The 70,890-nt window shown below is 41.6% G+C and overlaps 5 protein-coding genes across 5 annotated transcripts; 1 reads left to right on the plus strand and 4 right to left on the minus strand.

Moving 5' to 3' along the window:
- Positions 1-2,085: 2,085 nt before the first annotated feature.
- tbc1d12a (TBC1 domain family, member 12a) lies at positions 2,086-22,324 on the minus strand. The gene is made up of 13 exons (XM_070841560.1): positions 20,806-22,324; positions 12,966-13,101; positions 9,036-9,160; positions 7,814-7,896; positions 7,413-7,530; positions 7,204-7,310; positions 6,478-6,561; positions 6,178-6,272; positions 5,097-5,168; positions 4,395-4,523; positions 4,083-4,192; positions 3,095-3,353; positions 2,086-3,011 (listed from the first exon to the last, which is right to left on the minus strand). The coding sequence occupies exons 1-13, from the start codon at positions 22,254-22,256 to the stop codon at positions 2,940-2,942; spliced, it is 2,841 nt and encodes a 946-aa protein (XP_070697661.1). The 5' UTR covers positions 22,257-22,324; the 3' UTR covers positions 2,086-2,939.
- Positions 22,325-26,239: 3,915 nt separating this feature from the next.
- On the minus strand, positions 26,240-37,133 carry slc22a15 (solute carrier family 22 member 15). Its single transcript, XM_070841563.1, has 13 exons — positions 37,032-37,133; positions 35,636-35,785; positions 35,398-35,530; positions 34,301-34,465; positions 33,687-33,816; positions 32,433-32,493; positions 31,982-32,148; positions 31,194-31,334; positions 30,938-31,023; positions 29,901-30,009; positions 29,667-29,739; positions 27,532-27,690; positions 26,240-27,437 (listed from the first exon to the last, which is right to left on the minus strand). Exons 1-13 carry the CDS (start codon positions 37,113-37,115, stop codon positions 27,393-27,395), a joined length of 1,503 nt encoding a protein of 500 aa, XP_070697664.1. The 5' UTR covers positions 37,116-37,133; the 3' UTR covers positions 26,240-27,392.
- Positions 37,134-37,268: 135 nt separating this feature from the next.
- Positions 37,269-39,236, minus strand: LOC139210903 (lymphocyte function-associated antigen 3-like). Its single transcript, XM_070841102.1, has one exon. It carries the CDS (start codon positions 39,136-39,138, stop codon positions 38,215-38,217), a length of 924 nt encoding a protein of 307 aa, XP_070697203.1. The 5' UTR covers positions 39,139-39,236; the 3' UTR covers positions 37,269-38,214.
- Positions 39,237-41,146: 1,910 nt separating this feature from the next.
- Positions 41,147-56,074, minus strand: kif11 (kinesin family member 11). Its single transcript, XM_070841413.1, has 27 exons — positions 55,936-56,074; positions 55,608-55,703; positions 54,847-54,976; positions 53,834-53,931; positions 53,662-53,740; positions 53,325-53,510; positions 52,054-52,178; positions 51,838-51,928; positions 51,380-51,525; positions 50,112-50,208; positions 49,894-49,989; positions 49,214-49,302; positions 48,428-48,515; positions 47,277-47,350; positions 46,865-46,979; positions 46,429-46,500; positions 45,586-45,721; positions 44,786-44,958; positions 44,561-44,686; positions 44,310-44,465; positions 43,984-44,123; positions 43,659-43,819; positions 43,437-43,555; positions 42,656-42,878; positions 42,386-42,564; positions 41,985-42,095; positions 41,147-41,385 (listed from the first exon to the last, which is right to left on the minus strand). The coding sequence occupies exons 2-27, from the start codon at positions 55,679-55,681 to the stop codon at positions 41,272-41,274; spliced, it is 3,198 nt and encodes a 1,065-aa protein (XP_070697514.1). The 5' UTR covers positions 55,682-55,703; positions 55,936-56,074; the 3' UTR covers positions 41,147-41,271.
- A 13,064-nt stretch (positions 56,075-69,138) lies between these two features.
- On the plus strand, positions 69,139-70,567 carry LOC139211176 (early growth response protein 2b-like). Its single transcript, XM_070841452.1, has 2 exons — positions 69,139-69,310; positions 69,483-70,567. Exons 1-2 carry the CDS (start codon positions 69,139-69,141, stop codon positions 70,565-70,567), a joined length of 1,257 nt encoding a protein of 418 aa, XP_070697553.1.
- The last annotated feature ends 323 nt before the right edge of the window (positions 70,568-70,890 follow it).

Raw genomic sequence — 70,890 nt, forward strand, 5'->3', positions numbered from 1 at the left:
GTCTTAATACTTAATAACAATAACTATTTAACTAAAAAAAGGGGGTAGAACTTAAAACAAAATTGATAATGATATCAAATCCTCTTGTGTGTCCTCTGTCTCCACCACCTCCTCTTCCTCCAGGGTTGCTCAACGTCTCCGGTGAGTTTTCTGCTTTAACAATCAAAAGCGAGCTGCAGCCGTCGCAGAAGCGGCTGCTTGGTCCACATTTTGAGGCCTGCTCATTTGCTGGTGGGCGAGAGGAAAGAATTCATCAGAAGTAGTGTGTGAGTGTGGATGGTTATTGGGGGGTAGGGATGAAATGGAGGGGAAGGTTACATTTATAGTGGAGTGTTAAACACAAAGTAATGGAGGTGATGCAAAGCATTTCAACATTTCACAGATTAAGGAAATTCATACTGGAGTCACTCAGGGCTTCTGGCACAGGGAGACAACTTGATCTCCGTTTCTGTTAATGACTACATTGTGTGCACATGATGGCTACCCAAAGCGTATCATTTGATCTTAGACGTTAAACATTAACCTGCTGATTGTTTTCTCAATAAATGGACTTATTTTGTTGTTATCTGACTCATTGTAAGAACTATGCTGACAATCACTTTATCGTTTTTGAGCAAAATTGTCAAGAAGCTTCTTGGTTGCAACCTCTCAAATGTGAGCATTTGCTGTTTAGACTTTTATGATAGTAAACTGAATATTGCTGGGTTTTACAATGTTGGTCAAATTAAACAAAGACGTGTGAAGACATCACTTGGTGCTCTTGGAAATTGCTGTGGACATACTTCACTATTTTCAAAAATAATCAGCGAATTAATCAATAATGACATTTTTTGACTAGTTTTAATATAAGTATAAGACTAGTTTTAATATAAAATGTCTGAGAAGACAGTATTTAAAAATGTCTTCCAATCACCCGGAGACTAGGGTGATGTCTGGTTTTGCCCAACTAACAGTGCAAAATTTATTTCAAAATAACAAAACATAAAAATGGCACATTTAAGAGGCTGTTTTCAGAGAATGTTTGAGTCATGATTAGTCAATTTTCAAAATGGTTACCAATAAATTTTCTGTTGATTAACTGACTAAAAGTTTCAGATTGAGTTATAATATATAATAGGATGTGAAGTAAGGTCAGCAGCAGACAGTGAACAAAACATAAGGACAGTGGAGGAAAAGTGTGGAGGAGTTATGTTTGGGTGAAACGAGCTCCCGAGGCAATCCGGTAAAATACGAACATTTTCATCGAGAAACTAAAAAGAATAAAAAGCCGCATTCTCAAGTCAAAACTATTGAAAGCTAAAAGCCAAACCTGTATTGTTGCTGCAGCATTTGCATGTTTTTCCTACATCTAATCTGCTTTAACTGGCATCTTGGTCATCTAGTTTAATTCTCTCTAACCACTGAGAGAGGAAACAATGAGTCACTTAATGCCCCGTTTGTTTACACTGAACTCGCTCTGTGTAGTTGTATGAGAGTATTTTGCACCTCTAAACGCCAGTGTTCATGGTGTGTAGCTTCAGTGCTGCATTTATAAAGTGCTCTGAGGGTAGATGTGGATCCTTGAGACACTGATGGAAAACTGCAATGGCCCCAAGCTCCTGCATTTACACCTCACTGTTTACTGTTGGCTCACTGTAGCTCCAAGTGGATCCTCCATTTTGACCCCAACAACATTATTATCAAAAGCTGACACTTCTGTCATTTTTAGCTCCTTTAGATATGAACCCACATTTCATGAATTCCTGCTGATGGATTACCAGCAGAGCTGACTGACAAACTGTTTGCTCAGTTTGAAATATTAAAAAATCTGTCCAGTTTAACAACAGTGACTGTAAATCTAATTAACTAATCTAACTAATTTTCTGCACTTATACCCACCAAACTGATGATTTTTATATTCTGGATAGCATTTTTAAGTACTTAAAGGTGGAAAAGGCTTCTTGAGCCCGCTGGAATAATTAACTTCACGCAAACTATTGACTCATAATCTGCTTGTACTTTGTTAGGATCACTGATGAGATCTGTAACATTTGATTCCCAAAGTGTTTTCATTCTGTTTTGTTTCCAAACTTCCCACGTTTTTTTGCATACAGATAAAAATATGAAAAAGCTAGGAGGTTAAAGTGGAGGGCTAATTTATCAGCTATATGTTAGCATCAGCCATGCTGCTGCAGGTTTCCATCATTTGTTGATCCAGAAGCCAAGCAAATGAATAATAGTGTGAAATCAAAACCACATAGACCTACATTAATGATTAAACCACAGAGGCCATTTTTGAAGCCTTTAGAAAATCATTAGCACCGAAAAGTAGAATTTGAGTCTTTGAGAATTCACACACAACGTTCTGTGTTAGTGGTGTTTGTGTCCCAACATGGAGGCAGAATTCCCACAAGCCGTTTAGTGAGTTTGAGGTCCCAGCAGTCCTGGAACGAACACAGAATATTATCCAATAGTCCGTTTTAATTTTCCAGCTTTAGTAGGCTGGTAAAATAGTGACACTGCTGCTGACAAGCAGTCGCTCCTCTAAAGTGAAATCCGTCTGGTGAAATACTGACAATGGCTACTGAAGTTCAGAATTAACCAACTATTCTGGATTCCCACTCTGGTTCCAAAACAGATTTCGGGAAACGCTGGAGCTGCTTCTCCCTCCACCTGACTGGTTCCACAGGTTAACTGCTTGCGTCGTTTGAGCCTCATCCAGCCTCTGATGGTCGCAGCTGACTCGTGTTCACTTCAAGCTCCGTAGCTAAGCCTCTGGAGTGAGAGTCTTCCTCCTGGCTACGTAGCTTCAAGCTCCACGGCTAGCTGTTAACCTCAGCGCTGGCATGATGAGCTGTGTTTACCACTGAAGTTCATGGCTGACAAGCATGAGCTTCAACCTTGACAGCCAGCAGTAGACGTTAGTTTGAAGACAGATGGCAGGTCAAGGTTAGCTAGTGTTAGCTTCTCAAGGCCGGGCTGGTGTTTTTGTCCATCTCTTTGTTTCCATCCTTCATTAGTGCAGAAAACACCTGAGGGAGAGAAAACAGAGAAGATTAAAGGTATTTATACATCTAAAACACATTCACTGACTATGAATGACTGTGATACTGACCTGAGCCCAGCGGCGGTTTCTGCTGATCATGTGTGTGTTTGCCATGGCGGCAAACAGCGTATGCGACTGCAGGTCCTCTGGCAGACGGGTTAGGAACTGGGCAATGTGTATGAAGTCCATCTGGAGCAGGACTTCCTCAAACAGACGCAGGATGCCCAGCCCCGTCCGAAACAAACTCTCCTCACCGTCCCGACAGAAGACATCCCACACCCGGCACGCCACGTCCAGAGGGAGGGACTTACTGTACAGAGTGAAGATCCTGGACGGACACAGACAAGTTGACAAGATGAAAAAAAAAAAACTTTGTGGTCAAGAAACCACGTGGCTTCACTTGGATGCGAGGTTAAACCAACCTCATCACACCAAAGGTGCCGCCGCTCACCATATTATTATGGGTGCAGTGGACCACCTCATCAAAATATACTTTGCAACTGAATTTAGCAATAAAGAAATACTCCCAGAAACGCTACATTCCCGAGTTTAAATTTGTAGAGAATATTTGAGTTTTATCTTGGTATGCATGCATGCCACATTTCAGCCCACTAGGGCTGCAACTAATGATTATTTTCAATATCAATTGATCAGTCAATCATTTTTTTGATTGATAGATACACTGTTTGGTCTATGAAATATCAGAAAAATGAGAATTTTTTCTTAAAAAACTCAAAATGATTAGTTGATTCCTCTTCCATTTATTTTATATTGTGAGGTTTTGACAAGTGATGTGCTTCTGACAGCTGGTCGCTACAAGTTTTAATAAACTGAATTATTCTTTAAATGACCCTTTAACGCTGCCAGAGTTCAGTGCTTCTGAGCCAGGAATAGATTCCAAAAGATCAAAACACATTCTGTTTCATGTACTATGTACAACAAGGTCTGGTGATTGTAGTTTACCAACAATCTTTTAATGCTAACTGGAGGGGTGTTGATTTCTCGTCTACACATCAACAGTGTTGATGGAAAGACGGTGGAGGCTTTGGTATCTCACCAGTCGATCAGGTAGAGGTCAGGGGTCAGGCTGTTGGTTTGGAAGTGGCTGAAGAGACGAGGCAGATTCTCCTCAAAGAAAACCTCAAAAGCTGCAAAATACTTCAACATCTGACAAAGACACAGAGAGGAAAGAGGCGATGACGGATGGTTGAGGGGACTGTTTTGTAGAAAGTTATTGTGTCTGTGTGTGAGTGCTGTTAAAAGGTTAAGACTTGGTTTTAAGGTGAAGGGCTAGGGAATGCATTACATCAAGGAGTGTAATCACTACTATAGAAAGACTGCTATAAAAAGAGTGTGTGTTTGTGTGTACCAGATCGTGGTCCACTCTGAAGAAGGCCATCTGACAGGGCTTATTGAGCAGGTTGGCGAAGGTGATAAAGGCTTCTGCCTCCTCCAGGTTGAGGATGAGCACAGCAGCGATGAATGACATGCCCTGGACCTGAAATGCCACAAACAGACAACAGATCAGTGTGAGCCCTTTTAAAGCACTGCATGGCTCAGCCACTAACAGAATTGTTGAATTGCTGCTCCCTTATCAGCCTGAGCCTAAAGCAGACCAGTCGGTCTGGTCAGATTCATGATCTTGTTTACTTATTGTTTGATGAAGGTCTGCTGATAATTTTGATGATTTGAGAGTATTTTTCTTCTTCAGTTTAAGAATATTTTACATTTACTTTTGTTAAATAAAAAATCTACTCTGAATACTTTTTGTTTCTGTGATTTTAACACTATTAAGGCTCTAAACTGGTGTATGTTTCATTACGACGCTTTAGCTATGTTGATAGTTTCAGGTCTCTCCAAGTTGATTTTAATAGTCTGGTAAAATTAACTGAAACCTTGTTATTACTGAAACGTTATCCAGCCTTAAATATTGGGCACAATGTGAAGAGACAACAGGGAAGAAAACATTTCAAACCCTGCAGGGGAAAATCTAACACAAGTCAAATTCTGTCTGTGAACAACTAAATATCAGCTATGATCGTTTTTAGGCTGGAAGGACAAGCAAACTCACGTAGCCAATGTCGGGTCTGTAGCAGGTGTAAGCCCCCAGGACACTGTGGAGGAGGTCATGATAGGGCCCCCCCTGAGAGAGGAGAGAGAGAGAGAGAGAGAGCTGTAAGATTATACAGAACATACAAATGAAGGGAGGAGGAGGACCAGGATAAATAGAGGGTAGATTCATACAAAGTAAGAAAAAGAGATCGAGGGAACATGGAGGTAGATGAAGATGAGACATAAACATCGAAGGAGAATAATAAGATCGGGAAAGATTACTGACGATGCTGTGCTGCTACAGAGTTGTACTTATTATTCCCTAACCATCATAACATTTTGTCCTAAACCAGTTTTTAAAGCAATGTTTAAGCCCAATAACTACTATCTGATTACACCTTCTGTTTGTGTCATTTCCTTCAAAGAAAAATCAGTTTTCGCAATATTTTGGTGAATTGTTTAAATTTTCAAAATGAATTTTTCAGGTGTTGTTCCTACATTTAACTTCAGTAAAAAACCTGGACGTGTTTTTTACATTTATATCCCATGGTAATTATGATTTTGCTCATACACCATTTTTTGTGGTTAGCCTAATATCCATTGGGGATTTATACTGAACTTTCTGATGTTCTGATTGGACAGACTCTGCTCGCTGAAGCGTGTCACATTTCAAACCAAGACATTGTAGCTGGGGGCCATGAGCGACTTTGTCAACTGCAACAATATCGACATAGATCAATAAGGCAATGCTGTGTTGCACTGAATGAAACTGCAGCAACTGCAACTTCAGCAATGTAGTTTTAACACTATTAAAAATGTAAACTTTAGTATACAGTATAATGCATTAACTATGTTGAAGAAGTCTCTGTGAATGGATTTTGATAGCGCACTAAAATGAACTAAAAACAAAGGGATGTAGAAAGGTAGGAAAAACCCATTTCAAAAAACTACTGCACCATTTCCATGGATTGGGAAATGTCAGTGGGGACATTAATATTAGTTGTCAGCACAAAGAATTTAATGGGCTAATTTTGCCAAACCACCGCAAATGATTTTTCTAGCAGACAGCTGAAACACGTTGCTGGTTACAGATAAAATACCTTCTGGAAGATGAAGAGGGAGGGGAAGGTTCTGGAAATGTCCAGTTTGATGAGGTCCAGACTGGACTCCCTGTCAGCCAGAGAAGCCCCTCCGTCTGACGGAAAAACACACAAGAGAGAAGTTTTAACATGCTGTTTCAGTTTAGATGCTTATTAATGCTTTTATTTAAGGGTATATTTTCAGTTCATTGTTTGACAGTAGAGGGTTATATCAGAGATGAGTATTCATGTCTACAACAGTACAGTATGTAACTTTGACTTGTTTGGCTTGCTTGAGTTCAGACTGGTGCAGTGTCATACCACTCTCACTGTCGTTCACTGAGCTGGTTTCACTGTAACTCCTCCACTTCTCTTTGGCTCTGGACAGGAAGATCTCATAAAGCTCTGCACAAGGACACATGAAGATTGTGAAGAGTGACGTGAAAAGGGTTTAGCTTTGGCATGTGAACACGGGGAATGTAACAAAATGTAATTGTGAGTACTAGTCTGACTGTCATACAGCTCTGATACTGACACATACATCAGACATTACAAAGACACTGTTCAGGGGATGCGCTTAAACAGAGGGACTTACAGTACGGGCAAAACAATATAAAAAAAAACATATGATTTTATTCATCTGCTACATCTCCTGTAAACTGCACATCATCTCCATTAATTCCCACTGATGTATCCTTCTGTTGCGTGCTTTCCCTCTCCACCAAAGTGATAGATGGCCGGACCCATCACAGCCAAAGATTTACCAGAAGGTGGTGGGTGCTTCTCACATACCCTGTGAGTATTAGGGGCAACAAGACAGTGTATGTGACCCTGAGTCAAAATAAAAAGCAATGTGTGTGTTCTTGGTGATGAAGGAGCATGTCACCCTGTGCACCAGCGAGGCTCACTGATGTGTTTTTAATAGAAGTTTTCGAATAACAATAGAGCTGTATGACACAGGGGGAGAAGATTATCTAGTTTTTCGGACGCTAAGACAAATACACAACCACCACAAACAAATGGTAAAATGTATGAATCAATGTGTACCTGGTGTGATGTTGAGCTCGTTGCCGATGGCGAGGCTCCACACTCTTCCTCTGACGCTAGGTGGGAGTCCCTGCCACCAGAGCTCCCTGACCCGCCTTGTTCCCTTCCTACACACACACACACACACACACACACACACACAATGAGCTAAAGCAAACATAATCCACACACAAACTGTATACAACATGCCCAGAGCTGCAGAGACGTACATGGTGTCCCAGTGTGGCAGGATCTCTGTGTTCCAGATGACCATGGCGTTGGAGATGCTGTCCTCCTGTCGATGTCTCTCCTTCATCTGACGCTTCTTCCTCTGGGCTTCCTTCAGCTCTGAGAAAGACACACAGAGATTCAGAGAGGTGGTACCATGGTCTGCTTGCATTTACTATTTGGTCTTCTTGTTGACTAAATTCTTTTCTTCCTGCTCACCATTGTGTATCTGTCTGAGCCAGTCAAAATCAAAGCAGAACAATGGCCCTAACAATGCATCTAATTAAGTTTCTGCCAGTTAAAATTGTTTTTGCTGCTTTTGGCAAGTGAGGTTAAGAGCTAATTCTAGATGCTCGTTACCATTAGCTCTTCAGATTTGCTGTGTGTGTGTGTGTGTGTGTACCTCTCCTCTTCGCTCCTGCCACCATCTCCTCGTACTCTATTTTGTGCCTCTGAGTTTCCTCCAGAGATTTGGCGGGTAGGTTCCTAAAGGACAGAGAATCGGACAGACAGTTTACACAGGCGATCAGTTAAACACTTTTCTTCCTGTCAGGTGTTCAGCTACACAGTGACTTACTGTGTAAAACAGAAATTTCTCTTCATCCGGCGACTCTCACCAGATGCTCACTGTTGCTAAGCAACAACGAGGAACGTGTTTTGTAGACCACAACTCTTTAAAGAATACGGCCCCAATCAGACAGAGCACTTTTTACAGGTTGTGAGGCGCACCACACTGCCTTTTTTATTGATGCCTACAAAAAAGGGGGCAGCCAGCAGGATTTCTTTAAAAATGCAAAATGAAAAACACAAATGACTTTTGAGGCACTTTGACTTACAACTTACAGCTTAAGCTTTTTCAATTTGAGCAATTCAAGGCGCTCATGCAAAAACACATGATGCATAGAGTAGAAAAACACAAGGCACACAGCAGTGCAGAAGCAGTGAGCAAAGAAAGTTCCACTCTCTTTGAAAACAATTATAAAAAGGCGCCACAGGCTGCTAAAAACTGCTCTGTCTGGTCTGTGTCTCAGCCCCTAGAAAATCTTAGCTGTGGCTTCTGACCACACCCAATCACACCTGCCAGTGATGATGGCTGTGGTCAGATGTAAAAACAGGCTTACAACCAGCAAGGGCAGCAATGCTTTTCAACCTGGTGTTAAGTTACTCTTCAACTAAAATCTCAAATATTCTAAATTTGTCTTCAAATATCAACTTAAATGTCAACTTTGTGTTAACTTCAAAATGCTGACCAGCACTCCCAAACCCAAATATGTTGAGTTTTCTTTCACACAAGACAAAGACAAGCAGGATATTGTCACGACTGAGAAGCTAAAAATAGAAAAAGGTCAGCCTTTCTGCTTTTTACATTTAACTGATTATTATTTTAGCAGAGCGGTATGGCTTCATATGAGCTGATTGTGTCCATAAACTTGTTTTCAGAATGTAAAAGTATATGAAACATCCAATTGACCATCATGGGACTCTGCAGTAAAACCCAGCATAATAACTATAATTAATAATAATCCTAATAATAATAATAATAATAGTCATATATATATTTCTTTATATTTGCATTACAATACGTATTAATAAAATTTAAAATGTGTGTGTGTGTATGTACTCACGCTGGCCGGTCCTCCAGGATGAGAGCTGTGGTTGAAAGAGGCTCGAACTCCAGGTTCTTCCTCCTCCCTGCAGCCGGGGGGGGCTGAGAACACGAGGACACCTCTGAGTCCGTCCCCTGTTCCTCCTGTGGACACGAATCAAAGACAGAGGCCGTTACAGAGAGATGAAATCCTGCCCCTCTCTCAGACTAGATTCTGTTCTGCTCAACATTTTTTTTTTTTTTTTAAATTACACAAGGTTTACAAAGTCAAATATTAACTTTTTAGCTTTTAACTCTTTAAGCCAACATGGACTGTTCAAGCTCTTTAAGGTGCTCAAAAAAATACATTTTAAATATCTAGAAGGCCATGATAACTGGGCAAACTCCATCTGTTGAGGATATTGATAAAATGTTGTCCAGTGCTGTGTAAAGGTCAAGAAGGAATTTTAAAGTAATCTAAATTTATTTATAATTTAAATACTTGGTTATACTGCATTTACTGTTACTGCTATCTAGTCTTACTGTAACATGAGTTTTCACATTTTTGATCACAAAGTGTTGTACAAAGCTACGATGACATACTAACAAAAGAGGTGTTATTCCAAACCACAATCTGAGAGCAGCTATACAACAGGCCTACACACACACACACACACACACACACACACACACACACACACACACACACACACACACACACACACACACACACACACACACACACAAAGAGTGCTATTGTCCGTTGGCCTCGCCTGTTGGTGGAGAGATTCTGCAGAAAGAATCACCGAGTCTGATTAAATCTCCATCTGTGGATGACTCCATGTGTATGTGCGCTCACACTTGCATCACCAAAGCTGTGAACTTTGTTTCCAAGCACATGTATGCAAGTTCACGTGGCCTATCTGGGCTGCTTGATAAATGCCACTGTTTATGTCCCTGTGTCAGTGTTTACTCGTATATTTGAGGTCTAACGGTCGAAGTGTGTGTGAGTGTAGAACCTGCACAATAAACAGTTCATTCGCAGGAGCAGCACAGCTGTAGGTCAACAAGACAACAAGCCTTTTGTAAACCGATTTCTGAGCAACACCAGCAGAGGGAGACAGAGTTCCTTTCCCAACTGTGAGGCTGGAGAATTCAACTGGTGCTGCTCTGTCATCAGTTTCACTATGAAGTGAAAGTCATATGTATAAAATCATGTGACTGATCCCTTCATTGCCACATAAACTGCACCATGAAAGCTGCTGTGTGTCATTTACAAGGAATCAGTAAGGCAACTGTAAACTTAAACTGGATCACTTGTAATATTCCTGAGTTTTTCCAGTTAAATCTACAACATTTAAACTACTCACATGACGGTGAAAAGTATACAGACACATGAAGATCAAAGTTATATCTGAACATCTCATTCTAACACTGTTGGCATGAATGTAGTGCTATAAATAATGTTTTGGGTCCAAACTAATCCTTTAAAACACCAAAGTCCCACAAATAATACAAGCAGACAAACTGAAAGAGGCAGCAGTAGACCAACAACTGTGCACTGTGATGTAAAATTACAGTTTTTGTCAGTGGAGTCTGGTGTTTCTGAATGGAGTGATATAATGGTTGTTTGTGGTTAAACAAAAAAGATCTTACAGGTCAATGTCTGTAGGGATCCTTAACAAAATGTTGTCAGACACTTTGAATAACAATCTGAGCCTGTCAGTGGAGATTGGATGCACTTATCCCAAAGCACTACGTTACAGCCCGTTTGGAAGATCCTACCCCATACCAAAAGTAGGGCAGGGTCTGCAGTAGATGTTAGCAGAGGAGTAACATCAAGACAAAACATGTGCAACCTGCAGAAATGACACTCCATGCACAGGATTATTGTTTTGGCAGTAATCCCTAGTTGTCCCTCTGAGTCTCTGAGCTAACTTCTGCATTGCTGCACAAACTGAATTCAAATAAAACAGTTTGAGTGAAGTCAGTCCTCCTCCTCCTCCTCCTCCTCTTTTCTTCCACCTCCTCCTCCACAGTTTTTTGTCCGACGTGTCAACCAGCTGAAGCCAAACCACATCTGGCCGGCTCCCTTCCTGATGAATCATCTGCCTGCTGTCATGTGAGCAAAGTGGGTGCAAAGGCAGACGGTTGTCAGATGGTTTGCTGTTAGCAGTGTAAGCTCTGTCTGCTCTGCCTTCACACTACTCAGTAAGGTGAGAGGTCCACCCTGGAGCTAGAGTAAAGTCCAGGGTACTACAGCGAGATGGCATTGTGCCAAGGCCTCCTGGTGAAGCACGACCAGACTGAATATTGCTCAGCATGTGAGATAGCTGCTCCTGACAGCTTTCAATGTTTGTCTGATATGAAGATCAAACCTCATCTAATTAAATTCAGCCAGAGAAAAGGAAGCTGCTGCTGCTACTGTTCGATGCATTAGTGTGTATGTGCGTGTCCAGGATACCACCGGCTCTAGATGACAGCAGAGGAGCAGCTGTGTGTGTTTAAGTGTGTCATTGCTGGCAGGGCCTTATACAACGCAGGAAGTGGGAAATAGAAAAGCTGAATGGTGTGTGTGTGGGTGTGTGTGTAGGGGTAGGATGGGGGAGTGAGGGGGTAATAATCTGCATCTTCAGCTGCAGGCTGTGTGTGGAAGTTGCCTAGTAACCACATACACTTTCATACACACCCAGTAAATCAATTTTACAGTCTCATTCCAGCCACCATGTTGTATGTACACAGACACGGGCTAACAGCATTAGCCTTTAGAGCCTCTGGAGCATTGGACTAGCAAACGCACATCTTCAGGCCAACCAATCAAACATCTTACATGGTTGATACACTGCACCTTGTGTGTTTCTAGGTTGTGACTTCTTTGGTCTGCTAAGCAGCGAGGAGTTCACAAAGATATACAAGGCAACATCTGGGCTTCATGTTCAACTGTGTATTTTTACCTTAATCAAACATAAATGGCATGCATACTCAATACGTTCTGTAACATGATTTAGTCCAGGGCTGCAACAAATGATCATTATAGAAAATCGTAAAGACTTTCCAAAAGCCGAAACAGACGTCTTCAGTTGCCCTGTTTTTTCTGACCAACAGTCCAACACACAATGTTATTCAGCCAGAATGTTTGACATTTTTGCTTGATGTCTTAAATGATTAATTGTTCATCAAATTTGTTTGATTCAAGACTTACTTCCTCACAATGTTTACATGTACCTAATAGTGGTGCCTCAGCCACCACTGCTAAGGAGAAGAGGCCAATCAGAGCTGTGGATCAGAGCTGTAGCAAATCATTGAAGCTGGAGTCAAAAACTATGGTTAAATCGTTAAATGATGTTTCTTGCTGAAATGCACCATAGAAGTAGTCTCCTCTATCCACAGTTTTATACAACGATTAGGTTTTTTTAGGGCTGTATTTGCAATTTTGTTTTGCTAAATTAACGGTCTGCCTCCCTGACAATTCAACTTGGTTAATAATTACCCTGTAAAGCCTGTTTTAGATTTCTGTCAGTACTATACATTTGCAAAGACGACTAACTGCCTCATTTAGATCCTTCGGCTTGCCAGTTGTGTCTGGTCCATGATTCCATTCGCTGAAATATGGGATTGAGGACACCACCGCCCCTGCCTGCAACGAGCACACACCTGCATGGATATACCTGTGATCCATTTTTTGGGCTGCCAGTTGGAAGATTTTAACCTATTGCCCAACCTGGTATCTTTGAGTTATTATCCAAGAACCAGATATTCTCTAACTTGTGCTGATTTTTACACCATCCATCACGTCTATCTACGAATTGAACAGCTCCAACTGTTAAGCACCGGATGTACAGAAAAGGAACCAGGAAGAACTCCTCCAACTTCACTACTTCACTCAGACTTTGAACAACTGTAACCAACGCCCTGAGTGTTTGCGGGATGATGCTGATAATGTCATTGTGTGTGCGTTTAACGAGCCAACCTGCGGTGTGGACAACGTGGAGACGGCGCCTTTTGTTGGATCGCCCTCTTTGGCTGCTGTCTTGCCAAACAGTCGCCACCCTGTTGCATTATGGGACAGCGCCTTGGGCTCTTTGGATTTCCTAGAAAACAGGCTCCTGGAAGAGAGACAGAGAGAATGGGTTTTATCATTACTACTTCTTCAGCTTTAACAACACCAAATTCTTAGATCCAGAGACAAATGGAAGCAAAGAGGTACATACATAACATATAAAGTATTTCAGCTCATCCTGACTCATAACTATAACACATCTTTTCTGGAACTTGTGTAGAAAAATACACATTTTTTCATATTTCCTTTGAAGCTTCACTGGACCAAATGTTCATGGAAACTCTGACGGCCTTAAATGACACAGCAGGTGTGCAGCAGGGTCCCTGTTCAGTTTTAATTCTGGTGTGGACGATGACATGATCACTGCAGGAAACCATCTCCACATAAGAAGCCACAAACATAAAAGCACAAATCTAAATGCGTCTTTGTGACAGCGACAAGCAGAGGACTTTTATCCAGAAAACGTTCTACCACGCTGCAGACGGAACTGAGGCTCAAACCCAGCGTCTGTCCAGGATCACCTGACTGCACTTTCCCACCATTTAGAGACTGACTTTATTATGTTATTTAATGTGTAGCATTATCTGTTTTCCTATACTGAAGTGAAATCCCTAATTTCAAGTTGTTAGAACATAACTTATACATTGAACATTAGAGAAGATATTAACATTCACCTGTGTCTTTATGTTTTTTTTTGTAAATCAAATGAACCCTTGTGCCTTGCTTTAAAAAAAAAGTTCCTCTGGTTTAGTTCGAGCACAAAAATGTTCCTAATGAGGCATACGGTTTAAAAAAATGTCATTCTCTGAACATTTCATTATTATTCCACTGGCTGCTTAAATGGAAAGTTGTTCATTTGGATTCACAAACTGCAGAAAAAACATTTCATTTCCTCATAACAAATGAAGGAAGACTTGCAGTTATAAATAGTGAACATGTAATGTGGCAAATTTATCTCAATCATCATTCTGACCACAGTCGTGCAGCTGCAGCAGTTTTTGACGTGATGCTGGAGAAAAAAGCTGCCAAATCAACAGTTTTACATTTGTTTCAGTGGAAGAGTTGGCTGGTCAGCTGGTGGGAAGAGAAAGAGGGAAGGAGGGAGAGGAACTGGAGGAATTATGAAAAGGAAGTGGTGCTGTGAAGGAGAAAAGAGCAAACACACACACACACACACACTGTGGTCCAAGTAGACAGCCAAGCAAATATTATTCCTCTCCTCTCTGCAGGCTCAAGTTTCTTCACTCTGAAGTGTGTGTGAGAGAGAGAGAGAGAGAGAGAGAGAGAGAGAGAGAGAGAGAGAGAGAGAGAGAGAGAGAGAGAGAGAGAGAGAGAGAGAGAGAGAGAGAGAGAATCCAGGAAAGTGTCAGAAACAAGTGCTTCCTTTAAAGACCAACAGTTGGATGTCCTGATATCAAAATAGGTGTTTAGGAAAGCCTTTTCATTTGTATATGAGTGTGCAACAACGTGTTATTTAAAGGAAAACTGTAGTATTTTTTACACCTGAGACCTATTTTTACACATTTTAGATTCCAAATGACCGTTAGATACAAAAAGTGTTGGCACTGGTCTAGTAGATCGCCTCAGCCGGCTGCAATGAAAAGGCTGCATTTTCTGCAACTTAATCCTTTCGGGCAAATGCATCTGATCAAAATGCATCCACTGAAGGTGTTTGATTTTGCCACTGACAGGCTCAGATTGTTATTCTAAGTGCCCGACAGCATGATGGAAAGGTGATTTTACTTGCCAAAATACAGTAGTTGCTGCTGTCTTAATCAGTTAGTTTGTTTGTGTTAGTGTGACTTTGTGAAACATGCAATAACACAAACACCGGTAGACCAACAACTCCTGTGTTCTGCAAGGTCAAAAATACTGATGATTAATTGCTTATCAAAATGATTTGACTCCATCTGAAGCTCTGGATAAGGTGAGTAAGGGGACCTTGAGTTTTGGTTTTTAGACTATAAAATTTCATGATGTCACCTTATTTGAGTTTGAAGGAAATTGTGATGGTATTTTTTACTATCTTCTTACATTTTATAGACCAAAAGATGAATTGACTCATTGAGAAAATAATCTGCAGGTGACTCAACAATAAAAATAGTAATTGCGCCCCTCCTGTGGACAAAATTACCCTGGTACATGTCTATGCGTGTTGTTCGACACAGGTGATACCACCCAGACAGATTATACGCTTCTTTAAGTAATAATCTAATAATATAACAAAAAAGTGACATAATGAGAGATATTATACTGGTTTGAATTATAAAACTAGACACAGATTTAAAAGTGACCACAGCAGGTCTACCTTTTTTCTCTCTTGTTATTGTAAAGCATAAAGTGAAATGCCCACTTGGTTTGGTTTTACCAGCTGGAGGGAGCAACCCTACGCTACATTGGACTTGGACTACAGTATCAGCAGTATCAAACTCCTGATGGCTCCACACAAATGGGGGTCAGCTGAAATCCTCAAATGAGTAAAACGCTGTGGCTGCCTTTTGGAGAGAAAAAAGCCATGTTGCTAGTTCAGATACAACAGGTTAGCTTGTCACTATTCATACTTCAGCATGAGAAAAACAAAAGCACAAGGTTCCCCTTTGTGCTGGTTACATCAAGCTGTTTTTCGGATCAGACGCAGCCTTGTTCTCCTCGTTCTCCCAGACACCTGAACAGCACACCTGTAGCTGCGCAGATAAAAGACAGCAAGCCTCTTGTTTTGTTTAGCTGAGCAAGAAAGGAGTCGTTAACGCAGTGCAACAGATGTAGTATGAGTGAATGTACGTGGGTGGGTTTGGGGTATGTGTGATAGGATCTAACCTGATTCACAAAGTGGACTGGACAGGATGTGTATGTGTGCGTAAATAATTACACCATGGAGACGATCCGAGCAAAATTAATTAAGTGTGTGTTTGTTGATGGAAACGAACAAAAGGAATTAGAAGAAACAAAGCAGAACAGAGTACTTTCAACCCTCCCCCCCTCCAGATAAGACATGATATCAGTAAGCATATGAAACAATAATTATACAGCTGGGGATCAATAAAGTATTTGAGATTCTGAAAGATTCTCAGTATAGGTTCAGCTAAAACTGTTGAGGTTTTTGGAAATCCTTAGGGTAATTAAGAGTTCCTTAAACACAAGACCATTTCAGTTGATAATTCAACTGTGGCTGATTAGAAATAGGATGGGATTTGGTTGACTAGGATGGAGAGCTGTAATTTTCATTATTTAAACCTTGACATATAAAATCTTGGGGAAAAAAGTCAGAAAAAGTTAATAACACAAAGTAGTAGATGTTTTGTTTTACAAAACTTCTTTTGTTAAGAGTGGATGTGTTCTCCTTGGCTGCTGACCCTCCCTGACCTGCCCTCAGCACTAAGAACCAAACAGCCAGCGTGGACGTTTTCCACATTTGCCATTTCTCTCCATCTGTCTGGGTTTCCTCTGAGACACCATGACATTCAAACCAGCTGCTGAGGCCCTCGCCCAAAACCAAAACCAGGCCTGACACAGATGGAGATTTAACAAACACAAGTTTTCCAACACCTGCCAGTCATACAGGATCTTCATGCTTCAGTGATCAAATCAAGAAGAATAGCCATATGGCTCTGAACTGAGCTGGTGTCTCTTGAAATTCTTCAACACTGTCAGGACAAACAGTCCTCAACTCCTACTTAGCCTCTTTCACTTCCTCATATCTCTTTCACAGGAATGTAGTCAGTGTGCAGTCCCACTCACTTTAATATGTACTACTTGTAATGTTAGTGATTGAACATTTACATGGTTTCCCAACATCTGACATTAGTCAGTCAAAGTCACAGTGGAAGAAGACATCATAAAAAGCATTCAGTTATCAGTGAGAAACTGGACAGTCTTGCAGAACTGAAACCTCCTCTTGTATGCAATACACAACCTAATGATGAGACAAGATATATGAATAACCACTAAAAGATCATTCTGACTACAATTTCTTTCCCTCAGCTGTCAAACATGCAGTATTTACAATGGTCTTCTATTCTAATGCAGGCCTAATTTAAGCCTATCTATAGGATAGGGACTAGAATTTAAAAATTTGGCTGAGATGAGCAGAGTTTTAACAAACATGAACAGTCGATAAGACAGTTGGTATTAAAACAACTCTGTAAGCATCAAGTCATTTCAGATTTTATAATGGCGGTGTTCCACCCAATAAAATGAGTTATTGTCTGCAGCTGTGTAATTAATTTAATTGTTTTCTCATTTGTGTCAGTATAATAGGCGTTTTTCACAGCAGACATTTTGACTTGTCCTAGTAGAAAAAGCACAGGTGTTGCTAATGACATTAACAATGGCTCTGTCCCAGTAGGCTGTGACAGTGAGCCAGCGTGCACAACGCCAGCGACCTGAAACTAAAGCAGCAAAGTGGAATTCAGCCGTCATTCACTTGATTATCTACTCCTGTGTTTTTCCTACTGTGACAAAGCAAAATGTCTTTTGTGAAAAAGGCCCGTCCTCTGCGTTGTAAAATGCTGCATTGTGAGTGACACAAAGAGGACTACTTTAGAGATCAAACTTTTTTCCAGTTGTAATCATAATAATTTTGTCCAACCACCTGCGAGTGTAGCTGTTCAAAATCGATGTGAAAAATATCATGTGATTGTGACATGTCTGAAAATAATGACTTTTCAGGAACTGTGAAAATGTTATCTTTTTCATGCCTGACAGGCAGACCGCCACAACATCTCTTGATGGCAGCGGTGCGGAGGTTAAATGGTGTGAGGAATCGCTCTGTTGGTTGAATCAGCTTCAGAAATAGAAAGCAGAAGAGCAGAGGGAGCAGTGAATGTGGGCTAAGCCCTGAGGAAAGAGGCTGCTCTGAGTCAATGCTCACTGAGCTCTGCTGTATCACTTACTGCACATATACGTAACTGGGGCATGATTAACATTCAGGCTATTACACAGCTATAGGCCGCAGACTGCATGTCTGAGATTCTATAAAAAGACACAGATATATGTCAAGTGGTCACTTATCGTCCTTGTTAATCCCTCTGTAGACTTTTGTGGGACAAACAAGATTTATTCCATATTATATAGTTACATTTAAAAGGGTTAAAATTTGAAAATAATCTTTTTTGAGGAACCATTCTAAAAGATGGTAATATGCAATATGCACAATTGGAAGTGTCCCTGCTTGCAAAAAGCTAAAATATTTAATTAAGCTTCTGATGAGCACAAACCAACAAATCTGAAAAGATAAAGGAAAAGAAGTAAGTAGTGGTAATGTTAACATGCAGATAGAACCTAAATGTTCAGGAAGTTTTATGTGCATGAAGTGTGTTTTTCCAATAATTGGAAGGAGCATCCAACTTTTTTATTTGTGCCTTTTGTTTCTGTTTAAGTCTCTTTCCCTGCTGAATTTGGTGTGTTATTAATGTCACATCTAAATGTTGGAACACAGTATTTTTTCTTACTGGCAATAATCAAAAGAAAAGTGGTCAGTAATATTGTGATTTATATATACATTAGGAAATGTAATAACTAAAAATAACAAAATATATGTAAACTGGTGTTTAAGCTCAGAGGTTCTCAGTCGGTGGGTCAAAACCTCCAAAAGGGGTAATGAGATGAATAAAAGCGGTGGAAATAAGACGATCAATATTCTGCTGTAAAAAATTACGTCTATTTTTCTTTGCTTCTTTTAAAGGGTACAGCTGTGTTTTTAACTGGAACAGGAAATTACCTGAGCCTGTTACCACCTTTCTCCCCCTTCGTCAGTATCTGCCAAAACCACACTCTCACTCCATTAAGTGTCATAAAAAGACGAGTAAAGCAGGTCTGTACTACAGCCAAAGAGACCCCATTAACCAGGTCACAGGTTCAAATTGCACTAGTGCTGAAATAATTCGTCCATTAATCGATTATGCGACAGAGAAGAAAATCAACAGCAATTTTGAGAACGGATGCATCGTTTCCAATGGTTCACAACTGACCTATGACCTCTGACCCCTCTCTCTCATTGAACAGTCGTCAACACCCTGACCGAACAAGGAACTCATCCCCAAGCAAAGGGTTAAATGACAAATATCTCCAAATAACTCAACTTGTCATGTTCACAAATGCTATCCAATTGCTCAGCTAATACCACATCCTCATTACAACTTTGGTTTTGCTCATTTAATGACAGCCGGAGCAGATGGAGGAGGTTACGCACTGAGGTGGGCAGACACATGGTGGGAGCTGGAAGTAAATCCATCAATCCCTCAACACTGTTGACAAGCTGAGCCAAGAATAAAATCGCACACAAACTTCGACCAGTTTGAGTTCAGTGTTTTATGCAAACATTTGCTCCATCGCTCACTCACTTCCACTGAAGCCCATAGAGAGCCAAAGTGAAACAGGAATACATTTCTTAAAAAACTCATTCAAAATCTCACAGACATTTGTAACTAAACCAATAACTAAACATTCAGACTCGGAACAGAGCCTTTGTCAAATGTATGTCGTGTGGCTTGCTTAGTAGAAATTAGTTTTTGTTCAATACTGTTATTTATTCCATCTAATCAATTAGCCAGGAAAGTCACTTAAGCGCATTAGCCCTGAAAACAAGTTGTGTAATCAATATTTTAGTGGTTTTAGACTGGGGCGAAACCACTTTGTAACGTAAAGCGTCAAACTGATTCAGCAAACTTCCTTTGCTCTTCGTTGTCACGCAAATCCAGGAAAAAGCTTTCAAAGTGTTGTTTCAATGCTCTGAGCAATAACATACAACACATCCTCTTTGTAGTGTCCATGTTGTTTCCACATTAAGACTTAAACGCTCATGTAGACACCTTGAGATATTGAGACGCTCGTGTCCTGTTTAGAGAAGGAGGGACTAACCTGACCTTCAGAAAGAGTCGATCTGTGTGCATGTTGAAATAATACAAGCAGCAGAGCCTAGGGAACGATGCATGGTAGCAGTGAGTGCAAGGACAGGGAGTCCCAACAGCACAATATTTGATAAAAAAGATGTATAGAGTGCTGCTGTTAGCCTGCTAGCCACGTTAGCTTCAGAAGCTTAGGCCTGCAGCGTCATTCATGTTATTTCCACTCCTGTCTGCTTCTTGTCACAGCATCCGAGTGCATTTCTCCATTGGCCCTGGTCTGACCACAGCTTTCAACGGGCCGGCCTACACACACTGCAACGACTCAAACCAAACACAGCTCTTCATTTCAATTGCAAACAACTTTACCTGCCAAAAAACAAATCAAAATCCATTATGGCTGCAGTGCACTGCCAGCGTGCATTGTATCCCTGTATTTGAAGCTTTTTTTGTTTTTCTCTCATTCAATAATCAGTGTACTTGTGGCTGCTGGTCAGACAGTTTTGTCTGTTATTTGGGATCTTAATAAATGAGATGAAAGCCACAGTGCTATTTGAGCACACTGCTCTGGGATTTGATTTTTAATGCTTAAATGATGATGAAAATAAATGGGACTTGTAGCTCTAGTTTGTGATGTGCAGGTGTGATATGTTTTCAGACAGTTAAAGGGGATGAATGCACGAAGGGGAGAAAGTTATTGATTCCACACAGAAATGTTGCAAGATGCATGAGCACTGTGTCCTGGTAGGGTAAACAGGAGTGTGAGCTGGTGGTTCTTTGGTTTTCTAGCAGTCATATCTTTGGGGCATTTTATACATTAACCACATTAGTGGACTGTGCATTGACATTCACCACGTGTGTGATTATGCCTTTGTGTGTGTGAGAGAATCAGAGAGTGTTTAACTTACCTGGTGAAGAAATCAGCGATGCCGAATCTCTTTGGCATCAGCTTGGCGTCTGAGCTGTGTGCCTGATCAGTCAGGTCTGGCAGGTTGTCCGGGGCGCTCTGCCTGCGCCCCGCTTCCAAAACGTTCCTCAAGTCCTCCTCATACCCCTCATATCCAAAATAAAAGCACCCATCCTCGTCAGGGGACAACGGGGTGGCATCACAGCTGAGGGACACCGCAAGGTTGAGGTTAGTCCTCAAACTCTGCGGCCTGACGGGTAAACTAAGGTCACTGAAATCCTCCTCATCCTCCCTGATGTTGGGTTCAGAGAGGGGGCTGTCACCGTTCATGTTGGAAGGGGTTGACGGGCAGGGTGAGGACGTTTTGGCACTTGATCCCAGGATGGGGGAGGCCTGGGACGGGGCCTGGGACGAGGGGTCCAGGAAGTGAGGGAGCTCTGCCGCAGCTGGCGCATCCTCCCCCGAGCACTGAGAAACTATTGCACCGCTGCAGTCGCTTTGGCTCCTCAGACAAAATCCCGAGCCGGCCCGATTTTCCTGCCTTGCCCCCAGGTCGGCATGAATCTCGGGGGAATAGTCCGAGTCAGGCCAGTCACATGTTGCTGTAGTGGTGTTCACGATGTGTAAACCACCGTTGGCTACTTTCACTACCTCACAGTCCACGTCGCATAAACCGAGTTGCTGGTCCAGCAGCGGGCTGGAAAACCCCCCAGTCTGTTTACAGTAAGCGACATCCGCTTCGGGACCACCGTACCCAGGACTGTCAACATCCCCGTTGGGCATGTTTACATCTGGACACGGGATGGCCGTCGCGCTGCAAGCGCAGTTCCGCTGGGGCTTCCCCGTGCATGGCAGCAGATCACCGGGGAGAGACGCTGAGATACAGCCGGTGACTGCGCCGCCGTCAGTCGCCTCTTCTCCCGGGGCAACGTCGTCAGGATCCGGGGTTCCCCCTTCGCTCTCCCCCGCAGGGTGCTGTCGCATCTCCGCCGAAATCTGACCACCGAGCACAGCTGGGCAGGAAGCGGTTGTGGTCCCCTCGAGGCCGAGCCCTCCTCCTTCCAGCTCCTCCTGACCGAATGACTCAGTAAATCCGTTCAGGCCGCCGTGGTCGCCGCAAACACCCGAAATCACACAGCTGTCATCTAACCGGCCGGGAAGGTATTTCTCAGCCACTAAATCCAACATTATCTCCCTCTTGTGTGTGGGCGGCGGTGCTGAGGCGTCTCTGTTTACATTCCTCCCGTTACCGGTCACATAAATATGACCCTTCCCAGCTTCCTGACCCCCGCTGACACCGGCTAACACCGCTGCGCTGTGGTCTTTGAGTGCGATGTAAGATTTGTGACCCGCTGTCCTTCCTCCTCCTCCTCCTCCTCCTCTTCCTCCCTCTTCTTCGTTCTCATTCAAGTCGACAGTAAACGACCCTCCGTTCTCCTCCGTCGTTTCCATAACCACTCAGTCCGCCAAGCGAGCCTCTGCCCCGGGAGAATCCTGCAGCGAGTCCTCCTGCCCGGTCGGCCGAGCTCCGCAGCAGCAGCAGCAGCAGCAGCAGCAGCAGGTTTTGTTGTTCTTGGAGGAAGGGGCTACCATTTTTAGCCACGGATACTTCAACGTTACCTGACACTCACCGGATGTAACATGCTCATTTCCGGCGTCTGAAAACAACTATAATTTCTCCGTCTTGCGAAGTTAACGTCGCCACCGAGGCAGAAGATTATTTAAATCCCTTAACTGTTAGCTGGCTTCACCAGCGGCGGTATTCCGGCCACAGTCCGGCGCCATCTTGAAAATACCCCAACAATGACGTCATGCCCACCCCCAACTCGCTCGCCGCGTTTTGATTCGCTGAAGCGGCTCACAGTGACGCCCACTGGTCAGTCTGTGGAACTGCAGCAGGGGTCCCTGAACCCGCTGACCCCGCAGATAAACATAATAAAAGAAGTACACAGTTTTCTTTACTGTGGTAAAAGTTGCACAGCTACGATGTAAAAACACTCCATTACAAATCCATTAACATTTTTACCTCAGTAAAAGCACAAAAGTATTATGAGTGCTACAAAAGTCTACATTAGTGTACATGGTTGGTTAGCAATCACCCCAACGATCAAACTTTATTTGTGTAGCACCTTTCATACAGGTTAGTGCAGTTTAAAGTCCTTCACCCATGACTGACATGCTGGTGATGAGCCAGTGCAAGTGTTAACTTTGATCTGTAACAATTACTCATATTTTGGGAGCTCAGTGTATATATGCTTTCAATGTAAAGTAGCTTGTAACATAAATTGTCAGTGTACAACAATGTAGTATGAAAATTAGATATAAATATCATATAAAGTAGCATTAAAAATACTCTTTTCTCTTTAGTGCATTTATCTCAAGATAACAAATGATCTTGTTATCTCTTGGTAATGAGATAAATCCACCTGTTATCATGAGAAAACAAAAGGTTGTGTCCTTTTTATTACTTATGTTTATCAGAGATCAGCAGCGCCATGCCAGCGTGATGTTGCAGATCCTGGAAGGCAGGACAAGCAGCCAGATAATTCAGTTCAATCAAACTGGCTTTATCGACAAAACAAATGTATATATTTATAGGCCATTTTCTCAAAAGGAGTTTTTTTTCTCATTCTGAGGCAGAAATGTCCACTTCAGCAGCATCTACAGACACCAAACCTTGTTTTATTTCCTTTTATATATTCTGAAAGTTTTTACACAGGGGTTTGGTCATATATCATTCTAAGCCTGATTTATAGAACACTTTATTCCTCAGAACATGGTAAGAATTGTGTCTTTATTGCTGTTGACAGTATTTTTCATTTATGGAGTGACAAAAAAAATTCCCTTGGTAAAAACCTTTGGCTCAAATATGTCAATGAAATGAAAAAAGTATTTTGAACCTGCTTTTAGATTTCAATTCTGGAACTGTATACAAATTAGCCCATATCAATTAGATAGTAATTAATAAGAGTGTTCAATTACATCAGCTAAATTCTATATCAAACTATTTTGTCAGAAAAATGTCTACAAACTGTATGAACTCTCTGTTAAACAAGTAATTTAGGTGCAAAGAGGTTTTGTTTAAAAGCATAAAGAAAAATTGGGCTATTTCTATTGGCTGATCTGAGGTTGAAGTATGGCAGGATGAACAAAAATCACACATAGAAATTAAATATTAGGGTACTCAAAGTTAAATTGTACTTAAAGACAACAGTATGTTCTTTGTCCACCTGAGTGTCATCATGGGGAATAAAATGAGACCCCTAATAAATGGATTTATAGTTTCAAGTTTACTGTCTTTGACATTTTAAAGGACCCACAGATGTCACTGTACATACATTATATCTACATTATACACAACGTAGTAGTATAACTGTTTACAAAATACAAAATAACTCCATAGAAAACATCTCAGGCAACATTTGCTTTCTAATTTTTTTATATCTTAAATTACAACTTGATAAACAATGTTTTTTTTCCAACTCTTAATTCTGAAGTTAAGATTCCAGAAATGAAAGGCACAGGAGGCAGAGTGCTAGTCGCATGTTTTCATGTTTCCATCCGTTGTTGGAAAAACTTTACGTAACCTGACCTAACTTTACATTAGATCGTTTTGGGGTGGCCGATGTTACAGCTTTTATAGTTCAAACCCTGTCGCACAAAAAGGTACTAATGGTTTGATACAGTGTGTTGATGCAGTGTCAGTCTTTGTATTGATCGGAGAGTTGTTTTTTGTTCTTTTTAATGATGGAGAAAATTAATAAACATAAATCATTTGGGGCTGAAATGCCAGAATTGCATTGGTCCCACCGTCTCCCAGAAACTACAGTCGTATGAAAAAGTTTAGGCACCCCTCTGAGGCTGCATAATAATTTACTCTGTCTGTCTGTAATAAAAGCTAAGTAATGGGGTATTTTTCAGACAAAGATTTTTAGTGTAGCAATATTAAGTTGTATGAAATTGTATCAGATGTGAAAAATAGGCTGTGCAAAAATTTGGGCACCCTTGTCATTTTGCTGATTTGAATACCTGTAACTACTTAGCACTGATAAATTGGAACACAAAATTGGTTTGGTGAGCTCATTAAGCCTTGAACTTCATGGACAAGTGCATCCAATTATGAGAAAAAGGTATTTAAGGTGGCCAATTGCAAGTTGTTCTTCTCTTTGAATCTCCTCTGAAGAGTGGCAACATGGGGGCCTCAAAACAACTCTCAAATGACCTGAAAACAAAGATTGTTCAATGTTACGGTTTAGGGGAAGGCTACAAAAAGCTATCTCAGAGATTTCAGCTGTCAGTTTCCACTGTGAGGAAATGGAAGACCACAGGCACAGTTGTTGTTAAGGCCAGAAGTGGCAGGCCAAGAAAAATATCAGAGAGGCAAAGGCGAAGGATGGTGAGAATGGTCAAAGACAACCCACAGACCACCTCCAAAGACCTACAACGTCATCTTGCTGCAGATGGTGTCACTGTACATCGTTCAACAATTCAGCGCACTTTGCACAAGGAGAAGCTGTGTGGGAGAGTGATGCGGAAGAAGCCTTTTCTGCACACACGCCACAAACAGTCGCTTGAGGTATGCAAAAGCACATTTGGACAAGCCAGCTTCATTTTGGAATAAGGTGCTGTGGACTGATGAAACAAAGATTGAGTTATTTGGTCATAACAAGGGGCGTTATGCATGGCGGCAAAAGAAGACAGCATTCTAAGAAAAACACTTGCTACCCACAGTAAAATTTGGTGGAGGTTCCATCATGCTGTGGGGTTGTGTGGCCAGTGCTGGTACTGGGAATCTTGTTAAAGTTGAGGGTCGCATGGATTCCACTCAATATCAGCAGATTCTTAAGAATAATGTTCAAGAATCAGTCACAAAGTTGAAGTTACACCGGGGCTGGATATTTCAACAAGACAACGACCCAAAACACTGCTCAAAATCTACTCAGGAATTCATGCAGAGGAACAAGTACAATGTTCTGGAACGGCCATCCCAGTCCCCAGACCTGAATATTATTGAAAATCTGTGGGATGATTTGAAGCGGGCTGTCCACGCTCGGCAACCATCAAACCGAACTGAACTGGAGATGTTTTGTAAGGACGAATGGTCGAAAATACCTTCATCCAGAATCCAGACACTGATTAGGAGCTATAGGAACCGTCTAGAGGCTGTTATTTTGGCAAAAGGAGACTCTACCAAATATTGATGTGATTTTTCTGTTGGGGTGCCTAAATTTATGCACCTGTCTAATTTTGTTTTGATGCATATTGCACATTTTCTGTTAATCCAATAAAACTCATTTCACTACTGAAATATTACTGTGTCCATCAGTTATTTGATAAATCAAAATGAAATTGCTGATCCAAACACCTCATGATTTAGAAATGAAAATAATGGAAATAGTCAGGGGTGTCCAAACTTTTTCATACGACTGTATTTCCACCTGTACCGCCTGTCACAGGTGATAAAGGTTCTTGAATGATGCTCAGGATTTGACTTTGTTATTGTTACATATTCATTTATTTCATGACAGTAACTTAACAGTAATTCTTATTTTACGGAAAGTTTGTTGTACCGTAGATTTTACTAGAATGGTACAGTTTTGCCAATTTAACCCTAAACTGAGGCTTGTCAGAATTTAACCTCCATTAGCGCTTTAAATGAAAGGCAGCGCATTAGGTTGAGCGAGCATCCACCCGTCATACGAGTTTCCCCTGACACCCCATTGGTTTACACATATCGCCTCAACAGTTTTCCTGCAGTCTACATTTGGCACTGAAATCTACATCCTGCATCATGTAATCCTAATGGATTAGCCAGTTAAGGGTGCATGGCATCTACTTTCAGCACCACAGGTTTGCAACACCTTTTATGGTGTCAAAACGAGCTAGAAGGTTGTAAGTAAGGTTGCTGACCTCAATGTGTTTGTCTCTGGACACTTACAGCTCTGTATGCACTTTAGCATATGTACAGGATGGAGCTATCGAGTACATTTCCTCCTGAAAATCACTGTGGATTTTGGGGAATATTAGTCTGTGTAAATGAAGACCGTGTGGTGTGAATCCTTCTGCATTGTCATGTCATATAACTCCATTTAGGGAAACTCTTCTCACCATCCTTTTATTTACGACTGGGAAAGCATTGCATTGCATAGCTTTTGCTAGCTGCAAGTTTGATTTTCAAACTTTCCCAGCAGCTCTGGAATGTAACGGAAGTCGCGTGTCCGTCCTGTCATATTTCTGCCGTGTCTCTCGGCTGTGTACCGCCAAATAGGGCACAAACACCATGATGGTATTCAGGAAATTAAAGAAAAGGCAGGGGGTCGACTGTCTGGCTTTTCGGCACAATCAGACGCAGGAGGAACCTTCGAACCTGCCGATAAAGCCCTCGTCCTGGAGGCAGAGCGCCTCTGCTCCTTTTGAAATGTCATAGTTCACGGACATGAAAGTGCACGTGGTGATCAGTCCTTCAAGTTAATTAAAAAAGGGGCAGTTCACTGTTTTGAGGCAGCAGCTCCATAAGGAATGAGGAGTGGACAATCTGTCTTGTTGCGCCGAGGTGCTGAAGCGGTGATGAAGACGAGGCCGCTGGCTTCATTTGTGGTTCGATTTCCAATTGTCATCTTCATACAGAAGAGCCTGGGAACAAAAGGGACAGTAAGACAGCGTGAGTCTAAGAAAAGATTGTTGTGTTACAGATGTGTGCGTCTGTACCAGCACGGTGTTCAGTCACCTTGCTCTCCATCACTCGGCTGCGGGTCGGGCTGCTCAGCTCCTCCAGAGTTTCTGCTGCGGGTTCGTTGAGGGTCTCAGGCAGCAGGAGGCCCAGACAGCCTGCAGAGAGGCCGCTCAGACAGAACACAGTGAAGGGCATGGAGGAGTGGAGAGCCCGCTGCAACACACACACACACACACACACACACAAGACACAACAATAGCATCAGATAACAAGGAAAGACAGGAAAAGAGTAAACACAAATGTTCTGTACACAATGAAGTATTTCTGAATAACCCATATTATAGGATTTTTTAAGTGAATCCACTGAAATATCATTTAAAATTCATAGAAAGTAAAAGTAACCAAAAATTTTGTTCGTGTGTTTGTCAGTTTTAGGGAAATAATTAGGGCTGTAGTCATCCAAAGAAAGTCTTATTTCAATGAGGAGACAGGACTGATATTGAATGTCCTCGTGTCTCTGTTTGGAATTCCTTTGACATTATCAACTAGATTAGCTGATTAGTTTCAATATATGTTCAATTTCTGTTGTATGGAACAAGTCACAAATCTGTTTGCTGTATCATCAGACGCCATGGTTCAAACTGTGCCTGTGATCGACTGTGTCTTCACCTAAACTACCACTAGGTGTTGCTATAACTTAAGGTTCAAGCTACTGCTCTCATGGGTTAACTGAGGTCACACTCAAGGGGAGATTTGCACTGGCATGGCCTTAATGTCTCTCACCACTTGTGCTACAACAAAGTAAAAGTGAAACATTATAATCTTCATTTAAAAAGTCCCATATGTCAAAGGTTACTGATCAATTCGGAGTAATCATGTGTCAACTAATTACACTTTTAGGTTAATAAGACAGTAACACGGGCAGGTCCATGATTAATGTGACTTCAACAATAAAACACAATGTATAAGTGTATTTAAGACCACATTTCTTCTTAGTTTTACACAAGATAATAAAACGTATTGACTATTGGAACAGGAGCCAGACTAATCACTTAACCGGAAAGAGGGAATAGAGTAACATGTTTAATATCTAAATGTAACAACCCACCTCTGAGCCTGGTTCTGTTCAAGGTTAAAGGAAAGTCTTTTTTGTTACCTAATATAATATCTGATGCTGCTCATGTGGGGATTCTTGAATCCTTAATTTTGAATTCCTGAATCGTTGGGTCTCTCTCTTAATTAAAGAGTTTGGTCTAGACCTGCTCTTTATGGAAGGCTTATTGAGATAAGACGAGTGTTTCCCCTATCATTATGCTAGGGGGCGCCCCGCCCCCCCTTGAAGGTCAAGTTCATTTTATTTTCTATACAGCGCCAGATCACAACAGAAGTCATTTAAGGTTACCTTTCCTATATAACAGGTCTTTACCTTGTTCTTTTATTAAACAAACTAAATAGCCTTATGTTATTTATCTTATTTACACGACAGCATGTCATCTGCTGCCTCTGCTCTCTGCACACACACATACACACAGGCACGTGCGCGCACACACAGATGAGCACACCCCCACCAGCGGACAGAGAGCGCGTCAGACCACGAGGTGTGGCTGAAAGCACCTGAATCACCAAGTAAGTGAAACTTGTCTTGAGAATTGTGAGCAGTCTTCTCTAAAAGTACTTCCTCTTTCTTATTAACTCAATTGCGTCTTTTACAACTGACATCATTCATGTATTCATGATTTTTGTTTGCAGGTTAAGCTGTTCTATGTTTCAATTATCCTAAAATACAACAATCCAGTGTGTTACAGTCCTATTTTGTACTTTTGAATTGTGGTTGTTTTTTTTGAATATGCCTCTTTATTGGTTCTTAGAACATCTTGCCACAGTGACTGCAGTTGAAAATTCGACTGTTCGACAGCACTGGGACATTTACAGAAGAGTTGATTAATGTGCGTCCTTGATTAAATTAAAAGCAGCCCAAATCATTCTGTTCTGTTTGTATACCCTTAGCTATAAGAAATGGCATTTAAAGCTAACATTCCATCTTTTCACTTTGTTGGAATGAAAAAAACAGTCACCACCTATTCCTTCTGGTTCCTAATAAAGTACAGGGACAGTCAGAGATTACAGAATGGCCCTTTAAAGTCACTTCTACTTGGCCTGCCCACACCCTTACAAACCCACACCCTTACCATGGAAGGAACAAATGGTGCAAGGATTCCTCCGACTCTGCACGACATGGAACAAACACCCAAACCAGCGTTCCTGAAACATTCAAAAGAAAATTAAGTAAAAATCCAAACAGACTGCTTTGGTAATTGATCATTAAAAATCGTATGAAAATCCCCCCATTAAACACTTAAGGGAACACTTCAGGGAGCGTGACGTGTGTGAATAATTCAGCATGCAGACTGTGGTTAGTTCACCTGATGACTGTTGGGTAGAGTTCAGAGGTGTAGACGTAGGCGATGTTGAACGCTGCACTGACCATCAGTTTTCCCAGAAGCGCCAACGACGTTACGCTCAGAAAGGTCCCTGCAACCACAAATAAAACAAATCATTTCTATTTCTTGTGGAAATTCCTGTCCCAATAATGTGACCAATTGGAAAGCAAACCCAATATAATCATTCCCAGGGGTCAGAGCAACATTTGCAAATTACAGCTCCAAACTCCTGGACAGTTGTTTGGTTAAGACAATGTCTTGCTGATAATGCAGGAATATAACCCAATCTCAAAATCTAATGTTGAATTCATTTCAGGTCATTTAAAGGGATATTTTGAGGTACTTATCTATAGTCAGTGTATTACTATTATTATTAGTGTGGACGGAGCAGCAGAAAAACATTTTAGTTGAAATCCAAATTAACAGTTTGTTGAGGGAGAGGTAGCCCGGCAATTTCCATGTTCTGTGGGGTAAAATGACCCTTTTTGTCAATGGAGTCTCGTGGTTTTGAAGAGAGCATAGATCAGGGGTGTCAAAGTCAATCAAAGAAGGGGCCAAAATTTAAAACATGGTCTAAGTTGCGGGCCAAACGGGCTCAGCATTTATTGAAAAGTGTAAAAGTGACTATTTTATTATAGTATATAATATAATATAATAATATATACTTTATTCAGAAATATGAATTTAAACAGCCAAACTTCAACAACTTTTCCTCAATAAAATTATTTTTTTTCTTTTTTGTACGTGTCCTGATGTTTTGTCTCATAACGCCGTCTTATATTTATATTCTTTAATCAGGGCTACATTAGCTCCACAAACAAGACAGATAAGATTACAGGTATGAAGACAGCTCGCTGACACCATGGTTATGCAATGTGGTGACTTCACCTCAGGGAACAGCTGACCTCATACTTCCCTCCTTTACATACTTTCTGTTTTGAATCTCTGTCTCCACCCAAACATACAGTGTATAATCCTTTGTATATTATACTCTGTATAAGTGAGCGTCAGTGTCTCACCTGTGTTTTCGGGGATGAACATGGTGCAAAGGCAGGCAGAACCAGCCAAACACAGGAAACTGGCCATGCTTTTCCTCCTCCCAGCCCTGCACGACAACACACACACACACACACAATGGCCCATGGTGCAAGCTTTAAAAAGAATAACTCACACTCACTTTATTCTGATCATGCATCAACAAATTCTCCAGACAGGAAGAATAAACACTAAGGTGTGAGCGGGCAGGCACAATGTGTTTTATTGTGTGTGTCTCACCAGTGTTTGTTGATGAAATATATGCAGAGTGGATAGGCGGGCAGCTCCACCAGGCCGTACATGGCTACGTTAACATAGCGGCTCCCGGATGTCTGACTGGCCCCCAGAGTCAGGCCGTAGTACACCAGACTGCACGCATACCTACAATACACACACACAGCAGGGTAAGCGGCTACGATAATGTACACCGATCAATTTGGATTTGGGTTTGAAAATTGATTAAAAATACATCTGCAGAGTTTGTGCTTCTGTGTTTTTGATTTCTTGTTTGTTTCTGGTAACAACTTAGATCTGCAGCTCTTTGATTTTTCTCTGCATTTCCCGTTTCCAGAAGCACATCCTTTTCCTGTGGGGGTGGGGGTGGGGGTGTTTACTGCCTCCAAGCATGAAACATTACAACTCTTTGAAGCCTGTGAATATCTAGAACCAACAGAAAACTAAGAGAGAGTGGCAGAAACTGAGGTCCTAAGTCTGTTCAGTGATAAGATGTAAAAAACGAGCCAAAGGGCGGTGTCAGAGAAAATGTGACAGCATTACATCATCACTTTTGTGCAAGGGTGGAGCAAGTACAGAAAAAATGAGAAAAAAAAGCATAGTTCTTCTTTCTCACAATCTGAGTTCACTGACAATGATCATTATGATATCCGGTCACTGCAGCGTGGTGCTGACCACAAACCGCATAACGTAGTTCTAAACATGTTCAACTCTGAACTGCAGCAGGGTTTCTTTTCTTTCATTCTGATAAAGTAAAATTATCTGTAGATACATCATTACTTCCTTGCACTCACCAGACATACATGAGCACCATGGTCCTTAGACGGAGGACTGGATGGATCACCAGCTGCAGGACACCCATGCCCCTGTTATCACGGTAACCTGCCTTAGCAGCAGAGACACGGCGCAGAGTCAGGTTTTTGGCAGCGTTGCCATTCCTCAGCGCCATGTAGCGCAGGACCTGTGAAGATGGGACAGTTGACTCACTGTTGACCATTGATAATCATGATACAGGCTGGTTAAACTGAACTCTGTCAATGAAAAGGATTGGTGTTGAGGTGCTTAATTTCTTACCTGATCTTTTAGCGTTTTAGGATTCACAGTAAAATACCACAGCAAGGACCAGCTAAATATGCTGATTTCTTTAATTTCATTTTTTGCATTTAATTCACGACAAACCTCAACCCCCTTTGCAGCAATTCTGTAGACACTAAACCTAAACAGCATTTGTATTCATATATTTACCTCTTCTGCTCGCTCAGTCTGGCCCTGAGAATACAGCCAGCGAGGGGACTCTGGGAGAGTGCTGGAGGAGAGGAGACCAGAGGAAAGATTCCCATATTGACCCAAATTTGTTTGAAAAGGTGGGAGTTGTATTATATTTGATGAATAGACATTTGGAAATCCACAACGGCAGATGCTGTCTTTGAACAGAGTGTTACAGAGTGAGCTTGTCACATTAAAGACATGGTTCAGATTTTTACATGACTGTCAGACAGCCCTTTCAACAGGGAACTGATGCCGTTCTCTCTTTCTCTTCAGTTGCTTCAAAAGGTACCAGACTCCACTGACAAAAACAGTCATTTTATATCTGACAGAAAACGGGAGTTGCTGTTCTATCGCTGCCTAAATCAGTTAATTTGCTGGCGTTACAGTGCAACTTTGCTAGTTTTCCTCTGCCTCTATCAATAAACTAACCCTTCAAAACACCAAATACCCGTGTTATGCAGTAAAATTACTACAGTAATATTACTGTAAAATTAGTAAAATTACTATTTTTGTAAAATTACTATTTTTGTAAAATTACTATTTTTAGTAAAATGAGAGAGAGAGAGAGAGAGAGAGAGAGAGAGAGAGAGAGAGAGAGAGACGACTTCAGTTCCCTAACAGAAGAGCTGTGTAAAGTGGCGAAAACAATTTAAATTTAGCACACACTTAAAATGTTGATTTTTTTTATGAGGGCCTTTTTGGGTGGCTAAAATATGTTTGTACAGCAGTATATTGCTTTGCGTCTGTGTCGACTGCCAACAACTGAAGGTAATACACCAACTATAGATAAGTAACTCATACAATCACATTTCAAGTTTGTAGAAATATGGTCTTCTTATATTTGGCCCATACTAACAGTTTAATATATTTTCAAATGTATTTTTCCTTCATTTCCAGGTAACTTTTGGTTTCCAGTCATTTTGATTTTTAATTAATCAGCAGACTTCAGTTGTGCATTACAGTAAACATTGTTAACAGTGTTCATCATCATCAATTTTATTAAAGCAGTCTAATTTGAATCCTAATTTGCATCCACATTTGAGTGGCTTGTGAAATGGTAATTTGGAAAAAGTATTATTAGAATCATTATAAAGCAGTGTGATTTGTAGAAAATAGGCTACAATATGTAAAAACCCTGGCGTGGCTTCCAAAAACCACCAATATATTTTATTTGTTTTAGTTTGATCCGGATGCAGGCAGCGATGTGATCTCTCCGCGGTTTGTACTCACACAGACAGCAGGAAGAACAGGACGCCGGACGAGTTTGCCGCCGTTGCCAGGTTCCTCCACGGCTGGATAAAGTAGCCCAGAGCCCCAAACAGGGCGATGCCGACCGCAAAAGACATACTCGTCAACGTCCCTGCACAGACGAAAGGAAACTCATTCCAGCAATGACATAACCGCAGTGGTTTGAGTGACCACTCCGTAATGGCAAAATCACTACTATGTTTTATGAAACCACTCAGCCATAATATGGTATATCTGATATTAAATCACTACGCTCTCCAATCAATTATTATTATTTGATATTTATATCAAAGACAAAAGGCAGCAAATCCTCCCAGTTCAGAGGCTATATCCAGAAAACATTCAGGGTTTTACCTGATAAATGTCAAAAACAATTGATCAAGTCTTAGTTTCAGCAGTTAAAGTATAACCCTGGGATTTGAAACTCTTTGTCTCTCCTCAAAGGCAGACTCCACAGTAATTTTACTTGCAAACCTTGTTGTACCGGTCATTTAGACACCAAAATGTGTAAAAAAAAAAAATGGCCAAGACTTAAAAATACCAGAGTTATCCTTTAAAAACCATGGCATTATATAGATTGATGTACGATTAGATACCGGTCATGGCCCAGTAGGACTTGCCCACGTACTCCTGAGTGAGAACGAAACAGACGAGGCCGATGCCGCCGTTCATCAGCCCCACCAGGAGACGAGACACGGCAAAGACCTCATAGCTGGGTGCGAAGGCGGTCACATAACCAAAGACCACCTCAAAAAACAGACCTAGAAGACAGAGACACAGGGAGAAACAGATGAGGGGAATGACGAAAAGCTTGCAGAGAGTTTGAGAGAGCATTTTTCATGTCTCTGCATGCAGCCTGAAGCCATAGGCAGCTTCACTTTCAAAAACATCGAAAGGGAATGAAAGGCAGAGAAGCATAAAAATGGCTATATAGGCTATAGATGAATTAAAACAAAACATAAATATATGCAGCCATAAGACAAAAAATGGTTTGACGTCGCAACAACTTTGGACAAAATGTAATTTCTCTGACAAATGCTGACTTTAGAAGCTATGCTTGCTTCCTTGCTTTCTTTTATATTAGCAAAGGCTCTACTTTGTGCAATGTAATGGTCACGCTGTTGGACATATGGGTTGACAGCATATTTAATGCAGGAGGGAGCGGTTTGCAGCCAACAAGTTCTGATGAAGCCACAGTGCAGAACCTGCCCAACAGACAACATTAGCAACCAACTGGTGAAGAAAAAAACTGTTTGCTAACAAGTTCTCGACAGTAATTTTACACAAATAATAATTAGGGATGCACCAGGGTGTCTGCAGAGTACTAATCCAAAACTAGCACTCCTTTTTCCCCCTCATATATACACTTTACTAGAACAGAACCAATAGGAGTCATTTTCTGAGGGATTTATGGGATCGTTATGGCAGTAAAAACGGAGTCTGCTCCTCACTTCGGCTGAATGAATAAAAGAGATGATGAATTGTTATAATGCCACTGGACTGTACTCGTGTGTACAGTCCAGTACAGACGTGTACTCGCAATGAATTGGTGGTTTGTTGTGTAAAACTCTTCCTCTTAAATTACTTTTTTGAAATGCTCTAACTCTCTAAATCAACTAGACACTAAACAGCCCTGGGACAATTTCACAGACACAAATCTGTCTAATCAATCAGAGTCTATGGTCTTCCTCACCTGTCAAGTAGACAGGTCTCCTGCCAATCTTGTCAGACAGCGGCCCAAAGACGATGTTCCCAACCAGAAGCCCGGCGAAGAACAGTGATCCAGCTAGACTGACCTTATAGGCCTGCTGCTTGATGAGAAACCACTGGGGAACACAGAGACGGGAGGAAAGCACTTACAGTCTCGCTAAGTTAACACAAACATGCACGAGTGGTGAATCAGAGGCCTGTGACGGGCAGGAGTCCCTCACCTCCGTTACTATGGAGTCAATGTCCTCTGTGAAGGTGACGCGCTGGAGGAGGTCCTGCTGGCTGGACAGGACGCCGTCCTGCTGCTCAATGCGGTACTCTGGCGTAGATCCAACCAGAACAATCAGCATGGACTGACAGGCCATGTACACCTGAAACACACAGATCAGTACAGTAACAACCTGCTAAGACACAGTTCTGCTACAAGTAACAATAATGACATTACCATCACCACCACTGCAACTAATCTGCACACAAGCTTCACAAGATTCAACCATATGCAGTTTCTCAAACCTGGCAACAATACATGTCATTTGAAAACCTTGGGTAGGCGCCCTGTATCTTCATGTTTTATTATTACTCGAAATTAAAGTTAAAGATAATAAATCCTGTGATTTCTTTACACAGTGAAAAAGCCTGTAGGACACGTATCCAGTCATGACACAGGACTCCAGGGTGTAATCATTTAACACGGGAGCCGGTTTACCATGTTTGAGACATTCCGTGATTTCATGTGTAACTCTATGAAACTAAACAAATATGGAGGGCGCATAGTATGAAATGACGTGTTGCAACATTAAACACCGAACCAGTGCAAATCATTAACAGCAGTGGTGAACAAGAAAGATGGCAAACAACTTCTCAAAATATCAAAATCTCATCATGAAAGTAGTAGCACCAAGTCAACTTTGGCTAGGTGACGTCTAGCGACTATTAGCTAGCTAGTTGGGGGGCTAGCTTTTAAAGATGCGGACGTTTGTGGTTTAATTTGATATTGGTGACAATAGAGCCCAAACAGGAGGTTGCTTCATATAAGTTATATATACGTGGACTATTGTGATAAATTCGGCATACTTTTTGACGGACATTTTCTTTCAGTAAATGTAAGGATTTGTGCGTAACAGTGAAGGTATCCGACTCGGGGGCTATTTCAACCGATAAGCGATACGGAAAAAAGAGGTTCGATGCGCTTGATTTATGTTTAAATTAGCTTTTTGTGTTCTGCCGAATTAAAGAGTAGATCGTGCAGATATGTTAAATGTCTTCATGTGCTGCTTGATTAGTAAGCCTGCCGTTTAACAAAGAAAACGCTATTCACTTCGGCTCTTTTTGAAGGAAGTCTGGTGTATAGTTCCGGATCCCGAAAACGTGCACTTGGTCTACTCGCACCTGGCTAGAGTGTAAGCAAGTAGTGACAGCTAAAACGTTAAAATCTTTTGACGTTAATCATCATCATCTTGTGGGTGCACAGTCAATTGCATTAAGAGCCCTCCGGCAAAGCCTGAGAGCCACGTAACGTTTCCGCTGTCTCTGATCCGATAGCTGCAGCAGGGACGCCTCTAGCTTCTCAAGTTTAAAAAAAACAACAACAAAAAACACGTTTTCAAACAGACAAACCTGAGTGAGGACAAGTACAGCCACCGCCCGCTTCTGGTAGGGTCCAAACTCGCCTACAACTTGAAAAGCTTCCTCTACATCCATCCCAGGTGGGGCGGCCAGACAGCTCTCTGCTCCTGTCTCACCACCAGAGAGGAAAGACACGTGAGAGGGCAATCCGCACTCACTTCCGGCTTCGTTTCACTCCTGCGTCCATTTTCTTATACATGGGAAATAAAAACGAGTCTACAGTCTGTGTAGCAAAGTGAAACACGGATTTATTGAGGCACTTATAACAGACCACAAGTCAATCGAATCATTAAAATCTTAACTAAAATAAATTAAGAATAGCGGCAGAAGGAAAGTTTTTTTTTTTTTTAAATCTTATCCAAGTCCAAAGAAGAAGGCTGCTGAGATAATGACAGGCCAGAAATGACAAAGGGTAGTGCATGACATTTAGCAGATTGACATTTTTTTTTTCCTATCACATGCATCTATACACACCGATCATCTGCAGATGCAAAGTCATCAGTAAAAAAATGTCAAAACGTGTGACGTGCTGCTTACACAATATTAATTCCATTAATGTGCTTCGTCTGTAACTATTAAATGAGAAAAAAATTGAACATTGACGGTAAAAGATACAATGTTTTACTTTACAAAGAGGCGAGCCTCTTTTTTTTTTTTTATTAGAAAAAAGTCTGCTTCATACACTTCCTCTTTTAAACATATAAGGATTATACACATTCCGGCAGTAAAAGCAGAGCTACAGCGATTATACAGTGTCATTAGAGGTTATATGATATTTCACACTCGGATCACATGCGATTGTCCTGACACGACCCTGGATCGGACTGCTGAAATGTAGCCAAACTAACATTCAAAGGGCACTTCTTTTGCTAGGCCACACAATAAACAAATGTCTCTCCGTCTCTCCATCCATCCATCCATCCATCATCCTCCTCCTCCTTATTCATTACATGTTTATTATCATTTTGTTGTATAGCCGGGCCCCACTGGCAACCACGTGTGAACAGCACAGGCGGCTGCTTTATAGCAATGATGCTTTCTTGCTTTCTCTCCAAACAACTCTCTTGCTACAGACGACGACGAGTTCGTTGAATATTTAAAAAAACAAAAAAAACATAAAAAAAGCAGTGTGAGCGCAATGGCACCAGGGTGCAGATCTGAGAGGTCCGGGTCCTCATACTGAATCCGTCTTAAGATCTGCACTCGGGTTTGTCTTAAGATCTGCACTCGGGTTTGTCTTAAGATCTGTACTCGGGTTTGTCTTAAGATCTGCACTCGGATCGGACTCATGATCTAGATTGAGTGCACTAGTCTCGGAGGCTGGCTGTCCATTTCCAGCCCCGGATCCAGGGGCATTGTCGCTCTGAACATTAAAGACCCGGTTCTTGATTTTGTCCCTGAAGAAGACAGCTAACCCCAGAATAAGGACGAGGGGCACACCCACACCGAGCCCGACTGCAATGCCTGTATAATCCGCCTTGTAGAACGGATTATCTGTAGGAGCACTTTCTTTCCTACTGACTGGGTTCTCCATCTGGCAGGTGAAGGTTTCAACCCCTCTAGTCTCATCCTTGAGGAAGACGAACTCCCTCGTCGACACTTTCCACTCTTCCTTTCCCATCCTCCAGCTGAAGGTGGCAGGCTCAGCCCTCGCCGTGTTTCCATCACAGACCGCCGTACAGCTGTCCAAACCACTGTTGCACGTCAACGGTTGTATCCAGACGACAGGTTTGGGCACCTCTTCGATGGCTTTGGCATCATAGAGGGGACTCTGGGGCTTGTTGTTGATCTCCACTGTATACTCCCCAGTGTCAGCCTCACTCATGTCTCCGATGTCCAGACGTCCAGATGTCACGTCCAGGGTGGTGCGGCCTTTAAACGTGCCGAAGTAAGTCAAATCTCCACCCTGCGTCCACAAGGCCACCAGGTTGGTTTTGTGTTTCCACAGGATGTCGGTGATAGGTGTATCACCCGGAGAAGGCCTCAACTCCAGTTTACCGCCAACCACGAAGTACGATATTTTATTTTCGGCTACAGCGACGTTCAGCGCCGCCAACAGCAGCACCGACAGGAGCCGGACCCCTGCCCCTCTCTCCATGTCCACAGATCAGCGTAGGACCGACTGAACGTCCACCTTCATACCAGCCAGCGACACAATGACTTTCAGCTCGATACCGAGATGCCAACACCCTGCTTCCGCTGTCTTCGTTGAAGCAACTACCAGAATGTGTACCGTCACAGACCAGCATCGGGAAGACGTTTTAGGTGCCCTTAAGTGTGCCCGATTCAAATTCAACTCATTTCAATCTACGACTTATTCCACATGCAAGACTCTCACACTAACACAACATACCATGGCATAGATAGTAGCTAAAGTTTGTTTAGGATGCGTGTTATAGCCACTACATCGGTTATTTACTCGTTTCATGGGAGGCGTAAAGGCGTTAAGTTAGCCAGCTACGTCAACGTAAAAGTCCGGAATAACTGTTTTCAGGAAATCACTCGACTTTTTTACACTTGGGAGCGAAAAATGGAATGGAAAAATGGAAACTACAAGTAAAGAAAACACGAAGACCAATAAGCATTTTAATACTGATTTGGTGTTAATTTAGATATGTACGCTGTGGCTTTTTGACAGGAAACTTCCAGTAAGGGCGGGTCACCAGAACATATTTGATTGGGGAGACATTACTAATCGTTACACCAGGCGAAACCGAAAGTATGAAGATCTGAACACTTTCCCCTCCATGTTGTGCAGTAGGCACACTTAGGTATATTTAATTTGAACTAGACAATGAAACAAACAGTTAGATGCTTGAGAGTTTGAAATAATACAACACTGCATGGATAAACCCAGAGGCGGTGTGAGAGTGTCACACAAGGCATGAGTGATAAAAGACAGACTTTGGTAGATATTTGTCCTCAGTTCCAGCTAAAGGTGCATTTCTGAAATTCTTCTATTAAAATTTAAAGGAAAGTTTAAACTCACTGGAAAATATTACGTAGGAATCCAGCAGTTGATCTGCGAAAATCAAATCTTTTGCTCATATAGCCCTAAAGTCTGTCAAATATACACTTTTTTTTTTTTAATTGACATTTTCCACCACACCTGCCTCAGTTTCAAGGATTTTTTTTTTTTTTAAAGGATCCCCAACTGTCTTCCACGGTTGTGTTGTCACTGACCATAATTTAACACCTTTCGGTAGGTGCATTGTGTGTAAAAATAAAAAGCACTTTGAAATGCCCCCTCGAATAAACATTCCTGAAATAACTTTTGGAAAAGAGAAGCAATGGTTGCGAAACTATGCCAAGCATTGTCCTCAGACAAGCACTTAACATAGGACTAAGAGAGTTTTCACACTGGCACCCTCCAAGGGTTAGCTGGCCCTGCCACAGGGCAGGTTAGCCCAGAGTTTTCAGGGTTATCTCCTGAAAATCAGCTCAACATGTGGCTAAAGTAACCAATGGATTTCTCTCTCGATGTTAAAGAGTAGTTCTACAACACAAACATCACAGCGGTGTGTTACGAACAGGGCCAGCAGAAGTGAATCATACAGCTCTGGACTTTGGCTTAACAATGAGTGTTTGAAAAGGGGCTCAGTTGGCCCATAGCTAAATATATGCAGTGTTACAAGCCCTACAGATTCAGGAAGTGATTTGTGCCAAAAGCTGAGCTTCTAAGTTTATAAATGTGACGGGTGCGGAACTGCTGTAGCTGTTTGCCCTCCCCTGAACACCCAAGTTAAATCAATTACCTGCCCAATGTTTTGCACAGAAATCATTACAGGAGACGAATCTCCGTCTTGTCCTTTTTAAAAGGATTAACAGTCTGAGGATAACAGAAAACTCCTGTTGTGTAACATCTTTGACGCAGTTTGTAAAGTGCCCCATTAACTTTAGCAGTAAGAAATGATTTGTGAATATCACAAGTGGGTATTTAGACATATCCTGTTACTTCCCTTCAAAGGTTTCACCAGATCACTTATTCCCCATTCTGGATGATAAATAAATGACGAGCATATCAGTGCTCTACTTTGTTACCTACTGCAATGAATTGAGAGTATAACAAGTATAAAATCTCTTTAATTTTACAAGCAACTTGAAAATGTAGAGACAATTATGCTACTAAAACAAGTGACAGTTCATGGGACAACATTTAGTAAACAAAATGATTTAGCGTGTAAGAAAGAGCTGAACAGTAATAATAGTTTAAAAGAATATATTAAAAGTTTTAATTTTGACAGCGCAGTGGCAGTCTGGATTTCTGAGGCGTTGATGTAGCTTCGTTTTCTGATGCTTTCGGCCTGCTGGGGATCTTTGACTCCTTCTTACCACCTTTCTTTTGCTGAAAAAAAAAAAAAAAAAAAAAAAAAGTAATATTAAGAGAATATTGAATCATTATGAATACTCAGTAAAACTTGACAAAAGTGGGCAAAAACCCTTCAACCTGTTTGAAAGGATAACTCTTGTATATTTGTTTAACCACAAACAGCTATTTATCAGGTTAAAGTCACTAGACTCCTTTGCCAAAAACTGTAACCAGTGGAGGCAGCGGTAGACCAGCAACTCCTATGTTCTGTAAGGTAAAATTAATTAGTTTCTGACTGTGTGACTTTGATATTTTCAAAAGTTTGTTCGGACCCAAACTAATATGTTAAAATACTTAAGACCAACAACTACACCAGCAACCCCAGTGTTGTGAGAGGTAAAAATCCTGTTTGTCAATGGAGTCTGGAGCGATATAACGGCTGTTTGTGGTTAAACCAAAAGTATCGTACAGGTCTGTCTCTGTAGGGATCCTTTCCATAATGATGTCAGACACTTAGAAAAATAAAAGAAAGAAGAAAATCCTCAGCAAGAGTGTAAATCCTCCACCCATATGTAAAACCCACACAGTTCCAACCTTTAGTAAGTTATACATATACACACACACACACAGCTCACCTTGAAGAAAGGAACGCGTTTGGACTCGTTGAAGACGAGGTTCTCATCAATAAAGGACGGCTCTGTGGCCAAGCTTTCATTACAAGTACTCAGCTCCTCCTCCAGGGAGTCCTGAACACAAGAGAGAGGGAAAAGATGCAAACATTTAAAAATAAAATGGCTTCTTTGGAAAAAAAAAAAAAAAAAAAAAAAGAAAAGAAAATGCTGCCAGTATTCTAGTCAGCATTTTTAAGTTCAGTGTAAATTTACTGAATGAAGGTAAACTGGTTTCAACAAAAACAATATCAGCCTATTAAATATAAACCACCGTAAATATAAACCATCGTATCACACAAGTAACTGACCAATTCAGAGTACGTGTCTGTCGCTGCTTCCAGTGGAGGAAAATAAATAACACGTACGTGATCAGCCTGGCTGTGTTGGTCCTCCTCTTCATCGTTCTCGTCCTCATCCTCCTCCTCCTCCATGGCGGCCTGAAGCTTCTCTTGCTGCTTCCTCAGGCTCTCCAACAGCTCTCCTCGGCTCCGCGACTTCACCAGCTGCCTGGGATACACAAACTCCTTACGCTGAGGGGTTGCACCTGAAGGCAACAGAGGAACCGGTTTGTGACCTCACCACTTAATAAGGAGTTTGAAAACAGAAGAAAAAGGCACCCTGGTTATATCATTTACCAGTGGGGACATCTTGCTGCAGCTCTTCCTGCAGGAAGCAGTGGACCAGCTGTTGGCTCGTCTCCACGTGGCCCCGGAGCTCAGCCTGCTGTTGGTCCACGACAGTCTGGTCCAGGGAGGTCTGGCTCTGCACAGCCATCAGAGCCCGCTTCACCTCCTCCTGCCGACTGGAGAGCTCCTCCTCGGCTGTCTGGAGACGTTCAGTGCAGCACATCTCGACACTCTGTGAAAAGATAAAAGATGAAGGATTAGAGAACGGGCAAGTTATGAGGTCTTGAAGTTATGAAGTTTCATCTCTAGCTCATCTCCGAGGTGAAGCGTTTGTCATGACACAGTGAAACCACAAACTTCAGTATAATGAAGCCTGAAGACCCACAGGCACAGTTTCACTAAAGGAAATTAAATGATAAATCAGAGCCTTATTCTTACATATTTTGGGTTCAAAACAATTTAGAATTGTTCCAGTAGATCACCTCAGCCAGCAGCCACCAGACGGGCTGCAACATGACCTGATCAAAGTAGGTCCACTAAAAGTGTTTGTTTTTCCACTTACAACATTATGTAAAGGATCCCTACAGAGACAGACCTGTAAGATCCTTTCTGCATTTTTACCTTCCAGAACAGAATTTGTGTGCCTTGGTGTGTTGACTTAGTTATTTTGTGTGTGTTATTGTGTGACTTTGGATCTGAACAAGTCCCCTAAAAATGCCTGAGGCAGCAATGGACCAGCTAAAAAAAACCCAAAAAAACAAACAAAAAAAAAAAAAAAAGACATTTTTACCTGGTGGAGGGCCTGAGCTTCAGTTGAAATTCTCCCCATCAGGGAAATGTGTTCCTGGGCTTGAGTCTCTGCATGCTCCCCAGCTCTGGAGCTCCACTGAAGGTCACGTTCGACCAGACCTGCAGTCACAAATCAACAGCATCAGCAATAATGTAAAATCAATGTTCTGTAGATGTACATCTGATGTTTAAACGATGACTGAAGAAAAGATGAGTTCGGTACCCGACACAGAGCTGTGGAGGTGGGAGCAGCAGCCGGTCAGCTCCTCCAGCGCCTGGCGGCTCTCGTCGGCGTTCAGACGCAGAGAGGAGGCCAGAGAGCAGGAGGTGGAGGAGAGGAGGTCCGCCTGGGCCGAAGCCTGACGCTCTACTGTACTGCAGCCGCTGTACTCAAGGAGACCCAGGATGGTGACAATGTGGAAGAAATGGATAAGAGTTTTATTGAAAGATTTTGTTTTATGTGATGATTTGAAATTCCTTTTCTAGGCTTTTCAGAGACGCTTGACTGTAACTCCAAGTATAAGGGAAAGCCTTTGTCTGTGTCTCACCTGTTGATGTACTTCTGTAGGGTCTGTACAGGTTTCTGCAGAGCTCTTGAGGTAGCACGTAGATCAGTGTAGTCCTTCTGGGCCTCCATGGACAGCAGGTTGAGCTGGTCCTGCAGGCACTGGATGGTCTGCTTCATACTCTGACAGAAAGGGGAAGCACAATAATGATGTTAGTTTCACTCAGCTGAAAATGCATTCTGATAAAGTCGGACCAGTTATGACTCCTAAATGTGGATGCTGTCAAACTTTCTCTGTACATTGAGACACGCAGGGCCGAAGCTGCTGAAAGGCCAAATCTGCATCGTGCCCCGCAGATCAGCCCTTACCGTCTGGTGTTTCTCCTGCGCTTGTCTGATCTCGTCCTCCAGCTTATCCTGTTCAGTCTGCAGCGCACTCAGGTCCTGCATGGCGGCCTCCCGCAGCGCTGCCAGCTCCTGGACCAAGCTGTTGAAGCACACACCGACCTCCTTCATCCCCTCCACCTGTGGGAGGGAGACGATACGAGAATGAGAAGGATGAGAAGGTGGTTTAAGCACAGGGACACATGCAAGAAGACAGAACACAGGTAGGGTCCGACCTGGTCAGCCAGCGCTCGCTGCGTCTCCACTGTGGCTCTCAGGCTGTTGTTGATCTCCTTGACGGCCGAAAGACCCATCAGAGTCCGACCCACCAAGACCTCCTCCATGTCCTGTCGATGTTCATCCTGCACACATAGACAGGTTACAATACTCCACGTCAGACCGAATACAGCCTCCAAACTCCCCCCGTTATGTGTCAGTTGTTGAGGTTGTCCCGTCCTCACCAGCAGCTGCAGCAGGCTCTCCTTGTCCCGCAGACACAGTGCCTCCTGCTGCCGCACTCTATCCTGACAGCGAGCCACGCCTTCGGCCACCAGCTGCCCGACACCACCCACGAAGGACTCCATGGTGGTCAGAGCTCCTTTAAGAGCCGCCTCATTCGTCACAAGCAAACCATCTGTTCAGGAAAACGGACACAGGGAGACATAAATACAATTTAAAAGAGGTTTTAAATAACTTTAAGATTAGCTACTTCTCAAAGGCCCGACAGCCACCACCAAGCTGTCCTGTGTATTTTTGATTTTGTGACAATAATGGAAATAACTGACGGCGGTCTGGCCCAGAAAGAAGGAGACGATAGTGGCCAAAGTCTCCGTCGATGTTCATAGCTCAAGGCATTGAATCCAAGTGATTTTGGTGACCACGACAACATCAGTCATCAATTTGCACACGTTTGTAGGATCTATCTAAATATAACAGACAGATTTCCATTTTTTACTTTTCTTTATCCTGCTATTTTTCATTACAACTAAACTACATATCACTAAATCTTGTTGAGAAATGATTTTTCTTTCTAGTAAGTAAATTCCCTGCATAGAAATCACATTATTTTTGGCCTGTTTAAGGACAGTAATATATCAGGCTGTCAACTCAACACCTAATAACTTCCTCCTGACATGTTGAAAACACTAAGTGCTTAGCTTTAAATATTAATATACATTTTTGTGTATGAAATTCAAATTAGACCTACACCTTCAAGAAAAATAACACGTTAAGCTCCACTCCAGCGGCTCTCTGGTCTTACCGATGGCCCGTGAGTAGCTGCTCAGCATGTTGTGGTGTTTGGTTCCTTGTTGCTGAATGCTGCGCTGCATGTTGCTCAACGCTCCGTCCATCCGCTGAGCAAAGCTCTGTTGGATCTGACTGTTATGCTGCTCCACCTGCAATGTCAACCAAGCGCGAGTTTGTGAGTCCTAATTCATCTACTGCAAAGAAGATGCACAGATGATGTTGCTGATCTGTCCAGACACATGATTTCTAGCCATTTATGAATTTAATCATACTTTCTCCTACAAACTACATTAAAAGTTTCTGCAATGCAAAAAAGTAATTTTACATGGGAGTTGCTGCTCTACCACTGTATTGCTTGGTTTGTTTGTTTCATTGTGTGACTTTGGTGTTTTAAGGGGTCATTTTGGACACAAACCAAATATTTGAGTAACACATAACACAAAGAAACTAATTAATTAAACAGTAGACTAGATCAGAAACAGTGTTCTGTGATGTATTTGTCAGTGGAGTCTGGTGGGTTTCAGTAGCAATGGCTGTTTCTGGTTAAACAAAAAGGATCTTACAGGTCTGTCCCTGTAGGGATCCTTTCCATAATGTTGTTAGACAGTCCATTACAATTGACTACCACCTCAAGTGGTAGCTTAGTACTACTGCCTAATGGAAAACCCTGCAGACATTAGCTAAAAAAAGAGCTGCTCAGATAATGCAGTGAACTTTTAAATAGTTTCAACTTTCTCAGAAAAGGAAGCATGAGAATCTTCTCAGTTCATCCAAAAAAATAAATACAAAAATCATTGCATTCAGAAACAGCATGGTTTTCACTTGACAGTGACTGTGAACTTGATCAGTATGTGACCTTTTTCTTCCTGTCCAGCTTGTCATGCAGACCCGACACGTCGCTGGTGCTGGCGTCCGCTGTGCTGAGCAGCTGAAGGAGGAAACACAAAACACCAGGACTGATCACACTGACTTGTAAATGTTTCTTAATAAAACAGCTGTGCAAGCAGAAGAGAAAAAATAAAACCTTGCCGAGAAAGGAAGCTTGGTCACAAAAAAAGTAAAAAAGGGCAAAACAGGAAGTTACAAATGCAATGGAGCATTACAAAATGAAGGGGTATTATTAACAGTATGAAAATAAGGAGAATAAGAGGAACAAATTGCTGAAAAAAGGAAATGGCAGAAGGGGAGGAAAAAGGAAAACCCAACTAGCCAACATCTGAATATAGTTAATAAAACTGTCAGTCATGTACACAAAAGCGTCATGAGTCAGCAACAGTAAAGCTCATCTGTACCTGCCCCGCTGTGTCGTACAGCGTTTCCTGGACTGAGGAGAGCGCAGAGCAGATAAACTCCTCCTGACTCAGCTTCTCTTTGGTCTGATGCAAGTCTTGGCTCGTCTCCTCCAGCCTGAAATCAGCAGCGGAGGAATGGAAACCAAGCACATTTACTCAAGTACTGTATTTAAGTACACAGTCCAGGTAATTGTACTGTACGTGAATCTTTTCTTTTTATACTTCTATTCCACTATGTCGTTTAAGTTTACAGAATTCCTTTATACCCACATCAAGCACACTCTAAACCTTGATAACCATGTAAGGACCAAAAAATTAAGAATTTTCCAAACGTTCATGACTTTGTACAAACCCTGTAAATAAACCGTTACAAACGGAGGATGTGTTTACGTGTTGCGTAATAATCACTGACCTCTGTTGCTTCTCATCCAGGTCTACAGCACACTGCTCCAGTCTACTTTTACTGTCCACAAACAGCTCAGTCACCTGCAGACAGGAACAAGGTGTGAAGAGGTAGAAACGAGCATAAATATGGTACATGATGCAAGACAGACAAGTTAAAATGTCACACAAGAGTGCAGTGATGAGCTGCTGAGTTCATTAAATTTAATGGGACATTGACTCATTCCTTTCTTGTCCAGGTAGGAAGGGACGCCAACCTCAGTTAAATTAAACTCAGATCGGCAAGCTAAAGGAGAAGATGCGAAGATGTTCCCACGGAAAGGGAAAAAAAGCTGCATAAAAATATGGGTGCATCAATCTCATAGAAAGCGCTGGCTAACAACCCTCCACCTAACAAACTCCAGTTCAACTATAGTTGCATTGCAATAAACTTTGATGAGTGCAAAGGAAAAAAAAGGAGTGAGATGTCCAGTGTGTCCTCTGTGGTATTCAGAGCCATTTTGGAGTTTAGACTGATTAGTTAAGGACAATGATGCTGTGTGATATCGTAAAACAGTGAGCGTGTCACTTGCAATTCTGAAATTGTGTGAATTTATGCTGCAGTTACTCCAAAGAGTAACATGAGGTGAATATTTGCTTCATGTTTGGTGGAAGCAGCTTTTGAGCCCAGCACCTGTGAAACTCCTTTTTAAAATCCTCAATACCTACTTTTACCTGAAGGCCTTTTTTTTTTTTAGCAGTGAATATGTCTTGTTTTAATAAAATGTTTTTTGTTTTTTTTTTAACAATACACGCTTTATCACTAAAAGCACTATAAAAAAAACCTCATTATTTCTAGGTCAGTCAGTCAGATTATGACATTTTTTCCAGTGTAAAGACTGCATTCATATTTTTCAGAGGCAACAGTGATTTTCTCAGTATTCTTGTTTTGTCAGATTTGGCAAATTTTTTAAAAAGGCCAACTTCTGATTCCAGCTTCTCAAAACACTGATCAACAATTTTCACCATTTTATGGCATTTTGAAAACCAAACAACTAATCGATTAATCGAGACAATGATAGACAGATCAATCAATAAAGACAATAATCGTTAGTTGCAGCCATTGATTAAGCTACACTCCATCTTAATAAGGCTCTGAGTGCGACAGTCGGACTCTCGTACCTTCTTGAGCTCCTCCTCCATGGCAGCGATCCTGTCAGTGTACTCTGCTGAGTGCTCTTCTTGAGAGGTGATCTGACCCATCATACTCCTGAAAAAAAAAAAACACACACACACACACACACACCTGTCAGGACACAAACATACAGCAAGCTGCATCCAGCATCTCTAATGGTGAATAGACATCTCATTAAAAAATGCTGCTGCTCTGAATTCAATTCAATTAAATTCTGAGTTTGGCTTTTGCCAAAGTCACAATTATATTAGGTTAATGACAGAAAAACATATGTATAGAAAATAATTCAAAACACATTATCCAACTGGGTGACATTGGCATTATAAAAGATTAAAAGCAAAACAATAATTAAAAAAAAAAAATCTACTGACATCTTGAGGGGCAGACAGATAAATTTAAAAAAGTGGTCAATCAATTAAGAAAATAAGGTAACATTTTGATAGATTCATCTTCAACTCTTGATGGGAATTTTTAAGTTTAACTAAATGGTTAATTGATAATTAAGGTAATCCATAGTTGTAGCTCTACTTTCAACTTCTGAATTTTGGACGGCCAGACAAAATGTGAACACCACGATATCAATCGAGGAAAAGAATGCAAGTTTCTATTACAGGGAAGTTCCCCCCACCACCAAATTAGGGCTGAGATTCCCATTAGCCCAGGTCACATTCAACATTTTGGTGATGTACTTGGTGTTACATAGTTAAAGGCTGACTGCCATTAAAACAAAACAAAACAAAAAATGTTTTTCCCGGTCCCTTCATGTGACCTACTCGTAGTTTTCAACAGACAGGTAAACGCCGTTCTTGTCCCGAGTGGCGGCCAGGTCGCGCTTCAGACGCTCTATCTCCTCCGTATATTCCTGAGTGCACAGAAACACATGCCAATATTTTCCTTAAAAGATGTTGACTGACTTGCATTGATTGACTTGACTGTTTGGATCAAAGACATTTTTCTGACGTGCAGCAAGTAATTGAGACTTTTCCCTATAAGCCCGATACCATACTTAAAGACTGCTGCAGTATTTTTAAACCCCGGCCCTAGGTTTAAGCGTCTAAACAACTAGTAGGTGCAAAGATGCTTAGACTTGGAGTAGTAGATTGTCAGCATGGCAGCCGCAAAACAGGCTATGTAATCCTAATACTCAAATAATGGAAAAACCATGTGGAAACATAATCAAAATCAGACATTTGAAACCTGGGCCCTATTTTCACATATTTTGGTGTCAACTGCAACAGATCCAAGTTTGATCACGTTGTTCCCAGGGATTACATTGCAGTCTGTATCACAGCTGCCGGCTGAGGTGATCTACTGGACCAGTTCTAAAACCTCTGGTACCCATCAGTCATTTAGACACCACAATATGTACAAAAAGGACCCTGCTGTAAAAATAACAGATTTCTCCTTTATGTGACACAAAGCCTAAAGTTTGTATGTAGTCAAACGTTTCTACCTTAATGAGCGTCCTCTTGGTGAGTTTCTGGTTGACTTCAGGCTTGTTCATGATGTTCTTGGCTCTGCTGGCATACTCCAGCGTGCTCAGAGTCTCCTGTAAGAGAGGAAGAATATCACAGCCATGAGCGTGTGCTGAACCAGAGGAGCGGAGTGCACTGGAGCTATAGAAACTCTTAAGTTTAAAAGGCAAAAAGCAACATAAAGCATACAACGTACTTCCAGGTTGCTGGAGGAAGGTGACACGGTGGCGATGATGGAGGTTTTTGTTCGTCCTCCCAGTGAGTCCTGTAGAATTCTGGTCAGCTTAGACTCCCTGTAGGAACAGTACACACAGTTTATCCAGTGAGTAATTAGAGCTACACCTGTAAATCATTAAGGATGAAATACCAGCTTATGTTTAGTCATTGTAAATATAACAATATTGGGTACCAGCAATAGCAAGATTAAGCTATTCATGTTGGTGCATTGGCATACAAGTTCATGAGGCGACTGCCCAGATTATAGAAGTGTGGACTGGATACAATTTGTGACCGCAGATTACAGGCTGACATCCATAGAAAAAGTTTGGTCTCATTTTAAACTTGATCGTTCCCAGTGTAATTCCATACCAGACATGTTCTGATCCACAGATTTTAGGCACAATATGAGATGATCAAGTCCCTGTTTTTGTCATCTTTGTCATCATGCTGACTGCAAGGGGAAATCCTGCCATATTTTTCTGCATCATTTATGTTTGAAACAGATTTATTCATAACTGAGACTTGAATCTTTCATTTGCGTCTGGTTTGAATATTCAATGTACGCAAATACGGTGAATTGTGATTCAGTTCATGTTTGCTTTTTTGCTCAAGAACCAAAGAAATAAAATCAAACTCTGGACAATTATGAATTGCAACATATTCTTCTAATATTGCATCACATTGAACTGTATAATGTCGACTCTGTACTCTGCACTGTATTGCAATAGGGACGAATTGTATCATGACGTAATGGAATTTGCTTCATGCGCGTCTTTAATGTATCCATGATTGTTGGCAATACATTGAGATAAGCATCGCAACGGCCTCAGCGATGGAGATGCACATCCCTTTTGCATACAGGTCGGCCAATGAGTAACAACAAATCAGTGTCAGTGGTACATATTTTGGACAGTTGTGAGTGTGATCATTTCTTGGCCAGGAGCAAGAAACCATAAGTGGTTGTTTTTACACTTTGCTGTTGTAAAGATTTCAGAAATTAGGTATAAATAAGTGAGCTTAGAGTTGCTGCTATGTGAACTTTGTCACCTTTAGACAGAGCCACACTAGCCATTTTCCAGTCTCTATGCTACACTAACTAGCTGCTGGCTGTAGATTCATACTTCAGACACAAGAGGGTGGTACTGATCTCATCTAACTCTATAAGAAAGCTCAACAAACCATGCTGCAATGTCATTTTTGCATTTTTATTGCATATATGATCTCACACATGAATCGTGACTCTACCTGTAGGGGACGTGAGGCCGTTTCTCCACCAGAGCGGTGATCACTCTGCCCAGTGTTAGCAGGGACTGGTTGATGTTTCCTGCTTCGCGAGCTCGCTTGTCCACTGCACCTGAACGCCCGATGTTCTCACTGCCAGCCAGATCCACCTGGAGGGCAGAAGTTTGCTGGTCATGTCTTAGAAATTCAACAATTTTAAACAACGTGTCCTCAAACCAGGCTTTAATTTTCTACTTTGTACATGGAAAATGAGGAGAATTGTCTCAGGAATTGACATCTTTCCTGTAAGTTAATAGAGCCTTCACTAAATATACTTACTACACTTACTTAACTACCTTATTCAAGCAAAATAACTATTGTTTCGGAAGTATTACTAATGTCTTGGCCCATTACATTAATTACTTCAGGTTTAAAACCTTCCAGTTGAAAACATTTCATATTTAAATACTAGGGATTGTTACCAGATTGAGTTTGCCGATTTTCACCAGCTCCTCTCCATCCAGAGTGATCTCCTTCATGTGAATAGTGACCGAGAACACAGAGTGGGAGCGACTGCACGGAAATAGAAGAGAGAAACGGTAAACAGTCTCCCCAAAAAATAAGTGAGAAATAAAAATCCACGAAAGTAAAAATGGGTCCTAGCTGGTTGTAGACTATGGCGCACTCTCGGTGAGTACCTAGAGTAGGCGTTCATGAGCGTGGAGGCCGTCCTCCTCTTGGCTGACCCTCTCTCCAGGATCTGATAAACCTCATCTTTGTTGTGAACCGTCACCTCCTCTAGGCCCTTCACCACCACGCCTCGCTGCAACACAACACGCAGCAGTCACAGCAGAGGCCACAGAAGATGAGAAAATGTATGCAAATGTCCCAATTTGTTCTGCAGGATCGTTATTAGTACTGAATAAGGACTATTTTAATTGATCGGTATGAGTCCCACTGTGCTCCATTTAAGGAATGGTGAAGCTGCCATCAGTCAGGTACATCATTTAAGTTTAATAATCAAGATCAAGATGTTTCGGCCTCACTTTTTAGGAGCCATTATGTCGTCCATCTTCATATACAGCGTGAATAAATTCAACCACATGCTTAACATTGAGGTCATAGTTAAAAGTTGTGCCGCGGGGGGCAGAATATTAGAAACACCTCCCAGTATAACGTGGTCCAGGACAAAATCACTAACTAAAACAACATATAGCAGAATTGATACCTCTACGACCATGTCTACATTGTATTTGTAACTATTAAATATGCTAACGGGGTGGCTAACAGATAATTAAAAGTTCACAACAGCAACATGGTACTTCACCTGAGTTATAACTATTTATCGGTAAGTTTACCCACTTATAGCCTTCAAGGATAATGGGTTATGCAAACTATATTTTCTTTTTTGTGAGATTTGTTTTACTGGTTACACAGCTTCCCTCTCATCTGTAGCCATTGAACTCGCTTTGTTGTTTTTTTAAATGCAATTTCTTTTCGTTTTAATTGCCAATTTTCATTTTGTATTTTTATTGTCTTTTATGTGCAATGTTAATGTTGTTCTGTCTTATTTAAATGTATCAATATGTCCTTGTAAAGCACTTTGAATCACCTTGTGTCTGAATGGTGCTACATTAATAATATTGCCTTGCATTATTATGATTTCATTGCATTAAGAGTCATTTCATGATATCTGCGTTTTATTTCATCTAGTTCTCAATGCATGTTTGACAGCATAGACGTGCGAATAAATTCCTGTAACTAAAAGAACGTCTTGTGTCCATGATTTTAACATTTTGGGAAATGTATTTCAACAGTAAAGAAATTTAGAAAAAGCCCATGCAAGAAAAGCAAATGTTCCCAAAAGGCAAAATAAAAGCTGGAAGAACAGCAAGAACTGTAGGACACTCTCAAAAGCAAATACTTGAATCGTAGCAGCAGATATTTATTTATGCCATCTGACAGTTACCTTGTTGCGCGGGTCATCGAAGAGCTGCAGACGCTCTGTGACGTCCTCGCTGGGGCTGAGCAGGTCGAACAACTCCTCGTTGTAGATCTCCAACAGCGAGACTTTGACTGAGAACTCGGTGCCGTTCTCAGAAAGCTTCTCAAAGATCTGGTGTAGAGTCCTGGGGATGATGCCGGCCAGAGGGTCCTAAAGAACACGAACGCAGCAAGTGTTGACAGGAATCAGTTCATTATCTGCTCACTTACTGTCTGAGAGTCTGTTCGATTAGGCTTTATCTCTACTGACAAAAACAGGAACGGAAAAATGTGAATGTTCCCTTTAGACAGACTAAACTCACCTCCTCCCAGGTGAACTGCTCGTCTGGAGTCCTCTCTCCCTCCATGGTGAACGTCTTTCCTGTTCCAGTCTGCCCGTAGCTGAACAATACAGCACAGAAGGGATGGGTTATTAACAAAAAAAAAAATATAATAACATTTATAGTTTCATTTATTTTTTTCTAAATCACTTACGCAAAAACAGTGCAGTTGTATCCCATAATGACTTCATCCAGAATGGGACAGACGACGCTCCTGTAGACGTCGATCTGCTTGGCAGCTGGACCAAATACCTTTGGAAAAGATGATTCAATTTAAGAAAAGAAAAAAAGAAATGAAGGCAATCGACCTCCAAGTAGGTTCTTTCTTTGCATTCATCATTTGGGGTGACAGACGGGCTGTGCCATCAGCTGCTTTACGTCAATAACTAGCAGGGATGAGGCTCGCAATTCTGATTCAACACTTCCATTTCCTTAAATGTTTAGTGAATATGCATCTCATACACACTTCAATAAGGGCTGCAGCTTCTTAATCTGATAAAAAATATGAAGTTAATAAGCTTAAAATATTGATATGAACCAAAGATTAACAGGTCTTCCTGAAAGAAGACCTCTCTCTGACTGGAATCCACTCTGACAGTGCAGCGGTGTTAGAAAGAGCAGCTTCCACCCCCACAAATGATTTTTGGAAAAGCTCAATGTTTAAAGTAATTTTTCACAGTCACGCACTCATTTTTGGAGCTGCAACAAACGATTATCTGTTACATCCTCATTCACTTTATTGTCATAAAGGAGGAAAGATATAAAATATTCACAGTTAAAAGGCTGGAATCAAAGAAGTCATTTTTCTTAAGTTATTGAAATCAATTAATTGATTGCCAAAGCAGTTGGCAATTACTTTAATAGTTGGCAACTATTTGGTTAATTAAATTGCAAATTTTCAAATTTTCACTCTCCTATGCAGAGAAATACTGCACTGTAGAGGCAGAGTATCATTAAGGAGAGCAGCACAGCAACACCAGCAGGCTGAGGAGGACAAAACACCGTAATAAAGAACGGATCAGAGTTTGATCGGCTTTGTACCGTTTGGGACGTCTGTTGCAACCACACAAACAAACAAAGAAACAAACATTCTCCACAGGGGAAATAGCATCCTGTAGCATTTTATGTGAGCGTAAAGACAAAAGCTGCAGGCCTGCGTCCACCCACCATGTCAAATGTGTAGGTCTTCCTTGACGCCTTGTCGTTCATCCCTCCTGTCTTCACCATCACCTCCTTCCGGTTTGCATCACAGTCAATGACCCCGTGGGAGGACTTGCGCTCCGTTGTGTTAAAAGGCCTGAAAGGACGACGCAGTGGACACAGGTCTGACTTCTCTGAAATTAACTTGCCTTTTATTCTTGCCAACTAAATCACGAGAGAGCTCACAATGAGAGATGAAGTTTAGTGACGATGTCAGGTAGCTGGTAGATAAATGAACTAAAAATGTTTTCTAGCAACACTAAAAGTGTTGCTAGACAGATTCCAGGGTTTTTTTAAAAGACAGATGCTTAGCTCTTGACAACGTCACATCACACCCAGCATCATTATTTCACTTCCCAAAATACTGGGTTAGGTCCCTGTCGCTCTGGGATGATCTAATGGTCGAGGAAATACACACTTTTTAAAAATGTGCTTTTACTTAATTAATTCCTTCCTATGTATGTCTAATAATCAATTCCATTCATTTTACTATTGTAAATAGGTTCTTATCATTATTATCATTGTTATTTTCTAATGCAGTTTTAAGCTAAAAAAAAACAGACATGTATAGGTTTGTAAAAAAAAAAAAAAAAAAAAAATACTTCCACAACATGAGACAGGGGGAAAAGAGCCCCATATCTACCTTTAAGTCAGTTCAAGAGACGAAGTTATATACATCAATAAAATGTAGGATAAACACATATAAAGGTTCGGTTTTCTCTCCATACCTGCATCTGACAACCACCTGGATGTTTCTCCCCTTTTCGTCCCGTTTAATGCCGCTCAGGTTGTGTGAAGCCATGGTTGCAGAGAGATGTCCTCCTCTGCAAAAACACCGTTACACACTTCACAGTATGAAAACAACAACAACAACAACAAACATCAGAAACGGTCTAACTGGAGGTCGGCTCAGAGATAACACTACTGACACAGAGCTCCGACAGCATTTAAATATGACTGAAATGTGTCTGTGAACTATTAACGTTCACCACAAGACAGAATTAGCATGCTGGCTAGCGCTAGCCAAAAATAAATTGTTTATCTAGCGTAACTTACCGAATAACACAGTTCACGTATCTTCCTCTCCCTTCAACAACCTACTCGCTTATTGTTTCCAGCAGTAAAATGATTTGTGAGTATATATTTATCGTCTTTCGCCTCCACGGACCACACAGACTCTCACAGACAGCTTCTCTGGCGCACTAAACCCTCAGATAAGAAACATTTGAAAGAGTACTTTTAAATTCAGCTCAACCAATGAGAGGAGAGTAACGGCCAAACAAACGACGCTATTGGTCGAACGGCTTCAGCGCAGAGCATCACGGGAGGGCAGCTCGGTATAAATACCGCCACATCTCCACTAGGTGGCGGCATTGTCCTGAAAACTGTGTTACCTGAACAGCGTGTGCAGGTAACAACTTCGTACGGGTTGTAGTCATAAACCTCTACACAGTCTATGGTTGTAGTTCATTCATTTTATAGGTATTTTCCATGAGGATTCATCAAAGATAGTTTGAATCAGCTAAACAGGTCGAGGTCAGGTTGTGTGTTAGCCGAATTTCACATATGTTGAAAAAATATTTGAATATTTCATGACAAATATGAAATCTGTTATAGCACACTTCTGGACATTTATGTATATTTATGGACAGGTATATTCAGTATCATTCAGCTTCTGGTTTCTCCTTTATTTTCATTATTTTCTACATTGTAGATTGATATCAAAGACATCAAAACTATGAAGGAACACGTGGAATTATGTACAAAAAAAGTGTTGTGCTTTTCCTTCACTCTGCGGTCCAACTCATCCCAAACCATCTCAGTTGGGTTTAGGTCGGGTGATTGTGGAGGCCAGGTCATGTGACGCAGCTCTCCATCAGTCTCCATCTTGGTCAAATAGCTCTTAACCAGCCTGGAGGAGTGTTTGGGATCGTTGTCCTGTTGTCCTGAGAAACAAACAATGGTCCCACTGCCTGGCCTGCTGCAACTGTGATCTGAACTAGGATGGATGGATGGATGGATGAACACCCTGGAGCAGGAGTTAGACCATCATTTGTGGGAAATAAAATGAACACAAAAGATATAATTCAAACTCTTTTTGGTCAGGTAATTTGGACTCATGAGCTTGTGCCTAAACTCTCACTCATGGACCTGTGATTACTCAATTCTTGATTTGGGACTAGTCAAAAAAACATTCCTGGCTAAAGCCCTAGAAGCCTGGTGATGATGACGCCAATGGATTGGGAGCACATTTCTGTCCAAACATAAAGGTGATACGTTCAATTTGGTTTTGATTTTAATGAAATTAATGAGTTTATCTGAACTATAAAAACTAATGCTTTTGTTTTTGCGAGCAGAAAAAAAATCAACATATGCAGAATTACATAAAATGCACATTAGCATTTCCTTTACACATATCATCATCATTGCATTGTTGTCGAGTATGAACCACGAACACATCGTGCATAACCACCAATTATCTTTACCGTCTTCGTTTAACCTTGTTCTCCTTGTTTTTAAGCCGTTTGTCAATTTCTGTGTAAGTACTGAGGAGTCAAATTCCTTGTATGTGTTGTCCAATAAAGCTGACTCTGATTCTGAACCTCTTTTCTGTTATTTATTATTATCATTATTAAGTGCAAATATTCCTACTAAATCATTTCTCTGCGTGGTCTGAAATAAAAGCAGAGCAGACTGACTGTGCCATCAGCCTGCTGTTGAAGCCTCCAAGGAGCAGCAGAGTTGTTAAATGTTACCAAAATAACATCTTACTCTCTGGTGCAATAATAGCCATTTTATTTAAGGCTACGGGCAGAAAACCTGTTTTTTCAGAAACATGAGAAAATACACTGAAGGATGATGTGGAACAGAGGAAGAAACACGACTACAATGTTAAAAGAACAAATAAATATCCAGCCACACTTTATAATTGCAAAAATTGTTCTCTGTGACATTCACGTTTTATTCTGATGTGTTGAAGCAGAATTTTAGCCTGTTGCTAATTGCACCACATGGACAAAGATCAATTAGAAAAAAGGTAAATTACTATATCTTTTATTTTAGTACGACTAAATGGGGAGAAAAAAGACTAATCCACACGGGCAAAACATGAACAAAATCATGTTTCTGAGAAAGCACAAAATGATATATTTACAGAAATGCACACACAGGAAACATGTTTAACTGATCACTAACATAAAGTAAAATTCTTAGATGCAAACAAAAATTGACATGAATTTCCATCTAAATAAGAGCTGATTCTTCATGAACATACAAAGACACAAAGTACCCACAGCTGTACAGATAACACCACCTTTCTCAAAAAATAAAACAGCCCATTTCAAATGATTTATTAAAATAAACCAACATATCTAATTATTTAATTCTTTCATGCACTTTGTCTATTTCAGATTTATGAAGTGACCAGTGGCGAGCAGCAATCCATCTGCTGAGGACCATCCGCCCACTCAGCCCCCCAAGGAGGACGAGGGGGTTGCCCTTTTTGCTCTCATGGCTACCCCTTTAGCACACACACACACACACACACACACACACACACACACACACACATTTATGCGTGTATGGATTCAAAAACACACATGAAAACAGAAAACCCTTTTTGCTGCTCTCTCACATCTGACAGTAACGGTGTAATAACTCCTGATCTGGCAGCGGACTGATCCAGGACCAGAAGTGTTTTATCACTGATCTCTCAGCTACCTGCCGTAGTATTCGCCCCGCTAACCAACAGTGTCCTGTGAACACATCCAGTACCTGACGTCTAGTACACCAGCCCGGTATCTTCACATGGTGCATGAATAGCACTGTAGCAAGGCTTTCTGAGGACATTTCGCCCGTCGTTCTGTTTCTACAAATTTTCTTTTGCTTTTCACGTGTCATTTCACGCCATTTAGTCTCTACTGACTTATACCGCGCAGAGATGTCGTGTCATTTGGAATGAGAACAAGTAGTTTGGGCACTCAGGTGAGGCAAACAACAGTAAATGAAAATCTTAAAAATGTGTAGACATGACATGCAAAATTAAGAATTACATTAAAGATTAAGAGTGGTATGCTATTTATACGCCATCCCAAAGACCAGGTTGTTTAGCCCATTAATTCAAGTTCACTGAGGCTCTTGTCAAACTTAAGTGTGACAGATGTGACAGTTTACTAACTGAGTATATCTAAACTATGCAGAGTGGAAAAACTAGAAATACGAAAAAAAACTTGAAATTGGAAAAGTTGATGCATTGATTAAAAAGAAAATATGACAAAACAGAATGAAAGTAGACTAAAGGTGAAGAATCTGATTTGTGTGGATCAAAGAGGAGGCCGTAACCTTCCTCAGATTAAAGGAGAACTTCCGTATTTTTAAACCTGGGGCACATTTTTACATATTCTCGTGTCTAAATGACTGGCAGGTACAAAAACATTTGGAGTTGGTCCAGCTGATCACCTCAGCTGGCAGTCATGAAATCCAGTGGCAACTGCATGTAGGACCCATTTCTGTCACTCGCACGTCTCGCAGAACAGATTCCATTTTATCAAATGAATAAATCCACAATGATTCCTCAAGTAAAATAGGGGGGGCTGGAAAACAGTTTTTTTAAACGCTTTCAGTAATTTTTGTGGCATTTGGTGCACCGACAGCTGTTACAGCTACACAAGAATCCTGCTGTTTATGTGGTTTGAACTTATAAACTGTATCTCCATTGATGGATCAAAGTTCCCAGTCTGAGTGTGAGCTGTAGACTGTGTTTCACTAACTAGCAGCTTCCCCACACTGGCTGGGTATGCGGAGAAATGAAATCAATGAATCAACAGGCCTCATACAAACACTTTTGATTTCTTCCCACGGAGCTGACATAAAAATTATTTTGGTTCAGTAACTTCCTGCTGTCAGTCAGCCTGGTGAAGGCTGCTGTCCAATCGGCTGCCAGGAGCAGCAGCTGACAGACGCAGGACGCTGTTTACAGAACATGAAGTCAGCGTGGATTGGATCACAAAATGCTAACATGGCCCTCATATCTCGCTTCCTATGTGGATTCAAGTTCTTGTTTTTACCACTGACAGGCTCAGATTGTTATTCTAAGTGTCTGATGGAAAGGATCCCTACAGAGACAGACCAGTAAGATCCTTTTGTTTTAACCACAAACAGCCGTTATATCGCTCTCTTCAAAGACACCAGACTCCATTGACAAAAACAGTAATTTTACCTCACAGAACAACAGTAACTTAAAACACAAGACCAGCAGCTCTCGTGGCCTGCTTAGACTGGAGCTCTTTTAATGACGTCATCTCATTGTGTGCTCATCTTGTTCCGTGATAGTTTAACGGCACCAACTGGAGAGTCAGCTCCACCTGCTGTTTGTCTCCGTCAACCAATGAACTCATATTCACACAACAGACGCGGAAGGAAACAAGCATTAACTCGCATCTTCTTTTGATGATTCCATGGAAATTTGGGAATTTGTACTACATTTGGGTGGAAACTTCACTCATAACAACATCATCTTGAAATGAATCTACATTATCAGGCTGCTCATAGTGAGTGCACACCAAAGGCAGCAGTGTATTAGAAGACAGGGATCAACACTGTGCAAAGATTTCAAGAGGTTTGGCTGAACAGCTTGTGCAGGCTGTCATGAAAGTCTAATGAGGTGCCTCTTTCTGGCCACAAAAACCCATAATCATGCCAATTACTCTTGTGCAAAAACATCTAATTCAGTCTCCATAGGAATATACTTTCAGTTTTAGAAACTGAGGACCTATAGCATTTTGGCGTTGAACCACCTGGACACCCAGTGACCCTGTGGGTCAGAAAACACCTTTTTTTAAATCAACATCCAGATTAATGCCAACGTGCCACTTGCTGTTTGCCACTGCCAAAGCAGTCAAGTGTTCATTCCCAACAGCAGAGTAGTGTACATCAACCTTTAGGCACCTCAGTTTAACTGTGATGATAGAAGATGTTACGTCTCTGCAGAATTACACAGAGAGAGAGAAGGGTGTTAAAGGGGCACTTCACAGATTTTACACATAAAGGTTATCTTACTCATCGTAGTTACCCCATGTCTGGACTGCAAACATCATATCAGTGTCGCGTTCAAGTGTTGCCAGTGATCAGACATCACTGAAGCGACTGTCTCTACCGGTTCCGCAAAGCAAAGGAGCAGCCAAACTTCCTGTGCAGTGTACAGTTTTCCTTTGATGTGTGGTTCAAAGTAAGTATTTCCAGTCTATTTTTCCATTAACACCAATGCATAAGACACCCAAGTCATTCATAACATTGCAGTGAACCTGACAGCGTGTTACACACATTAAGATAAGGATTACACAATACAGAACAAATAAATAAATAACAATAGAGGTGAAAACATGCCATCAGAAACAATAAATGAATGTTAAAGGACATAGTTACATAATGTGAAAATAAAGATAATGTGATAATTTAAATGATAAAATAATGATAAAAACACAAATAAATAGTAGGCTTGACTAATTATTATTATCATTTTTTTATTGGACCTGAGTTTCGCGTTCATGTACATATTGTCTCTGATATGCTTGCAGTCTAGACACCGGGGTTGGTTCTACTCAGCCAGCGACTTGGCCTCAAAACTTTAAAATTTTCGACAGAAAGCCGAGCATAACGCTGTAGTAATGAACCGGGTTGTTAAGGACAGACTGTCAATCATAAAATCAGCAAGAAACATTTTTTGTTTATTGTTTATTCACATATTGCACTTAGACTTCCTTGCAGCTCCTGAGGGAAATATCTGGCTCTTTAGCTGCTTAATGCTCCGTTATGTTCACCAGCTGCTGTCTAACTGTTCGCTAACTCTAATGCTTTTCATCTGAAACGACAATATGAGAGCTGTGAAAGTCAACCAGAACAGTGAAGTTGTGGACAGGACGGCAAAATAATAAGCTGAAACTCACAATAAAGTCAAAGTGTTCTACATCATCTTCATCATCACGATCTTTAGCAGCTGCCTGGCTTGAACACCTCTGGCCTCCACGTCCAGTCAAAGAAACGTTTCTCTGTTACAATCTGCTGTTCAGCAAAAAATCCACTTCATTACCATAACAATTTTAACTGCAAGGGTGGAAGCAAAGTGAGGTGGGAACAATCGTATTGTTCCCCCCCCACACACTCACACTCTCTCTCTCTGCTCTCTCTCTCTATCTTTTTGTCATTGGCAGCCCACTCAGACCCCGGGTGATGATGACCCTTTCCGGGGGCGAGGCAGTAATCCAGAGCGGGCAACTTTGTAGTCGGACTGACAAACGTTGGGCTTCATTCACCTCGAGAAACATCTCCGATCCCTCTCCATCGTGTCCCTCTCTGCCTCTTTCTCCATCCAGGAGGAGGCCTGGTGGACGACGCCTTGGTGGGACGCAGACGGAGGATTTGTCTTCACTGCAGGTTTGAAGCGAGTTTGTTCTTTTGTCACATGAGGGTGTAAATACACTTTAGCCGGTGGAGGGATACCTAATGTCACTTCATGACCAGTTTTACTTGGAGATTTCTGCAGATGATGATGGAATGAATTTGTAGTACAAAACATACTGAGTGGTGAAAAAACTCTATTAATATATTAATATTAATTCTCTTTAGAGCTTGATTTTTGTTCTGTGTCTCCTGGGGCTCACCTTTAGGATCTGTTCATGGCTTTTTATGTGTTCTAAAGATCTAAACACGTCCAAATATCAGCTGAAACACCTGGAAAACATGACAACAGACAGATATAATCAACTTTCACAATTTCAGGCCTTTAGTTGTCTACAAGATAAATATCTAACCAGTGTTTTCAAATGTGAAATAATGCTAAAATGTAGAGATGATCAATGTTATTTGTAAAGGTTTTCTTCTCTGGTAGTCAGCTTTCAAATTCTGTCTTTATGGAATGTGGCATCAATATTGCTCTGTGTAACTAAAGTGTGTTTCCTGGGTGAAACATTGACAGAGTTTGTATTGTTTCCACATGTCCTTCTGCTATCAGTACTAAAGCGGGACTCCAACTTTTACATCTTTTCAAGCATGGAGATGCTACAAATCAGCAAAAGGCCTAAAATTAGTTGTTACTTGTCTTCCTTTCACCATTTTGTATGAACAGACGTCACTTTTTATGACAAATCGTAGAGCTGACATGATTTGTCGATTACTTGATAAGTCGATCCACCCAAATTCCAGCAAAAGTTTTATTGAAATGAATAAATCCTTTCGTTTTTCTTCAGCAAAACTGCAGAACCTTATCTGGTTCCAGCTTCTTAAATGTGAGGGTTTGCTGCTCAGGTTGGAGATTTTGAAAGAATTTGTATAAATAGTTCATATTGAAAGCATTTGTGCTGAAAATGTAATTCTGATATTGTTCTGAGAGCAGCAACATTGAAAATTTTATTTGAAACTAAACTGTCCAAAGAAGGAAAGTATTTAAAGACAAAATTACAGATATACTACATATATTCCTGCCTTTACAGTTTTTATTATTTGCCAACATTTGCTTCGTTTTTGGGCCTTTTTTGATGACTTTGCACATAATTCTATGGTGTGAAACGTCATATGTGTTCGTTTTCTGTCATCTATCAGTAGAAAAGAGAACTGTAGTGCAGCTACGCTCGTCAATGAATTATTCTGTATTTTTGTTTTATTTTGTGCTTCTGCTACTAGACAATGAATACTGATTAAGGTTATTGGTTGAGGCCCAAACATTCAGCTCAAAATGATTATTTTATTCATTTAATCATTTTTTACCTTTATTCTAGGTCATACTGAGATTGGAAATCTCTTTTACAAGAGAAACCTGACCAAGGTAGCAGCTGCACAAAATCACAACACAATGAAAATCAACATATATAGCATGATATGCAAAAATCCACAATTGAACAGAAGAAATTATATTTAAACAAAGTGGCCTCTGAAGAAAAACAACTTGTTTGGCTTCACAAACAATGAAAGTGATCTGAACGCCAGATCCTTCGTGAACCTTATTATCCTCATTTGATATCAGTTGAGAAACTCTGAGCATTACCGGCGACACATTCTAGGTTGCAGAGATACTGCTGAAGCCATTCACTGCAGCTCCACGGTCATTGATGTGCCTGTCTATTATCCGACACTCAGCAGTCAATACATTTCCCATGAATATGCAATCGCTTCTTAGATGGCGTGGTTGCAGAGGCCTGAACCTCCCGAACACTGACTCATCTGCAGGTTCACCAACAGTTTCAACCCAAAATGAGAAATCTGAGAGGCGCCAGCCAATTTAATATGAAGCACGGGAGCGTATCACAATGATTTATGGAGCTTTATTTGTTATCCGAAATGCTCTGTCGTCTGTTTGGTGTAACCAGGCCGAGAGTTTCTCTTCACCAAGAAGGGAATTCTTGTGGTTACTTTCATAAAAGAGTATTATGTACTTTAAGGCCGCGGTGGATCATTTATAAAACATTTTCTTGTGGTATTTCATTCCCCAAACTTATGCTACAGGATAAGCCAGGACAAGCATTTCCTTCTTGAATGAGTCATCCACCATTTTACAAAACACCTACCATTCTGGCACAAGCGCTAGCAGAAAATCCAGATGATTTATGGTGTTTATTTTAAGTCTGAGTGTCTTTTGTTGGAAAAATGAATCAACCAGACTGGGTCATAGCTGTCAGAGAATGGGGATTTCTTGCCCAAAAGAGACACATTTTCAGAGTACATACAAACTTACAGATCACATAACTAAGAAAATGAATAAAATGCCAGATAAGGATGAAATTGTCATGACCCATGTGGAGGAGAAGAGGCAATCAAATTGATCAAATGTATGTGTTTTGCCTAAAAAATAATAAATGTACAAAGGGAAAGTTATAAAGAGGCAACGAAAGTGAAGTAAAGATGGAGAGAGTTTTTTGAAGACAGACAAAGATTGTTAATCTTCCAAACACATCAATGTAGATTTGATATTAGAAAAATGCTTTTATCAAGTCTCGAATAGTGCATGAAAAAAGTGGATGACTGTGTGAAGCAGCTACCAGAAGTTAGCATTAGACAAAAGAGAAAAACATGCAGTACTGCGTGAAAGAAGTCGGGAATCTGAAGTAGAAATCATCAAATTTCTTAATTAGGAAGGAAGAAAAAGGTGAACCTATTGTTTTGTAACTGCTCACATAATTCTTATTGTTACAAAAGTGACGTGTCAATATGAGGCCTCGAAGGTCACACAGATTTTGCTCGGACAGCAGATGACTGCCTGAAACCTTTGGCTTGTTGAAAGAAAGCCACAGAAAAGGGGCAGTTCGGTTGTTTTTGTTGTTTTTCGGTGACGTTTGGTTGCAAAAATGGAAAAGAAGGCGGCAGGCGGTAAGCAGGCTGGCAGCCCCGACCCGAGCGTCGTTTGAGGGTGAAGACAAAGATCCATATTAACAAAAACTGTGGATGACAGATGATTAATCGGCGTGGTGGGGTCTGCCGAGCCGCCGGACCCCCGGCTGACACCCCGAGCCACCAAACACAAAACCAAAAACCCCCCAGAGCCTCGACGGCCTGGAGGAGCGTGGGCGAAGGGTGGATGCAGGGCACCGTCCCCACGGAGCAATGTGTGTGTGTGTGTGTGAGTGTGTGTGTGGAGAGAGGAAAAAGAAAGATTCTGTGTGTGTGGGTGGATTTGTGTGTGTTTGTTCGACAGATTCTGACAGAGAAAGTGTGTGTGGTGGTGTATATATTTGTTACAGACTCAGAGAAAAGCCAAGTGAAAGTGTGTATTTGTGTGTGTGTGTGTATGATTGCATGTGTGTGTGGGAGTGTTTGTGCATTTCCTAAATGTGTGCATTTGATTTCTGAGTCTGTTCACTGCAGTGTGTGTGTGTGTGTGTGTGTGTGTGTGTTTGCCTACCAAACCCCCATCTGCCACAGGGTGGGCGGCTCGCCACACAACGACAATACACACCAACATTTTTGTAACTGTGGGCGTTCAAAAGGCTCGGAGAGCTGCAGTCCTCCTGCTCGCTCTGCTCGTCTCCACAGCTCAGTGATCCAGCAGAAGGCTTCAGCTTCATCAACCTTCTAATCTGCAAATCAACAAATCAACCAGTTTAAATATGTTGTCTTTACACTCCAAATATGTCTTTTCCATCCTTATTCTTGTTGAATACCAAAGGAAAGGAAATCCAATATGTTCATGATGAATATGGTTAATCATTTGGGTATTTGTCTCTGGAAGGAGTCAACAAAATCTTTACATTTCTTTACATCTGCAGAGGATTGTCCTGTAACCATTGAGACATCACAGGCTGCTACCTGGTGTTGGGGACCACCACTGAATATGTTGTTCATACGTAGTCTATAGTCTGTAGCGTCTCCAGAGGAAGCTGTGTGAAGTGTGATAAATGCCCTCAAGTGATGACCACGAGTCTAAAAAAGTACAAGAGGAGTGAGGAGTTACAGAGAGGTGAGCGGCAGGATACATTAGCTGCTACTAGAATAACAAAACCAAATCTCCCACTAAGCTGTTGGTGGCAGAGTTGCATTATGGGTAATGCAAAGCAGGTTTAGACCATGGAAGTGTAAAGAGAGCTGGACACAGGGTTGGAGGCGAAGGTTGCTCAGGGGCACATGAAGCCAAAAAAAAAGGGTTGCCTTCCTGGATACAAAATTACCCAGATCTTCAGCGCATGGACGTCCATGCTTCAGTATTGTGCGGCTCACGGAGCATGTGCACTAGCGACTAACTTCCGCTTAGCGATCCGCTAACTTGAAACTAGGTGAAGTGATTTAAACGTGTGACTGAATGGATCAAATTCTGATGGTGAAACGAGTCATTTCGCAGATGCTCAAAAATATGTATCTGTTGATTTCATCTCACAATGCATCACACGACAGACACCATCATTGTAATTACATGGTTTGGCTACTAGGCCAAATTGGCTTCAAAACCTGGTGCACCGCCTTAGTTGTGATGACAATGAATAAAAAAACATGATAGCTCTGGTTCTGCTGCAACACCACGTTAACAGTGCAGTGCTAAATCCAGTCTTTAAAGCTACAATGTGGGATTTGCTTTAAAGCAAATTTTCTATGTACATTTGATGCAACTCACCAAAACACAGCGTGTGAATCCTTGAGGTCTAACGAATGTGTAAAATGCATTTCCTTCCCCATAAAACACTTGATTCTTTAAGAATCATTTTGAATAGTGCATTGCTTAATTCTGTGTTTTCTAGTATGCGCTCTTCTTCTTCCTTGTGTTTGGAGGCACATTACACACACACACTAAATGTCGACCAGTGAAACAGCATGCAGTAATGGTATTGTTGTATTGACAAGTTCATATTCTATTATTCTGATTATTCATATTTATACTTATACTCCTTTTCAGACTAGAAATATTTAATTATGTTGCTTATTGTGAGTTTGCTTTATGTTCATTTATTATTTTTTTTATTTTATTTAATGATTGGAATAAAATCCAGGCTGGTCCTGGTTACCCCACTTCTTTTTGTACATATTACACAAAAAAACACCACATTTGTACGTTCTGCTTGTTCCCACATGAAATGACTCCACACTCACACAAGAAGTCAGTTTCTGTGTCAAACGTAAACTCTGTGTTAGTTAACAAAGCCTCCGATTCACAAGATGTCTTTGAAAAAACAAACCCGTTTTGTTGTCTAACTGCAGCACTGAGGAGACACAAATCCACAGTAAATTGTTTCCTGATATACTGAAGCCTCTTTATGTTGACGTCTTTGCCTGCTTTAGACACCCAGTCCTCATGTCCCATGACCATGGAAATGAATAAGCAGGTATACTGAAATTTCACAGGCAGGAAACAGTTAGGGTCTGGGCTTATTTCCTGATTTTAGAAAGGACTGAGCTACAGTAGATGGAGGCTTTAGTTGATATCTGATTGGCTGTAGTGTGGCCTGTCAGCCTCTTTATTCATCACAAAAGATCAAAAATCTCAAAAGAAAAGGTACATGTACAGCTTCCTGCATATTTAACCGTCCAGAATGAATGAAATCATTGTTATTTCCCACATTTCAACAAACGTCTTTGTGGGCAATATTTAAATTCTTCATTTAGCCTCGAAAGTAGTTTACTGATATCAGATGTCTCAGTTCAACTGTGATCTCTGTGCAAATTTTGGGGTGTGGCGACACCAGTGGGTGCAGCTTTAAAATGAGGAGAATGCACCTTTAACCACAATAATGTTAACTCCTAGAAATAAAATGAAAATGAGTTGTGTGTGATGGTGGCTTTGTCAACTTTGGACAAAAACAGACTCAATGTCAGCACATATATAAAACAAAACAATGCCCTGTCTCCTCAGTGAATTAAATATGGAAATGTGTGTATCTGTGAGATAAAGACAGGCATGCATGAGGTGCATTTCCTGAAACATTTGCAGCTGCAGGTTTTCTCTCTCTCAGCAGCACATCCTGCGGTGCACTACGCCTGAGTGCCTTACATCTTCATTAAAACCAGGCGAAATGATTGCATAGAGGCACGCTTTTGTGTTCTCCTGTCCAACCAGCAAGACCAAGCAGCTTCTTGAAGGACCTGAGAATCACTGATCAGCCCATCTCTACCTCAGCTGGTCAACAATAGCAAGACTCAGAGTCAGAGCAATAATCTGTCCCTGACTAAACAAATGGGTCTGTGCAGTCAGTGTGTGGGCTCAGCTGGCACAAAGACAACGCGCTGTAACACACTTTATCCGGATACCAGCCATATAAGCGGACAGAGATCCTCTCATCTCACCGGAGAATCCATTTATGGAGAAAGTGTGACCGGAATTCCGAATGACGGAGCTTTTTAATATCTTTTTACATGAGTGTGAGAGCAGCACGAAGCAGGTGCCGGTGTCTGTGAGAGGCCTGGATGATGAAATAAAAGCCCACCATTTAGATTCGCGAGTTTTGCGTGTATTTAATTCAACTGCAGCGTGTGTTTTTGTCATTTTGTTTCCACGTTTCGTCACGGCGAGCTCCACCAGTCCTATTTCTGTAGTTCCCTCTTTTTTTTCGTAAACCCAAGTCCATATTTGGTGAATGACGCAACGGGACATCAAGAGATCCCCTTTATAACCATACTGCACCTTCCAGGAGTTATTTACAAGAGATGAGAGGCGGAACGGACAAGGGTTAACAGGCAAAATGAGGGGAAATATCCGCAGTGTGTGAGAGTCGGTTAGGCAGAAAACTGGAGAGAGTGACTTTAATATCTAACGAGTTTAAATCGCCTAATCTCGGCCTCAAGGAGAGAATGACAGCTAAGGTGGTTGATGAAGTTTCTGTGTCTCTCGGCGGAATTGTAGAAAGTGTCCCTAAAGATTACACAGCGGAGGGGGGGTTGTCTTCACAGACGTCGATTGTTTTTAAAGAAGAGGCTGTAGGGGAGGAAGAATATGAAGGGAAACCCGATGAGAATGAAAGCGGTAAGATTTAGTGTTGTTCTGTGGTGGTTTGATGGAGGTTTGAGTGAAAGTTCAAATGTCTGACTTGTTGTGACGATAAAGCATAAAGGTATTAAAGTTGGTGAAGTGTTTAAAGTTAACATGTTGGTTTATTTTTTTATTCTAACTGAGTTTACTTTTCTACATATTTCAGGTGATCTTCTGTTCGACGAGAAGAGCGCACCTGAGCTGCTTCTCCAGGGAGACTTGGCGCAGTACGTGGCAACTTTACGCACGCACCCCGTGGCGTTTACCGGCAAGTTTTCGGTGGACTCCAGAGGCGCAGGAGGACCGTGGACACCGGGGGACGTCATCAACGTGGTTAGCGCTAACATCGCCACCCCGGGGTCGGTCACGGTGTCGGAATCGCCTTCAGCATCACCCGGTCTTTACGCAGGGGGAGGAGGAGGAGGAGGAGGAGGAGGAGACGCTGAGAACGCAGGGGACGGTGCCATGGCGCACGGCCAACCGGACATCAGCCACATGTACGCGCCCCCTCACCCCCATCCCCATCCTCACCCGACCCCCTCCTACTCCTGCAGCGGGGACATGTACCAGGACCCGTCGGCAGGGGGTTACCTGGCGACGTCCACCTGCGCTTTGTCCTACCACCCGCCTCAAACCTACAACTCTGTGCCCAAACCGACTGTAGACGGCGCGGCGCTGCTGTCCATCATGCCTGAGTACGGAGGCTTCTACCAGCAGAGCTGCCAGAGAGAAATCCAGACGGCTTTCCCAGAGAGGAAATCCCTCTCGTACCCGCTGGACTCCCTCAGGGTGCCTCCGCCTCTCACGCCTCTCAACACCATCAGGAACTTTACCCTCGGTGCGCCTTCGCCGGCCGCCGAGGGTCCGATGGCCGCAGCTTTCCCCAGCCACCAGAACCTCCCTCTCAGGCCGATCTTGAGACCAAGGAAGTACCCAAACCGGCCGAGCAAGACGCCAGTTCACCAGAGGCCGTACCCGTGCCCAGCTGAGAGCTGCGATCGCAGGTTCTCCCGGTCGGACGAGCTGAGTCGGCACCTGCGCATCCACACCGGCCACAAACCCTTCCAGTGCCGCATCTGCATGAGAAACTTCAGCCGCAGTGATCACCTCACCACCCACATCCGCACGCACACCGGGGAGAAACCCTTCTCCTGCGACCAGTGCGGGAGGAAGTTCGCCCGGAGCGACGAGAGGAGGAGGCACATGAAGATTCACCTCCGGCAGAAGGAGAAAAGGTCCTCTGCGTCCTAATCCTCCGCGCACACGGCCCGATGCTGCTGAATGTAAACTTTCTGGATTTGAACATGAGCTGGATCAGAGCCCAACATTGATCTTGTAGTTTAAATTATTCTCACAAAAAGGAAGAAATCTTCCTGGAAGCCATATCTCAACAACAAAAAAGAAAAATCAGGGAGAATCAGAAACAGTGTGTTTGGTCATGCCTTCATTATCTATCACTTAGAAAACATGTAAAGGGAGTTTGGTTAACTCTACTGAAGACACTGTACAACCATTGCAGTTTATGTCAGTGTGCCAATGGTCTTTATTAAAAATGCCACAATGTGCCCCCCTGC

Source organism: Pempheris klunzingeri, chromosome 12 (genome assembly GCF_042242105.1).
Source record: "Pempheris klunzingeri isolate RE-2024b chromosome 12, fPemKlu1.hap1, whole genome shotgun sequence".
Taxonomy (NCBI): Eukaryota; Metazoa; Chordata; class Actinopteri; order Acropomatiformes; family Pempheridae; genus Pempheris; species Pempheris klunzingeri.

What these genes read in the sequence shown, in the direction of transcription:
- slc22a15 (XM_070841563.1), bottom strand. Translation starts at nt 37,115, where the DNA reads ATGGATGTAGAGGAAGCTTTTCAAGTTGTAGGCGAGTTTGGACCCTAC. An exon ending in CTGTACTTGTCCTCACTCAG is followed by an intron (nt 35,786 to 37,031) that starts GTTTGTCTGTTT and finishes TGTGTGTTTCAG; the next exon opens with GTGTACATGGCCTGTCAGTC. An exon ending in GTCCTACTGGGCCATGACCG is followed by an intron (nt 33,817 to 34,300) that starts GTATCTAATCGT and finishes TCGTCTGTGCAG; the next exon opens with GGACGTTGACGAGTATGTCT.
- LOC139210903 (XM_070841102.1), bottom strand. Translation starts at nt 39,138, where the DNA reads ATGGAGAGAGGGGCAGGGGTCCGGCTCCTGTCGGTGCTGCTGTTGGCG.
- kif11 (XM_070841413.1), bottom strand. Translation starts at nt 55,681, where the DNA reads ATGGCTTCACACAACCTGAGCGGCATTAAACGGGACGAAAAGGGGAGA. An exon ending in AGCTGGACAGGAAGAAAAAG is followed by an intron (nt 45,722 to 46,428) that starts GTCACATACTGA and finishes TTGACATTGCAG; the next exon opens with GTGGAGCAGCATAACAGTCA. An exon ending in CTACAGAAGTACATCAACAG is followed by an intron (nt 43,820 to 43,983) that starts GTGAGACACAGA and finishes CCTTGAGTACAG; the next exon opens with CGGCTGCAGTACAGTAGAGC.
- LOC139211176 (XM_070841452.1), top strand. Translation starts at nt 69,139, where the DNA reads ATGACAGCTAAGGTGGTTGATGAAGTTTCTGTGTCTCTCGGCGGAATT. An exon ending in ACCCGATGAGAATGAAAGCG is followed by an intron (nt 69,311 to 69,482) that starts GTAAGATTTAGT and finishes TACATATTTCAG; the next exon opens with GTGATCTTCTGTTCGACGAG.
- tbc1d12a (XM_070841560.1), bottom strand. Translation starts at nt 22,256, where the DNA reads ATGGAAACGACGGAGGAGAACGGAGGGTCGTTTACTGTCGACTTGAAT. An exon ending in ATCGCTGATTTCTTCACCAG is followed by an intron (nt 13,102 to 20,805) that starts GTAAGTTAAACA and finishes TCTCTCTTCCAG; the next exon opens with GAGCCTGTTTTCTAGGAAAT. An exon ending in TCAGAGTGGACCACGATCTG is followed by an intron (nt 4,193 to 4,394) that starts GTACACACAAAC and finishes TGTCTTTGTCAG; the next exon opens with ATGTTGAAGTATTTTGCAGC.